The 70,347-nt window shown below is 32.9% G+C and overlaps 8 protein-coding genes across 14 annotated transcripts; 6 read left to right on the forward strand and 2 right to left on the reverse strand.

Moving 5' to 3' along the window:
- Nucleotides 1-12,020: 12,020 nt before the first annotated feature.
- On the forward strand, nt 12,021-15,928 carry LOC112789414 (large ribosomal subunit protein uL1c). 2 transcript variants are annotated; one of them, XM_025831288.2, is made up of 7 exons: nt 12,021-12,610; nt 13,374-13,553; nt 13,677-13,731; nt 14,551-14,678; nt 14,899-14,982; nt 15,275-15,400; nt 15,496-15,928. In XM_025831288.2, the coding sequence occupies exons 1-7, from the start codon at nt 12,260-12,262 to the stop codon at nt 15,625-15,627; spliced, it is 1,056 nt and encodes a 351-aa protein (XP_025687073.1). In that variant the 5' UTR covers nt 12,021-12,259; the 3' UTR covers nt 15,628-15,928. The 2 variants fall into 2 exon arrangements, with proteins under 2 accessions (XP_025687073.1, XP_025687072.1); XM_025831287.3 differs by having other exon boundaries at nt 12,101-12,610; nt 13,347-13,553.
- Nucleotides 15,929-18,111: 2,183 nt separating this feature from the next.
- LOC112789415 (uncharacterized GPI-anchored protein At1g61900) lies at nt 18,112-21,562 on the forward strand. 4 transcript variants are annotated; one of them, XM_025831291.3, is made up of 7 exons: nt 18,112-18,668; nt 18,943-19,824; nt 20,012-20,257; nt 20,373-20,396; nt 20,650-20,790; nt 20,893-20,937; nt 21,192-21,562. In XM_025831291.3, exons 1-7 carry the CDS (start codon nt 18,638-18,640, stop codon nt 21,263-21,265), a joined length of 1,443 nt encoding a protein of 480 aa, XP_025687076.1. In that variant the 5' UTR covers nt 18,112-18,637; the 3' UTR covers nt 21,266-21,562. The 4 variants fall into 4 exon arrangements, with proteins under 4 accessions (XP_025687076.1, XP_025687075.1, XP_025687077.1 ...); XM_025831290.3 differs by having other exon boundaries at nt 18,160-18,668; nt 20,370-20,396; XM_025831292.3 differs by having other exon boundaries at nt 18,160-18,668; nt 20,376-20,396.
- A 465-nt stretch (nt 21,563-22,027) lies between these two features.
- LOC112789416 (receptor-like protein EIX1) lies at nt 22,028-26,841 on the forward strand. The gene is made up of 2 exons (XM_072232356.1): nt 22,028-24,319; nt 24,541-26,841. The coding sequence occupies exons 1-2, from the start codon at nt 23,266-23,268 to the stop codon at nt 25,071-25,073; spliced, it is 1,587 nt and encodes a 528-aa protein (XP_072088457.1). The 5' UTR covers nt 22,028-23,265; the 3' UTR covers nt 25,074-26,841.
- Nucleotides 25,187-26,841, forward strand: LOC140173150 (receptor-like protein EIX2). The gene is made up of 2 exons (XM_072231019.1): nt 25,187-25,340; nt 25,392-26,841. Exons 1-2 carry the CDS (start codon nt 25,187-25,189, stop codon nt 26,351-26,353), a joined length of 1,116 nt encoding a protein of 371 aa, XP_072087120.1. The 3' UTR covers nt 26,354-26,841.
- A 7,466-nt stretch (nt 26,842-34,307) lies between these two features.
- Nucleotides 34,308-36,700, forward strand: LOC112789418 (uncharacterized). 2 transcript variants are annotated; one of them, XM_025831297.3, is made up of 4 exons: nt 34,518-35,032; nt 35,284-35,490; nt 35,817-35,964; nt 36,326-36,700. In XM_025831297.3, the coding sequence occupies exons 1-3, from the start codon at nt 34,559-34,561 to the stop codon at nt 35,958-35,960; spliced, it is 825 nt and encodes a 274-aa protein (XP_025687082.1). In that variant the 5' UTR covers nt 34,518-34,558; the 3' UTR covers nt 35,961-35,964; nt 36,326-36,700. The 2 variants fall into 2 exon arrangements, with proteins under 2 accessions (XP_025687081.1, XP_025687082.1); XM_025831296.3 differs by having other exon boundaries at nt 34,308-35,032; nt 35,817-36,700.
- Nucleotides 36,073-40,840, reverse strand: LOC112789417 (polyamine oxidase 1). Its single transcript, XM_025831295.3, has 10 exons — nt 40,695-40,840; nt 40,342-40,591; nt 40,062-40,199; nt 39,837-39,889; nt 39,461-39,615; nt 38,327-38,470; nt 37,731-37,880; nt 37,074-37,328; nt 36,845-36,926; nt 36,073-36,747 (listed from the first exon to the last, which is right to left on the reverse strand). The coding sequence occupies exons 1-10, from the start codon at nt 40,744-40,746 to the stop codon at nt 36,536-36,538; spliced, it is 1,491 nt and encodes a 496-aa protein (XP_025687080.1). The 5' UTR covers nt 40,747-40,840; the 3' UTR covers nt 36,073-36,535.
- A 14,982-nt stretch (nt 40,841-55,822) lies between these two features.
- Nucleotides 55,823-62,552, forward strand: LOC112789420 (uncharacterized). 2 transcript variants are annotated; one of them, XM_025831298.3, is made up of 15 exons: nt 55,823-56,129; nt 58,141-58,228; nt 58,309-58,576; nt 58,704-59,056; nt 59,139-59,258; nt 59,466-59,591; nt 59,808-59,966; nt 60,187-60,479; nt 60,591-60,986; nt 61,071-61,157; nt 61,231-61,362; nt 61,479-61,613; nt 61,695-61,798; nt 61,898-61,973; nt 62,072-62,552. In XM_025831298.3, exons 2-9 carry the CDS (start codon nt 58,217-58,219, stop codon nt 60,817-60,819), a joined length of 1,560 nt encoding a protein of 519 aa, XP_025687083.1. In that variant the 5' UTR covers nt 55,823-56,129; nt 58,141-58,216; the 3' UTR covers nt 60,820-60,986; nt 61,071-61,157; nt 61,231-61,362; nt 61,479-61,613; nt 61,695-61,798; nt 61,898-61,973; nt 62,072-62,552. The 2 variants fall into 2 exon arrangements, with proteins under 2 accessions (XP_025687083.1, XP_025687085.1); XM_025831300.3 differs by lacking the exons at nt 61,071-61,157; nt 61,231-61,362; nt 61,479-61,613; ... (1 more) ...; nt 61,898-61,973; nt 62,072-62,552 and having other exon boundaries at nt 60,187-60,445; nt 60,591-60,920.
- Nucleotides 62,553-63,388: 836 nt separating this feature from the next.
- Nucleotides 63,389-66,631, reverse strand: LOC112772717 (protein FAR1-RELATED SEQUENCE 6-like). The gene is made up of 6 exons (XM_025817716.1): nt 66,506-66,631; nt 66,065-66,124; nt 65,362-65,905; nt 65,191-65,276; nt 63,609-65,105; nt 63,389-63,502 (listed from the first exon to the last, which is right to left on the reverse strand). The coding sequence occupies exons 1-6, from the start codon at nt 66,629-66,631 to the stop codon at nt 63,389-63,391; spliced, it is 2,427 nt and encodes an 808-aa protein (XP_025673501.1).
- Nucleotides 66,632-70,347: the final 3,716 nt, after the last annotated feature.

Genomic DNA, 70,347 nt, shown 5'->3' on the forward strand with positions numbered 1-70,347 from the left:
ACACTTACCGTAGTCTCCTCAATTTTGGCATTAATTTCGACATTTTTTGGGAGTTCCCATATAATGCTGTACCGTGATTTCCTAGGCATTCTTACAAACCTTGACAGAAAACAATATTACTAGACAAATATTGTGAATTTTCATGAGTAAAAGCAAATTTTCTGTTTCTTTCAACGATTTTTTCGTCAAAAGTTAGTTTACGTTAAATCTTTAATGTTGTTTTTTTTAATGTTGCAATTTTCATAATCTTTATATCTAATATTCAATATCAATTCTAATAGTGTTACGTTTTTTAAATATTAGTGAACATAACATGACGGTGGAACAGACCAAATGAAAACTGACGACTTTTCATCATCCTCTGCGAGCACAACATTCGCTACAGAGCTTCTGTCTAAGAAATTTACCCAAATTATCAACAAGGGAGATGGTAATCATCGAAAATTTGCGTTTAGTTTTAAAATTGTCTTAGCATATTGTCGTTATCAATTTCTTCTGGGTATACTTATTTTATTGTATACATGTTGATATTTTCAGTATTACCTGAATATTCTGGATAATAGTTCCTCACAGTTTAAATGGGAAAAAGTCTAATTCAGAAGACAATTTAGATGATATCTCTACTGTCGAAATTGACAGATCCATGTAGTTTGATCTCAATAAGATTTTGGAAGAAGATAATGAAATTTTAGAAAACTAACAAAGAGAAGATAATATACATATTAAGAAAAGGTACTTTAATCTGAACAAAAAGTCATGGTATGGAGATAAAATATCATATCCTGTAAAACGTGAAGCCCATAGATTCTTGATAGAGTATTTTTCGTCAGGTCAATACGATGTTGAAGAGAAATTTTGATCTTTTATGATAAGAGTTACGTTGATTCCCTTAATTTAATGATTTGGGTAGCAATTTTACATGACACATAACTAGGGGTGAACGCGGATCAGATCGGATCGGATATGGTCAAAATTTTGATTCGATCCGCACTAAAATTATCGGATCGGATCGGATCCAATATCCGCTGTTTTTAAGTTTGGATCTGATCCTTACATTTGCGATCAGATTGAATCGGATATAGTATATATCCGCAAAACACAAAAATAGTTTTAAAAATTTATTTTTATTAAAAAAAATAAGTAAAATTCATTTTTCTATTCTTTTAAATATATTTACTCTTAAAATAATATTAAACATATATTTCTTAAATAATAAATTAAAATAATACAACATATATGATAATTATTATTAGTTGAAATAAAATATAAAAAGAATATTTATTTATTTATTTCTTTATTTCTGCGGATACGCGGATATGCGGATCGGATATGCGAATATCTACACAAAATTCGCAATCCGATCCGATTGCCTTGCAGATCGGATCCATATCCGTAATTTTCGAATCGGATTCGGATAAATACCGCGGAAATGCGGATCAGATCCGATTCATGAACACCCCTACACATAACATATTCAATTAGACATTGACTAAATATGTTTACGAAAATCTATCATTTATTCACTAGGTCATATTAAGAATAAAAATTTTGTAATTAGAGAAAATGACTAAATTAATAAATTTTCATAAACATATTTGGTCAATATCCAATTAAACATATTAGGTATTATATATGTTATTAATTAATGTTTTACGACATCAATTTTTGAAAAAAACTGTTAATGGAGTGACGGAAGGACAAGTATAATTAATTTGCAATCTTTAAAAGACTAATTTAAAAAAAATATTATAAAAATAAATTTAAAAAATATCTAAAGACTAATTTGACTATTATCCTATAAATAATAACCCAAAGTTCTCTTCATCTCTGATTTTCACCGGGAAAACAAACCTGGGAAATAAAAAATGAGAATTTTTAATTTATTACGTTCTGTAATAGTCTTGATGATTTCTTACAATTATAATTATTAACACATAGCTGGACGAATGTGGTATAATCGTCTTACTAAATATCTGACAAAAAATGGATTTAATAATGATGATATTTGTCCATGTGTTTTCATAAAGAAAACTGCATCTGGATTCATTATAATTGCTGTGTACGTTGATGATTTAAATATCATTGGAACTCCTAAAGAGATTCTAACAATTATAAAAACTCTAAAAGAAGAGTTTGAGATGAAAGATCTTGGAAGAACTAAATTTTGTCTCGGCCTGCAGATCGAGCATATTAAAAATGAGATCTTTATTCATCAAACAACATATACAGAGAAAATCTTGAAGAGATTTTATATGGATAAGTCACATCCATTAAGTACTCAAATGATCGTAAGATCTTTGGATGTGAAAAAGGATCAATTTCGTCCTAAAGAAGAGAATGAAGATATTCTTGGTCCTGAAATACCATATCTTAGTACCATTGAAGCGTTAATGTATCTTGCTAATAATACGCGACCTAACATATCATTTGCTGTGAACTTACTAGCAAGGTATAGTTCCTCTCCAACCAGAAGACATTGGAGTGGAATCAAGCAAATATTTCGATATCTTCATGGAACGGTTGATATGGGATTGTTTTATCCCTATGGATCCAAGTCACAACTAGTTGGCTATGCAGATGCTGGCTAATTGTCTGATCCATATAAAGGGAGATCTCAAGCAGGATATCTGTTCACATATGGTGGTACAGCTATATCATGGAGGTCTACGAAACAGACGATAGCAACAACCTCCTCTAATCATGCTGAAATACTGGCGATTCATAAAGCTAGTCGCGAGTGTTTTTGGCTGATGAGTCTGATTCAATATATTTTATCATCACGTGGACTGATTGATCATAAGATAGCTCCAACTGTCCTGTTTGAAGATAATACAGCATGCATTGTTCAACTTAAGGGTGGATACATCAAAGGTGATAGAACAAAGCATATTTCTCCCAAATTCTTCTTCACTCGTGATCTTTAAAATCAATGGACAATTGATGTCCAACAGATCTGTTCAAGTGACAATCTGGCAGATTTATTCACAAAGTCACTCCCAAAATCCTCCTTTGAAAGATTGGTACATGAGATTGGGATGCGTCGATTTCGAGACATTAAATGATGTCGGCAAGAAGGAGAGACTGTACTCTTTTTTCCTTGGTCAGGTTTTTTTCCATTGGATTTTTCTTGACAAGATTTTTAATGAGGCAGTCCCATTACAAAGGATTTTGTACTCTTTTTCCTTCACTAAAGTTTTTTCCCATTAGATTTTTCTTTAGTAAGGTTTTAACGAGGTATAATCCTAAATGAGCATCTAAGGGGGAGTGTTGTGATAAGAATGGGATGTGGATGCCCATTCCTATGAGAAGCTAACATTCTCAAGATAGATTGTAATTAATAATGTTGAAGAAAGTTAGACTTTCACAAGTATAAATAGAAGGCTTGATAAGAAGCCATTTACACATCAAAAAAAGCATTTATTCTTTTGGCACAAGATGGGTAAAATATATATCACTTTTAAGAATAGTGTACGAACTTGCACTATCCGCAAGACAAATATTTTCAGAATATGTCCTTGCCATTTTCTTCAAAGACAAATGATAATAATAATAAAATGAGTAGAAGTGCATGCACAGTAAAATTATTCACATGAATACTTAACAGACACATACACATATCAAACTATTTCATCATTGATCAAATAGCCAATATTTCCTTTAGAATCCTTAAAGAAATTAGATACATCATAATGAGTGGTGGAATTTTCATCATTTGAAACAAAATTTGTTTCCTTTTCTTTGTCATCCTTTTTCAAGGATGCTTGATAAAGATCAACTAGGTGCCTTGGGGTACGACAGGTACGTGACCAATGGCCCTTTCCACCACAACGGAAGCATTTATCCTCAATTGATATACTTTACCCATTATTTCTTTCTTTATCCCACTTCTGGTGAGATCCTTTGTGAACATAATTCTTTTTCCGTCCATAATTTTTCTCGTTACTAAAACCTTGTCATTTACCTCTTTTGGGGTAATGATTTGCTGCATTTACTTCAGGATATGGGGCGGCGCCAACTTGGCGCGCTTCATGATTCTTTAAGAGTAACTCATTGTTGCGTTCAGCAACAAGAAAGCAAGAAATTAACTCAGAATATTTTTAAATTCTGTTTCTCGATACTGCTGCTGCAGGAGCACATTCGAGACATGGAAGGTCGAAAAAATTTTCTCTAACATATCGGGCTTGAGGAAGTATCACCGTCTTTTGATAATTGTACCTTTCTTCAAGGTCTTTCCACAGATCTACAGGATCTTTTAATGTGGGATATTCATTTTTCAATCATACTTCAAGATGACGATGAAGAAAAATTATAGCTTTGGTTATATCCTTCTGGGATGTATTATTTTCAACCTTAATGGTATCTCTAAGATCCATTGAATCAAGATGGATTTTAACATATAGTATCCATGAAAAATATTTGTTTCCAAATATATCAAAAACATTATATTCAAGATGAAAGAGCTTCAACATAATAAAAACTTGTTACCTGGAGTCTTCCTAAAATTTCGTTAGAGTTTCGTGCTGATAACGTGTTATAAAATAACTAAATAAGGAAGATAAAATAAAGAAATATAAATGAAAGACTCTAGTATTAATATTCACTAATATTAATATCATCCTACCATAATAACTATGATTTATATATTAATACTATATTTGTAATATGAAGAGAAAGAAAAACTTCGTAGAAAGAGAAGAAATACTTTTTTTGATGTGTAAATGGCTTCTTATCAAGCCTTCTATTTATACTTGTAAAAGTCTAACTTTCTTCAACATTATTAATTACAATCTATCTTGAGAATGTTAACTTCTCATAGGAATGGGCATCCACGTCCCATTCTTATCAGCTTGCAGATCGAGCATATAAAAAATGGTATCTTTATTCATCAAACAACATACACAGAGAAAATCTTGAAGAGATTTTATATGGATAAGTCACATCCATTAAGTACTCCAATGATCGTAAGATCTTTGGATGTGAAAAAGGATCAATTTCGTCCTAAAGAAGATAATGAAGATATCCTTGGTCCTGAAGTACCATATCTTAATGCCATTGGAGCGCTAATGTATCTTGCTAATAATACGCGACCTGACATATCATTTGCTGTGAACTTACTAGCAAGGTATAGTTCCTCTCCAACTAGAAGATATTGGAGTGGAATCAAGCAAATCTTTCGATATCTTCATGGAACGGTTGATATGGGATTGTTTTATCCCTAGGGATCCAAGTCACAACTAGTTGGCTATGCAGATGCTGGCTACTTGTCTGATCCATATAAAGGAGATCTCAAACAGGATATCTGTTCACATATGGTGGTACAGCTATATCATGGAGGTCCACGAAACAGACGATAGCAACAACCTCCTCTAATCATGCTGAAATACTGACGATTCATAAAGCTAGTCGCGAGTGTTTTTGGCTGAGCAATCTGATCCAATATATTTTGTCATCACGTGGACTGATTGATCATAAGATAGCTCAAACTGTCCTGTTTGAAGATAATACAGCATGCATTGCTCAATTTAAGGGTGGATACATCAAAGGTGATAGAACAAAGCATATTTCTCCCAAATTCTTCTTCACTCATGATCTTTAAAATCAATGGACAATTGATGTCCAACAGATCTGTTCAAGTAACAATCTGGCAGATTTATTCACAAAGTCACTCCCAAAATCCTCCTTTGAAAGATTGGTACATGAGATTGGGATACGCCGATTTCGAGACATTAAATGATATTGGCAAGAGGGAGAGACCGTACTCTTTTTTTCTTGGTCATATTTTTTTTTCATTGGATTTTTCTTGAAAAGGTCTTTAATAAGGCAGTCTTATCACAAAGGATTTTGTACTCTTTTTCCTTTATTAAAGTTTTTTTCCAATGGGTTTTTCTTTAGTAAGATTTTAACGAGGCATAATCCTAAATGGGCATCCAAGGAGGAGTGTTGTGATAAGAATGGGACGTGAATGCTCATTCTTATGAGAAGCTAACATTCTTAAGATAAATTGTAATTAATAATGTTGAAGAAAGTTAGACTTTCACAAGTATAAATAGAAGGCTTGATAAGAAGCCATTTACACATCAAAAAAAGTATTTCTTCTTTCTCTATGAAGTTTTTCTTTCTCTTCATATTACAAATATAGTATTAATATATAAATCATAATTATTATAGTAGGATGATATTAATATTAGTGAATATTAATACTAGAATCTTTCATTTATATTTCTTTATTTTATCTTCCTTATTTAGTTATTTTATAACACTTTGTTGATTGTTGATATATCCATTATATGTCCAAAGAAAAGGGCAACTTCATTCGATCAATCAAAGAGACTTAATCAGTGGCTGATAAATTTGAATTTGAAAGGTGTTGCTTCAAATATTGCATATTTGAATGGTGTAGATAAAATTGAATGAACTAAGATCAGAGTCCATGTGACAAAGCAAAACAAAAACGACATCACTACCACTAATGTGTGGACAATATTCATTACTCATCAACTAAGCTTCTTTGACAAAAGCCAAAGTTCAAATATATATGTCCTATTCGTTTTCTATCCTTTTTTTAATATTTATTTAACGAAATAATAATTAAAATTTAGGGAACTGTGACTAAAATAAAGTAATGGACACCAACTACAAATGTAATTAATAGTTGTAATTAAGTTAAATGTACAAAATTAAAACATTAATTTAAATATACAAATATTATTTTCCAATAATACAACTATGATAATAGATTAAAAAAATTAAGATTTTGAAAACTGAACTAACTATCAAACGGATAGAATTATGCATTCAAATATTTAATTAGATTTAAATTAGATATAATAAAATAATATATTTATATATAAAATATATAATTTTTAAAAGATTGATTTTTTTTGTATGATTAGTTAATCGTTAAAAAATTGTACCGATTTGAATAAAAATATGAACTAAAAATACAAAGAATTGGTTTGAATTAACTTATCAATTTCGCCAGGGAATCAAGAGGGAATTCAGCCAATTCCAGCCAACTATTTAATGGGTTGGATCTCGAAACTCATCTTAATAAAAATAAGTTAATATACATGGATATTTCTTCTGTTAAGTATCAGAATATTTTTTTTCATACTAATTGGATATTCTTTAATATATTTTTCGAATTTTTGTATTGCAAATGTGAATATTTCTATTTCTTTAAGAATTTTATAATTTTTTTTTAAAATCCTATAAATATAAAATATAACTGGATGTTTCTTTTATTAAGTATTATGATATTTTTTTCATATTAAATGAATGTTTTTTTTATATTTCTGTAATTGTTCAAAAACAACTCATGCCCCACCGCTCCTTTCTTAAACAATTCCTAAAGCTGAACCAAGTGCAAAACAGAGACCGATTGGATGTGATGGAATCGCGATTTGACCGATTCAAAGGGAGATTGGACGTGACAGAATCGCGATTTGATCATTCGAAGACCTGTGCCGCTTGCTGTAGAGGATCAATACATGAGTGGATTCCATGGAGTAGGACACTCCGATCTGTCACAAACGGAGTTCTCCGGCGTCGCACCAGGCCGCTAGTGGCTCGCATGGGAGTAGAACCGTGCCGGAACAGTGGAGAAAACTGGAACTCCGATTTTTTGCGGTGAGAATGCGATGACTTAGATTGAGCGTTTGGAGCAGTTCTTTCTCAGAGCGGTGCCAAAAGAGAAATGGGTCGCGGTGGCAATAATCGCCATGGAAGGCCGCGCGTTCACATGGTTCCGATGACGGAAATTGACCGCAACGACGCTAACGGTGAGAGAGAGGGAGTCTGTGTGTGTGGTTGTTGGAGATGGATATATTAATATGGGAGAGAAGATGAAAAATTTTATAAACTTTAAAATTTTAAAATTAATTATTAATAATTATAATTAATTAAATTATTTACTTTTTGCTAGTTAGACACTTAATTTTCTATACTTTTCCTTAACTTATATGATAGTTGATTCTCCAAACTTTTTCAAATACTAAATGTTCCATTGTTGTTTTTTTTTTCGATTTTTTATCTATTTTCTACCAAATAGTTTATTTTTTTTTTACCTTAAATCAATTTTATGACAGTTTTTGACTAATCATCATTCATCAGGTCAAACCAATCCGTTATTATACCCTTATGCGAGAGTGAACATATTGGCAGTTATTCATATGAAAATAATATTTTTATGTAAATATAATATTTAAAATATCAATACATATTATATTATAATAAATAATTTAATTAAATATATTAAATATTTAATAATTTTTAATTATTATATTCATATAAATATATTTTTATATGAGTAATCGCCAAATATCTTACGTATCTTTGGAGAGAACACAATAAAGTTTGAACAAGCCAACAAGATTGTCATGAAATCATTTAATTAATAAATAGATCAAAAACCTTGTTCGCGAAAAAGTTTCGAATTCATGAAAATGGTTTTGTGTGGATGGTTATAGTAGCGTATTAAGTTAAAAAACTTCAACATTAAAAAAATCATGACCACTATATATCTAAGGATAATTAGAGAGCAATATACAATATGCTAAATTTTTTATGGCTCCAATACACCAACTCTGCAAAGCAATGGTTGGATCTATATTCTATACCTCATAATTATACTTAAGACAAAAGTAAGAGCGGAAATAATAAATCATCTATATTTTGTTAAATTTGTAGCGATTCATATGATTTTATCAGACTATTTAAACTTTTGAGATATATAATTAATAATTTTATGATATAGTATTAAAATTTTTTATAATAAAAGAATATAGAATTTGAATTGATATTTATTATTTCATTCTTCTAAATAAATTAGATAAATTTTTAATATTGTACTTGTGTGGATAACCTATAAAGATAGGGTAGCATTATATCTGTAAAGATATTTTTTAATAATTGAGCATAACATTAATTTAAAATCAAAATCTCTAAACGATGAGGACTAAAAAATTATGCCATTTCAATTATAATTTATTAGCATGGTTAATAACTTTGAATACATTATATCTCGTAATAGAATAAAATATATTTTATAAAATTATTATATTATTAATTTATAGAACCGTTAGAATTGAGATACATTTAAGAGGTCAAGATTAATGAAATAAAATTTTACATTTAGAAGAGATTGATCGGATAAAATATGTTAAATATAAATAAGTGCAAATCAAATCAAAGAAATTAAATTCATATACATATAAATAGAAATAATGAAATCTAAAAATAAAAATTATTACTTATTAAATGATCCCATTCAAAAGACTATCATTCTCAAAAATTCAAAATTGAAACTAACACTGAATATTTTCAATTATTTCATTGCGTATGTGTTTTGTTTTGTTTTGTTCTTTTTTCCACATATCCATGAATTCACTGGTTTGAAGTGTGTGTTTGGTTTTTAAATAAAAATGTTTTTTTGGTATTAATAAAATTGCTTTTGTAATTATTATTTTTGTAGTTCATAGTAATCTTATTTAGCTTAGCAGCTGCCAAAGAAGAAAATGATGGCTCCCACAGTATTGGGCCGGCTTCAATGGTTGTCAGTGGGCTGCTTCTCCCTTTCATAACTTCACTCCACCCATCAAAATGTATAAAATTAATATGTGAAAATTAGTTCTTAGCCTATTGAATTAAAAAATATCATGGTGAACAAAATATATATATATATATATATATATATATATATATATATATATATAAAATTATAAATGTCCTCATATCTCATAATAAATAAATTTGATCGAAACTAAGTTGAGTTGATATTATCTATTTAAATAAGTATTAGAATTTGAATTTTATTTTATGTAAATAATAATTTATTGACCAATAACAAATCTTTAAATAAAATTCAATAACAAATTAATTTTTGACCTACTAAATTAGAAGATACAATAAAAAAAAAATCTGACCAAATAAATAAATAAATAAGGTGAAATAATAATTGACAAAACTCTCTCAAATAAAAAAGTTTTGCAGATATATAAATTAAATAAAATTTATCCAATGGCCAATCCACTTATCTATTTAAATAAGTGTGTTGAAAATTCAAATTATATATTTTATATATATAATGAATTATTAGTTTGTTGAATTTAAAAATTTCACCATTTTTTTAATAGAATCCAAAAATATAAAAAGAATTTAAAGTTCACTTGTATTAATTTATTATAAGTATGATAATAGATTATTATGTAATGAATTTCTCTTTGAAAAATTTATCAATATGAAACATTTTAAGGAAGGCACATCAACCTGTTTATTTGTATATTGAAGAATCTAAACCTTATTACATGAGTGTCATACATAGCATAGACCATTAAATCGGATGAGATAAAATAATTTTAATCATTGTTACTCTCTTAAGTCTTAAATAATGACATAAATTTTCATTCTAACATACATTTAAGCAAATATCTTTTCATGCATGGGATTAAAAAAAAGCTAGTAATTGAAATGATATATATATTGAGTCTATTTTGGTATTCACTATTTTGAATAAAAAAGGAAATAATATTTCTTCTTAAAATGTGATATTTTTAAAATAAAAAATTTTCATTGAATAATTAGAATAATGTCAATTTTTTCTTTACATTATAAATTCATATAAAATTTATAATAATATAATTATAATTTTTCAAATCTTAAAAATTTAATAATTTTTAAGAGATATCATGACAAAACTGAATACAATACAAAGTGACATATATATTTTTTTCATGCCTAAAATTAAGAATTTCAGATATTATTTTATTTTATTTTGGATAATCTACATAAGTCACAAACTACTACTGTAAATGCAAATGAGTCTTTAAGCAAAGAGAGGCAAAAATAAAGCTTTTAGATTTGAAGAAGAATGGAGTTGGAACAAACATTTTAGATTTCCTTCTAGTCACTACCTTTAAAATTTTTAGTTATTTTTGGGTTTGGCCAATAAGAGTTAGTCGAATAAATACTTACATATATTATGACGGATCCAGAAAATTTTGATTGTGGGGACGAAATATATATAACATTATAATATTTTTTATAATAAAAATATTACGTTTACATAAAAAAATTAGCTATCAAATTATCTATTATAAATTTGTGTATAAATACATATATTATTTAACTTATTTTTAATGTATATTTTATATTTTAAATTTATATTTTAATATTTATTCTGTACAAGTGATTATTTTATGTATATGTAGCATAATTATTATTATAATTATATTTTGTTATTTTAAAATATGATTAAGTTTCAAAAAATCTAATTACAAATTAAAATACTAAAATAATAATTTAAATAATAACATATAATTTAAAATTTAATTTTTTATATTTCATATTTTGAAACCTTGACAATATAATTAAAATGTCTTTTTTTTTTGGTATATGTCGTTAAATAATCATTTAAAACTCAACTTTCATACAAATTAGTTCTTGATGATATTCATAATTGAAAAAGTTCATTCAACTAGTGTAGTTATTATGAAAAAAACTAAAGCTAATTTTAAAAAAAGAAATACAAATGGATAAATAATATTCTTTCGAGTCGATTTCTAAAAAAGAACACCAATTTTATTTAAATTTAAAAATTGATTATTATAATGGACATCTAATATGAAGTTCTCAAATCAGCTATCAAGTGTCGAAAGTTGAATAAAAAATTATTGTGGAGTCAAATTTAATAATTTAGTGGGATAAATAAATATTATTATTATATACTACTCAATAAAATTTCAAATTGTAGTGGGGCGCTTGCCCCCACACTCACATGAATGGATCCATCCCTGTACATAAACTAATTCAGTTTGATCGAGTAATTAATTTATTCGTTTGTTTAAACAAATATCAAAATTTAAATTCTATCTTATAGATACGATAACTCATTAACTTGTAGTAAATAACTCAAATTAATCTTTAACTTGTCGAGTTAAAAAATATTATAAATAACTAAAAATTACTACATACATAATTTAGACACTTTTTAATATTTACCTAAGTGACAAGTGAATTGATTAGAATCCAAGTTAGTTTGAAATTTATAATTTTTGTGTGAATCATACTAGCTTAAAATTAGACCTTTATTTTTGCATTTTCTGAGAAAAAATGACTAGCACCCAAAAAAAAATAACACGCGGCAGTGAGTAGAGGATAGGGCACATCTTATCTGAGGTGCCTCCCTCATATAATTTCATTTCATTGGATAACACACAAAGCTATCTCTATTTTCTCTCTGCAATTTCATCAAACACCATCCATGGCTTCAACCTGCGCCCCTCCTTCCTCCCTCATGCTCGCCCACCCTCAAGACCTTTCTCCTTCTCTCCGCTTCTTCCTTCCTAGGCCTTCTTCTAGAACCTTCTCCTCCTCTTCCTTCTCCCCTCTTCTTTCCAAGCCTCCCACAAGGTGGCTCCATGTTACCTTCCACAGGGAGCCTTTCTCCGCTGTTCTCGCCGCTTTGGCTGCCGAGGTCGAGGTAGCGGAGACCGTCGACGACACCGACGAGGTCGACGGAGCTCAAGCCTCTGATGCCTCTGCCACCGCCACACCGGTCACCACTACCAAGCCTAAGAAGGGAAAGGCTGCATTGCCTCTCAAGAGGGACAGGGTAATGTGCAAATTCTCCGCTTTTTTTTTTTTTTTTAAATTTTTTCCCCATTCGTCTCATTTTTCATCGATTCGGTTAGGCTTTCAATTTCGTGTTATAGAGAGAAAATGTGTGCCTTATAGTTTCATTCTTGCTTGTGGGAATGCAAGTTATAGATTATGGATGATTCTTAGCTGCTTCTGTGTAGAATTTGTCAATATTTTTGGGAAATTTATTTGCTTTTCAGTTGAAATTGCCCGTCAATTAGAGAAGTGTTTCCTTTTTTTTTCTTTTGTCCATTTTGAGCTTATAGTTCTCTTTCTCTTAAGCATATGCAATCAGGAAGAAGGTGTATCCAAGTTTCTTGTGCTTCTCATATTTTAATACATTGTAGGGAAATGATTTATCAACAAAAAGAAGAAAAAAAAACCTTGGCATTTCATGAAGTTGAGATCACCAAGAGACCAAGGGGATGAATAAATTCAATAGTTTAGGGTTTTGGAACATAAATATTCATTTACACAGAAAACATGATTATATGGCTCAATATTCTGTCATCATAGAATAATTTTATCTGAATTTTCAATGATAGGTTGTTTGAGTACATGGTCAGAGGTGTTTTGGAGTGTAGGAAATTGTATTCAAGCTTTTTAGTTAGTTGATCGGTCGTTATGTTCAAGCAATAGTTTACTTTTTCCATGCTCGGTTCATTGAATTTTTTGTATTTGATATTGTGTTTCCTTCCTTTTATTATAAGGTTAATGTTATTATGATTTATCACCAGACGAGGTCTAAGAGGTTCTTGGAAATTCAACAATTGAGAGAGCGTAAGAAAGAGTACGACTTGAAGACAGCAATATCTTTGGTCAAAGCAACGGCTAAAACCAAGTTTGTAGAAACAGTAGAAGCCCATTTCCGCCTCAACATTGACCCCAAATATAATGATCAGCAGTTAAGAGCAACGGTGAGTCTCCTACTATCGCCTATTTTAGTTTATTGCATACCTGTACAATGAAAACCCGAGTCATATGAGCCCTAAGTTCTACAATAATAAATTCTAAGTCCTTCATCCACTTCTTCTTAATAGGTAAATCTGCCAAAGGGAACTGGGAAGCCGGTTAAAGTGGCTGTTCTAACTCAAGGTGCTTGTTTTTTTCAATTCTAACTCTCACTTTTAGACTTCTAGTTGATTAAAAGATTTCAGATCATGCAGAATACATTTTCTTATTAGAACTATGTGGATGAAAGGAAATTTATCCATTATTATTTTTCTATGTGGATGCCTCCCTGGATGAGCATAAAGTGAACCCTTTTCTTGCACTAGTTGATTGATGTCTTGCCATCAAGATATTGACATACAGGAATTTCTATGCCACTGCACTCATAGGGAGGTCGTATAATTCTAAGTCTGTACAGTAAGTGACTAATAATTGGTAATGCTTACGAAATTTAGCTCAAAAAACTCATGTCACCCGTTTCCCCCACCGTGCTAAATGGCAAAATCCCATCTCTCGTTCTTTTCCACCTGTTTGCTTACTCTTAGTATCTGATTAATTATGGAACTACGTATAATTCATTTGATTTGGTTGTGTCTTGTACTATTGGTATCCATTTGTGCAAATAGCTGTAAGTCTGAGGGCAAAGGATTATCACTTTAAGAAAAGATATTGATAGTGATATTGAGTTTGACCCTTAACCTTCGAGTATCATTTACAGTTTGTTTCGTTTCTTCTAGTAAGAATGAGGTGGTCAAACCATTGTGGGCAACATCTTTGATGGTGTCTGAAATCCATTGTTAGAATGAATGTTTTTATGTCCTGTCTCTGTTGCTTTGCTTATATCTGCTTCCAACGGAATTTTCAGTCCTTGCATTTGTTCCTTATTAATTGTTAATGGACATGCACATGCTGTTTGTTTCTTTTCAAATAGTTCCCTAATGGCAATCAAATATGTATTGATAGGTGAAAAATTTGATGAAGCGAAAAACGCTGGAGCTGATTTGGTGGGTGGAGAGGATCTGATAGAACAGATAAAAGGAGGGTTCATGGAATTTGACAAGTTGATTGCTTCTCCAGATATGATGCCTAAGGTGTTGATCTGATGATCTATGTTCTGATTAGTTGGCTTTCTCTAATCCAAACTTTATGTTATTCAAGTGATTAGGTTTAAATCCACCTTTTTCATTCTGATTAGTCCAGATATTACTATGTTCATGTTTATCCTTTGCAGTTCAGTAATTTAATAGGGACAGTTTCTGCGTTGCTACTTATGATAGAATCTCCCTTAATTATCATTGCGGATTCTGTCAGGTGGCTAGCCTAGGGAAGATTCTGGGTCCAAGAGGACTGATGCCAAATCCAAAAGCTGGCACTGTAACAGCTAATATACCTCAGGTGTGCTATCCACTTTATTGTTTATTCCTTCGAAACTTCCTTCATTTGCAATGGGGAAAAATGTTATACACATTCTTTTAGTGCAAAATGTATATACATATACTAGTATTGTATTTCTAAGATTTTTCTCCTTTCTGTTTTCCTTATCTATCCTAAAAATTGTGTGGGAATAGTGCATGAAAAATTGAATACATTTCTGCCTACAACATCTGACAAGGCTGTAAGTCTTTTTTTCTTCCGCAAAACTTCTGCGATTGGTTAACCAGAGAGCCTTCAAAATTCATTTTTTCAGGCCATAGCAGAATTCAAGCAGGGGAAAGTTGAATACAGAGCAGATAAAACTGGAATTGTGCACTTACCCTTTGGAAAAGCCGACTTTTCGGAGGAGGATCTACTTGTAAACTTGCTCGCTGCAGTAGTATGTTCTTCCGTCATTCCCCAAGCTTCTTTTCATAATAACATTTCGCGCAAGTGATAAGTAACCCGCTTAACTCATTCTCATTCATTTCACAGAAATCAGTTGACACAAACAAACCATCGGGCGCTAAAGGTGTGTACTGGAAGAGTGCCCACATATGTTCAGCAATGGGACCTTCAATCAGGTTAAACATCAGGGAGATGCTTGATTACAGACCAGATGCATGAAGAAATAGTGAGCAACCTGTGTAAATGCTTGTTTTGATTTGGTCAGCTATTCTGGGTGCCCTTGTCAGATCTTTGCCAACTGGTTTAGCCAAAAAATGATGTTACCGAAGTTGCATACAAGGGGATATACTTTGGTGGTTATAGCTTTTAAAAAAAAAAAACGTTGCACCAAAAGTATATGAAACACTACATAGTCTTTGACCGCAGCTTGAGGATTTTTACCTTGTATTACTTTGTAGCTAACACCCAATATTTTAATTATATTTTTCTTTTCCTGGCAATAAATTTTCAATTTTTACAATTGGTGATTATGGTTTCAGGCTATATAAGCTTTATATTCTAATATCAGTCACAAATATTTCTGAATGTGTTTTAAAAACCAGTTAAATCCAAGTACATAATCACTGACACTCCAAATATTCATCATTCATGCATCAAGACATGCTTTTTGTTGTTTGGCTTGGAGTATCCTATTCTATTTGATCAATGTTTGCTTCATAAGTTTATTAATTATTATTCTTGATAATGTTTCTAGGCGAGTTTTTTAGGGTTTTTTTTTTCCCAAATATAAAAGTAACCAAAAAAGATGGCAAAAGGGTGTCCCATCTTTTTGTGTGAAATTTTTCAAACAATGTAAATGTAAGGTGATTCTGACTATTGATCAAGTTGATCAAGAAGGTTAGATACTCAGATTAAATACAGGTCTATATCAAGCATCTTATTATAGGTAAAACTCAATACATGTTATTGTTTTATGAAATTTTAACGTGAGATGATCTATTCCAATCTTGTGCTAATGTTAGATTACCTAAACTTGGAACAAAAATATCTCATGAATGACCTCTAATGAGCACAAACAAAAAAGCCTCATAAATGAATATTCAGAGGGCATGGCTCCAGCATCCAAGGATGAAAGGTTTGTTAGATTGATTGTTTATAGGAGTCGTAAAGAAGTTGGTTGTATACGTGGTTGATTCAGGGCATTAGATGCTAGTTTTTGTGGCGTGCATTTGCAGGAAAAAGATTTCAATGATGGAGGAAGTGGAGCCCCCAATTGTGGGGACCAAAAGAACTCTTGTTAGTTTGGTGTAGTGTTGGCACTTGTCACAACATGTGTACACAAGAATTTGCGCATGTTAATGTTTCATTTTGGACACAATAATTGCGCATACTTTGATCCGTGTAGAGTGTACCTTGTTTTAGAGGGATCCGAGACACCAACCTCCAAACCAGTTCCCTCACCTCAACTAACACTTCCAAAAATCAACACACTTTAGGCAATTTAGTCTATTGATTAGTTAGGAAAAGCAAATACTAAAATTGTGGAGACTTCTTTTTTGTAATATGTTAAAGTAAAAAACTATGGTAACTTGTGTTGCACAATATTGACGAGGTTGTATTCCTTGAAAGGCACAATACAACCTCACTTGTTGGCTATTAGAGCTTTGTGCCTTAATAGTAATTGATGGTAGTTAATGGTAACTAAGCGTTTTCTTTATTGATTCTGCCTTGTATACTGTAAGAAAATATTATTTTCTTTTATTATAATTTGCTTATAGTTGAATTATGTCTTTTTTTTTTTTATTGTAGAGAATAGAGGTGCTACAGCGGTGACTTATGTTATGAATATATGTATCTAGTGCTAGACAATGTACACAATCAAAGTCAATTAAATTCTCATTCCCACTCTCAGTTAATTTCAGATTTTAGTATTTTACTATGATCATTCATGATCAAAATTTTTTAGGACTATATGAAAGGCTTGTATGATAATAGATTATCTCGTATATAAGCTTCATATTATCTGATCATGCAATGCATTTTCGTTTTTAAGTAGAATTAACACACAACAAATGTATATATTTTTGTACAAAATGTTTAATTGACCTTTATCACTCAAAGTCAACATTTAATTTATCATGTTTAGATTTATTAGACTCACCGAAACATTAGATTAATAAAAAACTAATTAAGCCGAAACTTTTTAAATGAAAAAAATATATAAAAAATATGATTATGATGAATCAGATTAAGAAAAAAGTGATTACTGACATAAAGATACTTTCATATAATAGTTGATTTGTAAACAAGTGTTATGTGAAGAAGTTTAGCCCATTATATTAAATATTTTAAATTATTTAACTGTTTTTAATTACAAATTTAAAATTTCACATAAAAATACTTTTAGGTGATTAATTAGCTTCTAAAAACAAAAGAGGAGTTATTTTTTTTTAGTTGTCTATAGTATTTTTTAATCTGGTAGCTCAATGATAAATTAGAGTTTTATAAATTATTGTATATACAAAACGAGATTCAAATCTCGAACACTTCTTTAGATAGACGAGTAAACTGACCATTCGACCAACTTAAATTAGTTAAAGGAGCGGTTATTTATTTGTTTTATCGGGTAAATGGGCCGGAATGCAAGGACTGGGCCCATTTCAACGTAGATAATGCAGACTCCGGCACTGACTGGTGAAGACTAATGTTTGTTTGTTGTGTAATACTGTAATGTCTAGTACTCGCCAAAACGCTGCGTTTCGACTTTATAGAAATTGGTAATGCGGTTGACAGCTGTATGTAAGAGAGTGAGCATATGATATCACTCTCTCTCTCTCTCTCGCTCGTCGTCGTCTTCTCCTTCCTCTTCCTCCTTCCTCCACCGTCTTCCTTCCTCAGTTAGGGTTTCGATTTTCCCCTCTTTTCCCCCCTCTTCTGCTGCTAACTTTAGTCCATGCATTTCAATCTCAAGATTCTTTCTCTCTCCGATCCCTATCTGAGTTAACCCGGCGAGTCCTCAGAATATCCGTTCCACGCTTCTCCGAGCTGGTTTCCTTTTGTGGAAGCTCACGCAAACTAAACTACTATCTCAGTTCTTAGTTCCAGATCTCAAGCTTGAAGGTACTGAGGTTTTACCAAGTTTTCTACAATGTGCCGTTATTTGACTTATCACCGGCGGCCATTTTGTTCTGCTGTGTGAAAATCAATGGTACTTGAAGGCTAGGGAATTATGGTTAGCTTTCAGGATGCTAATTATAGGGGTAAGCACTAGTGTAATTTTTGGAGGCTTCTTTTGTCATTCTATTCTTACTTTTATGTTATTTGTTATTTGTTGCTGATTTGCAATCTTTTGTATATGAACCCTTAATCAATCACTGCAGCGGTGTTATTACTGTTTTCAAGCCTCATTAATATGATTTTTCTTTTTTGGTTTGTGTTTTGGTTTTTGTTGACCTCTTAATATAGTAGAAGGGTTGATTGTTGTGTAGGGCTAAGAACACCGTTCTGTAGTTCTAAGTGCTTATATTCTTGCAGGTTCTTGGTGCTGTCAGTTAATTCTATTTTTCATCTGGCTTTCTACTTTCCAAGATGTGACAGCACGAGAAACACATGCTGGCCCTAGACAAATTTCTACCCTGGTAGAGTTAGCTAAGGAACCTATTTCTGGAGAATCTGGGCTCTTTGAGCCCATAGAAATTTCTCCTGCTGTATTGCCAAAATACCCATATCCCACTGAGCCTTTGTCACCAATGTACACTAGTTTCCCTAGTTCCCCAAACAGATATCTACCAGTTTTAACCGGAAAATGCCCTGTAAACTTTTCAGTTTCGGATATATCAAATATCATAGATAAAACAGCATCTGATTGCACCGGAGCACTGGCAGCGCTCGTAGGGAATGTAATATGTTGTCCACAGTTTAGTAGCTTAATCCACATCTTCCAGGGTTTCTTCAACATCAAATCTGATAAGTTGGTTTTGCCAACTGCAGCTTCTGATCATTGTTTTACTGATATCATCAATATTCTATCCAGTAAAGGGTCAAATGGCACAATGCTTCCCACACTTTGCTCCATAAAACCATCGAATCTTACAGGTGGGTCATGCCCTGTGAAGGATGTTTCTACTTTTGAAAAAACGGTTAACACAAGTAAATTACTTGAGGCCTGCAGCACAGTTGATCCGCTAAAAGAGTGTTGTAGACCTGTTTGCCAGCCTGCAATAATGGATGCTGCACTTCAGATTTCTGGAAGGCAGATGATGCTTAATGACAATGGGAATGTGGCTGGTGAAATGAATCACACTGATTATCTTAATGACTGCAAAGGCGTTGTTTATTCATACCTTTCCAAAAAGTTATCATTGGAAGCTGCTAATACTACATTCCGGATACTGTCTGCCTGCAAAGTTAACAAAGGTACATTTTTTTAATTTTTTTAACTTTAATGTAGTATATCTTTTGAGTTTGATAATTTGGTTATGCATCTGCTGTTGAATGTATCATTGTGCTGCTAGAAATTGTTATCTATTTTCCAGAAATCAAATGATAATTTGTGTTCTGCTTTAGTTTAATTCTCCTAATGAGGTGCATAATGTGTGTGCAGCATGCCCTTTGAATTTTAAGGAACCCTCGGAAGTAATGAATGCATGTCGGAATGTTGCTGCCCCTAGCCCTTCGTGCTGTAGTTCATTAAACACATACATCGCCGGAATACAGCAACAAATGTTAATTACAAATAAGCAAGCTATAATATGTGCAACACTTTTTGGATCTATGTTACGTAGAGGCGGCATAATGACAAATGTTTATCAGCTTTGTGACGTTGACTTAAAAGATTTCAGCTTACAAAGTATTATCCTACTCTATTTTGTCAATTGATGTTCTTATTTTTTGTCCACGGTGATTCTCTTAATTTGTCTGGCCTAACTTTTCTCTCTGTTGTGGCTATGCATGGTGTTGAGAAGCAGCAGCCTTTGGACTTCAACAAGGTGGGTTGGCTGCTATTATTTTTAATTCAATATGTTTGCACACTGGTTCAACTGATACGTGGAGTTGGGCAGTTGAGCGCAAAGTCATGCTATTATGCCCCATTTTTTTAAGAAGGGTGATCAATTAGAATACAATCCTGGGTTATACTGTTTTAGGGGGGAGAAAACCATTTAAATCAAAGTGAACCATTTTCTATTCCTGGTAAAGCAAAAGATTGAACTGTTAAGATTAATAATGTAGGTTTATGTGCAGGATGTCTGCTTGGAAGCTTGCCTCAAGATGTGATATTTGACAATTCATCAGGATTTAGCTTTACATGTGATTTGAGTGACAATGTTGCTGCACCTTGGCCTTCATCATCTTCCATTACATCTGTGTCGCTCTGTGCACCTGGTATTTTTCTTAACAATTTTCACTTTATTTTTGCCATTGGATATCGATATTCCAAATTTTTTTTTGCATTTGTTTAACTCATGTCTACTTGGAGTTTTGCAGAGATGTCCTTACCTGCATTACCAACTTCGGCACTGAAAAATATTGGTTAGTATCATCACTCATTGCAGTTCAGGTTCCATTTTGAATTTTTCAATGAATAAATTATGTATGCTGTCAACAAATTTAATAGTTAATACAATAGTTTCTTTAAACATTTGTGTTCCTTAGCATTCCGATTTGTGCATGCTCAATTTTAACAATTAGGTTGCATGGATTATGTTCTTGTCAAATTATCTATTGGTGTTTGTCAATTGGTCCCGAGTAAAAGTTTGACTTTCTGAATGTTGCGCATCTTGCAGGTTGTAATTCTGGTGGAGTGGGATTTCTTGTGCCTATTTTTTCATTTTTAATCTTCAGTACACTGTTGTACTGAATAGATTTTAGGGTTTAGATGAGTGTCGGGAAGGGCGTTTCCATGTGTCTTGGTGTTGATTTTGCATGTATATTTTTGGATAGTCTCATTGTATAGCATCTCTTTTTCTCCACCTGTCATCTTCTGGTTGTATGTGCTGAGCAGCTCCTTAGTGAAATAGTGCTCATTTTATTTAGGATCCATAATTGTGCTGTGAAGGGTTCGATTTTTTCTGCTGAAAAATGCTGACAAGCGGATGCCAGATTAGCCACTAACTGAAACTTAATAATAACACTTCAGATGAAGCTCTTAATTCGACGACTGGTAAGCCTTATTTGAGAATTAGAAGGATGTGACTTGAAAAAAAAAAAAAAACATAATGGAAGACATAATTTGGTGCGCTTATGAGAAACTCATCTAAATTATCAGGGCAGATTGTAAAGATGAGGTGACATCGGAATACATGCAGAGTAATCGAGTTTAAAATGGTGAGTTTCGTCATTCCACCCTGTTCTGTTTTCAGGAAAGACAGTTAAAAGTTTGTGAACTTGAGAAACTAACACGTGATTCAAATTTAAAAGAGTACACAGTAATACAGTATATCAGATTATCAGTTGTATAATTAAATGCATTGGGATATTCGGAGGATGGATTATTGTTGGTTGTTATAAAATCTCAACCGAGGAAGCTGTAGAAAGAAACCAAACTACTATATTAATGAGTTCTGCCAGAGTTCTATTTGAAAAATGTTATTATATACACAAAAAGAATCAGCCACTGGATATATCTCTGTTTCTGTACTCAGTTGATATTCAAGTATTTCGTGCTGTAGCGAGATTAAGAAAACTGAGCTACAACACATTATAATTCCTCTAACAGTTAAATATTTATATCGTTAAATGTTATATTATTGTGTTTAACTGACTGTTATGATCCCAAAATAATTTTATTTGTTCCCCACAAAATAACTTAAATAAATACTAAGGAAAAGTATATATATCCGGTTTAATTATTCTGTTGGTCTTTGTAGTTTTATAAAATTTGCAATTAGGTTTTTATACTTTTTTTTAATTGGATCTCTATACTGTTTTTAATTTTGTAATTAGGTTTTTCAGGTCAAAATGTTAAAATTAACAGAATATTTCTCTCAAAAAATATGTGATAAAAAATCTAATTAGGTTTTTAATAATAGATATTTTCAATTTGCAATAAAATATTCAGTTAACTAATATTTTTTACACTAGAAAGATCTAATTACAAAATTAAAAGCAGTGTTAGGACCTAATTGAAAAGAAAAAAATACAGAGATATAATTGAAAATTTGGTAAAATTATAGGAACTAATAGAGGAATTAAACCTATATATCATGTAGAAGATTGATACTCTGCTGAGTAGTAGGCATAGCCACTACAAACCAAACACCAAAGGACGAACGAAATGAAAGAGTAAATTACTCTCAACATTCCTTTGTAAATCAAGCACTACGCAACGTTGGCAGGTTGCTTTCTTTCTAATTTTGTATATTATTATAGTTTAGAGCAAAATTGACCCTGATTATGACCTGAAGTTAGTTATTTCACCTATATGCAAGGATTAGCAAGTTGTGGAGCTACTTTACAAATTATTGAGGCTAAGATTAAAATCATCAAGAGAGACCAATAGAAGTAAAATAGTAGCAGAGTAGTCACTAGAGATCAGAACCGTGGAGTTGTTGGGGAGTTTTTTAATAGGATTCAGGACACAATGGAACATTAGCAATTGTCTTGACTTGAATGTGTTATTTTCAGAAACATTTGCTTCTCTTTCTGATGCATTTTTCTGGTCAATCATTCTGTCTTGCATATATTTATTTTTATATCAACTTTGTATATATCCATCTTGTCTCGTCCGTGAAGGCTCAGCTTGGAAGGCTTCCATGGAATTATAGTAAGTTTATCATGTAACACAGAAATTAATAATGAGGACAGGTTAAGAATTGACAAGAATATATTGGTTTGCAGCCAGACCTGAGAGCAACAACCATGGAAAATATCACCTTAGTTGCATTTTTGTTACTAGTATTTTGCTTCACAAACACATATTATGCTCCCAACAGCTATGCTCAACCGGTTGATTGCCTAGCTTCCGATAGAGAAGCTCTAATAGACTTCAAAGATGGGCTTGATGATCCTGCAAACCAGCTTTCATCATGGATAGACAGAAAATGCTGTCAATGGCATGGAATACGCTGTGACAACCGCACGGGAGCCGTTGTTGCAATTGATCTCCCAGGTTCTTATAACAGGTATGGATTGCTTAATCCAAGTGGTGTGGTAAGACCGTCGTTGATGAAACTCAAGTCATTAAGGCATTTAGACTTGAGTCTCAACTCCTTCAATGGTATACCAATACCTGCATTCCTTGGATCACTAGAGAATTTGCAATATCTTAACCTCTCATATGCTGGTTTTCGTGGAAAAATTCCTCGAAATTTCGGAAACCTCTCTCATTTGAAGTCTCTTGATATAAGCAGTGAGGTTTTAAGCTTACATGCTGAAACCCTGAAATGGGTGACTGGTCTTGTCTCTTTGGAACATCTTGCCTTGCGTGGAGTTGACCTTTCAATGGTAGGAACTGATTGGGTTAGTGCAATAAATACACTGCCCTCTTTAGTTGAGTTGCATCTATCTGATTGCAGCCTGCAAGGTCATATTCCGATTCTTCCATCTCTGAATTTCACTTCACTTGCTGTGATGGATCTTAGATCTAACGACATTGTGTCAAAAATACCTGATTGGCTTGTAAATATAACCAGCCTACATCATATTGATATAAGCCATAATCACATGTATGGAAGCATACCACTTGGTTTTGGAGAGATGCCAAATTTATTGTCCTTGAAATTATTGGACAATGAGAATCTGACAGCAAACTGCTCTCAACTCTTCAGGGGAAGATGGGAAAAGACACAAGTTCTCAATTTGGCAGCTAATCAAATATATGGGAAGCTTCCATCTTCTTTTGGAAACTTGACTTCTCTGGTTCACCTTGATCTTTCTGACAATCATATTGAGGGTGAACTTCCAGTTTCCATCGGTAAACTCTGCAACTTGAATTTTTTCCGGCTTTCGCATAACAAAATCACAGGAAGACTACCTGAATATCTTGAAGGAATAGACAACGGTCATTCAAGAAAACCTTTTCCTTATTTGAAGACCTTTGACCTATCCTTCAATCAACTCAGGGTAAAATCCCAATCTGGTTAGATCAACTAGAAAATCTTGTTGAACTCTACTTTTCTTTTAACCTACTTGAAGGTCCCATTCCAATTTCCAGAGGGTCATTGCAAAAGCTTACCTCTTTGGACCTTGGAGTCAACAGACTCAATGGGACTCTCCCAGAAAGCATAGGACAACTTTCTCAGTTGCAAATTTTAAGTGTCATTGACAATCAGTTAACAGGTGTGATCTCTGAAGCCCATTTCTCAAAGCTAAGTCAGCTTGATACTTTATTGCTGTCTTCCAATTCATTCTTTGGGACTGTTAGCTCCCATTGGATCCCACCGTTCCAACTCACCGATCTTGAAATGGGTTCATGTGTTCTAGGGCCTTCTTTTCCTGCTTGGTTGAAATCACAAAATAAGGTTGATTACTTAGACTTCTCAAATGCTGGCGTTTCTGGTTTTGTGCCAAATTGGTTTTGGGATATGTCATCTAATATGTCATATTTAAACATTTCGCATAATGAATTACAGGGAAAGCTTCCAACTCCAATACCTATTGCACAATTCACTGCTGTTGATCTAAGCTTTAATAAGTTGAGGGACCAATTCACCTTCCGACAGTGCTAGTTTCATTTTTAGATTTTTCACACAATCGTTTTTATGGTACTATTCCAAGGAACATCATGTTTGGCATAGAATTTTTATCTTTTTCACATAATCAGCTTCAAGGAGAAATACCAATGTCTTTAGGAAAAGTGCAGTCACTTGTGGTCCTGAATCTTTCAAACAACAATTTAACAGGAAAGGTCCCTCCAAGCCTTGGAGATTGTTCATCTCTGGAGGTATTAGACCTTGGGAGCAATAATTTTTTTGGGATAGTTCCTGTTTCATTGGGTCAGCTGCAAAGACTCAGATCATTGCATCTAAGTAATAACAATTTTTGAGGGACTTTGCCATTGTCTTTTAGGAATTTGTCCAATTTGGAAACCATTGATATTGGAAACAATGGATTTTCAGGCAGTATTCCACCTTGGCTAACGGATGGTTTTGCACACCTTAGAATTCTTAGGTTAAGGTCTAATGCATTTTCTGGAGGATTGCCACATGAGCTTTCAAAACTCAATGCATTACAAGTCCTAGATCTTGCCAGAAATAACTTGGATGGCAACATTATTCCACCTAGCCTAGGTCATCTGAAAGCTATAGTTGATGAGCGAAAGAAGAACAAATATTTAAGGTACGGAGGATTTGAGGATGTGTACAAAGTGTACTATGAAGAAAGCTTGGTTGTGACTACAAAGGGCCAATCTCTAGTGTATACCAAGACTCTTTCTTTTGTTACTAGCATAGACCTTTCAGATAATAATTTCACTGGAAATCTTCCCAAGGAAATTACAAAGCTATCTGGTTTGGTAGTTCTCAACTTGTCAAGAAATCATATAACTGGCCAAATTCCTGAAGGCATGTCAAATTTGCATCAACTTTCATCTCTTGATCTCTCACATAATCAACTCTCTGGAATGATTCCCTCTAGCTTGGCTTCTTTATCATTTTTGGGGTACCTAGATTTGTCCAACCACAACTTCTCAGGTGTCATTCCTTATACAGGTCACATGACAACCTTTGATGAATCTTGTTATGTTGGGAATCCTGGTCTGTGTGGTCCTCCCCTTCTTGTAAAGTGTCCAAACGATGTTTATCCTAGTCATGACCACAACAAGGGACAAAATAATGAGGATGCAAATGATGATAGGTTAATTGATAAATGGTTTTACTTGAGTCTTGGTTTGGGGTTCGCAGCAGGAATTCTGATTCCTTATTTAATCTTTTCAATAAAGAGATCGTGGGGTGGTGTCTATTTTGCAATTGTGGATCAAGTTGTTTACAAGATATTGAGGCTATGGTGAAAATTCTGTCCAAAAGAAGTAGCCTCATTGTAGCAGGTGTCAGACTGTCAGTGTTTTCACTTTTTTGTTTCATACACCATTAAATGGTTTATTGTGTTCTCGTTAGGGGTGTGCATAGCCCGACCCGGCCGAAGATTCGATCCGGTCCCGAACACTTTAAGGACTAATTTGGTGTGATTTCACCGGGTCTAGGGTCGGGTAAGAGTCTTAAAAATAAATCTGGTCATTATTTCGGGTCGGGTCCGGGTTATGACTCGGGTCACCCGAAATCAGTCCGGTGGCCCGTCATCATACACAATTAATTTTTGTATTATTAGTGATGGATGATGGCTATTCTTATGTGGAATTTAAGTATTGTAAACCTTAATATTTTGTGTTATTAGTTATTATAAGACTATAAGTTAATGTTTTATGTTTAAAATGCATAAGATTGTAGACTAATTAATGTATAATATTGTGTTATTTGTATTGATTTAAATATTTGGTGTTATTAGACAATATTAATATTGATTATGGTTATGATTTAATTTTAGAGAAGAGTTGGTTCTTGTTATATTTTTCTAAGTGAATTTTACGATGTCAAATAATGTTAGAGTCTTGGAAATTTGGATATTTTCACATGCTAGTTTATAAGAATGTATCAAGGTAATATAATATTAACGGCCCGATTTTCACCCAGTTTTTATCCGGTATAATCGTGGCCCGAAAGTGTATAGATTTCATCGGGTCTAGGGTCGGATTCGGGTCTAATAAATAGGCCCGGTATATATTTCGGGTCGGATCTTGGTCACATCAACCCGGTTTCACCCAACCCATGCACACCCTTAGTTTTCGTTGTATACTCATATATTTTAGTTTCATTTTGTATAAGGTCTCTGATTAGTTTGTAGTTACAGCAAGCCAAATGTAACCTTATTACCTTAGGAGCTTGAAATTTATGTTTTATCATAATCTGTGAACGGCTGCTGTTTTGCTCCTTTTTTTTTCCTTTTTTTTTTTCCTTGTTGCCAAAAGTAACTTAACGGTGGAAAGCAATGGTGGTAATGGTGATGGTGCATGGTGGTGTTGTAGTAGTTATAGTGTAAAAGGTAAAATTGGCATTTGGTTTAGGCTATTGTGTTTTGTGCATAATCATCATAGTAAAAAAAGTTTTTGTGTAGGTGAGGTTTTACTCAAAATACAACAGCAAAGCGAAATGGGGATAAGGATAATTGTTTTTAACATCCTTAAAATTGAACTTTTTATTTTTAATATTGGAGTAATAACGGTGTTTTTTTAAAATGTGAATTGTTGGAGTGTTATTCTCAAATGTAGAATCGTTTAATTAGAGATGTAAAAATTAGACCGTCCAATTTATTAGAGCCACAGAAATTGGATCGTTCGATTTTTAGAGGTATACAAATCAGACCGTCCGATTTATGTTTAAAAAAATTAAAAAATTTGAGGTACAGATTGTGTACTTCCCACAACTTAAAAAAAACACAAAAAATTATAGTGTTAAGGTATATCACTACTTTTACTTCCATAACAAAAAAAATAGCCCCTTAAATTTTAGCTATATACAGTTTAGCCCCTAAAGAACCTCAGGTGCTTTTCATTTTATTTTAAATTAGAGTGAGACCTGCGTGATGCGCCAAAAGATAAATTAGTTATACTATATAGTGTATTCTAATAAGTGTTATATTATTTAGAGATACTGTATAGTGTATTCTAATAAGTGTTATATTATTTAGATATTAATTAGATAATATGTAAATTAATGTTAAATTTGAATTGTTATATTAAAAATATTTTGCAAAATATTTATTTGATAATTTGTATATAATTCTATATAATTATTCAACTAAAATATAATATAAATTAAAATATAGTTTATGACTTAAAAAATTTAAATTTATTTATTTTTTTAAAAAGATATAGACCATTTATATTAGAGTTGTATAAAATTATATTTTTATTTGTTGCTTCTATTTTACATTTATTTTATTTGTCATACTTTGTCTTCTCATATACTGTTCTTTGGGTTGCAAATAATTAAAGAAAATTTAAACAAAATAAATGAGAATGAGAAACACCAAAAATATATATTAGTTTTATAATTATGATGTATTTGAATATACCTAATAAAGAGATTTGCCAAATTTAAACTTACTTGGGGTTAGAAAAATAAATAAGAATGAAAAATACAAAAAAAAATGTAAATATAAAATTATGAATTAATTTTATAATCATAATATATTTGAATGTATTTAGTAAGAAAATGTGACAAATTTAAACTTACTCGAAGGAGTATTAGTAAGAGTATTAACATGTTTAAGTTGTAGAATTTTAATAATTGTAACTAAAAATTTTTATAATTATTATTATGACACTTTTAATGTATACTTGAAGGACTTTTGCTAATTAGTATTAGAGATTAATAATTAAAAATTAGTAAAGTCTTATGTAGCATGCATAAGTAGACCAAATAATGTAGTTGTAAGAGTATTAATATGTTTAAGTTGTAGAATTTTAATATTTGTAATTAAAAATTTTTATAATTATTATTATTATTATGACATTTTTAATGTATATTTATTGTATTTAATTAGTATTTTATGTTTTAATTGAATAATAATAGATAAAAAATTTAAATTTTTTTAAAAAATTTTTACTAAAAGATGATTGGTTGATTTTCAAATTTTGTCGAAATAAATAAAATTGCTGACATGACATCATTAGAAGGAGAAATATAGCTTAAACACAATATAAAAAAATTTAAGTATCAACTTTTATATAATAAAAATATATTTTTCTTATTTTTTGTATGAGCTATTTTTCAAACTTAAAAACCAGTCTTCTTTTTTTCCTCTGTGAAATAACAATTTCTTGCCAAAGAGAAATTAAGAACACTGCGTTTATTAGAACACATTATTACTTCTGTTTGAACTTTTTGTCCCCAAGTTATTGAATTTTCCTGACAACAATGACAATGTTATTTAATAATTTCCACTGCAAGTTAAGAACACCGGAAATTTGACATTACTTAATAGCAGGCAGCAGAGTGGCATTGTTTATTGTTAAAGCATAGTTTGCAAATAATAATAATCAGCATAATAAATTAAAATCAAAGAACTCTTCCTTTTCTTCCAAGTGCAGTCATCAATCAATAAACAATGGGTTATGTTAGGTAACTAATGACTTTCTTTAACAATATGAACAACGGATCTTAAAATTGACCCAATTCAAGTAAAACACACTACATTCTAAATTACTCACCTAAATCTTAATATTAGAATAACCATTCGCACACCTAATGAATTGAACATCCAAACACTTAGTGAATTAAACATCCGATATATCAATTGTTCACATTATTTAATATTTTCATTGTCTACCTATACTTTTCCATAAAGAATTTACCTTGGCTAGTGAACCGTAGGACAGAAAAATTAATTTGATTAAATACATAAAACAATGGCAATTGTCTTGGATAGTTTTCTTCTTATAGAAAATTAATTGTTAATAGATACATCTTAGCCTGCACATTCTTGACCTTAGCTTGTCTTATGTATCTGTGAAGGTTCAATTTTGAAACCTTTCCAATTCCATGGAATTAGTATAAGTTTATTGTGTTGCATGGGAGTTCATTAAGAGTGTGAACATACATAAAACTCAGAGAATTGAGAAATTAAATATACTTTCTGTCTATGGAGCTTAAGGGCAACATCAATTAAAAAGATGGCCTTAGTTTTACCAGTGTTCCTTGTTCTTTGCTTGATTATTTTTGACCTTCCCTATAGCAATGCTTGATTATTTATGACCATCATTAGTGAAACTCAAGTCATTAAGGCATTTAGACTTGAGTATAAACTCCTGAATTCATTGGATCACTAGAGAATTTGCAATATTTGAACTTCTCAGGTACTGACTTTGTTGGCAAAATTCCTCCAAATTTTAGAAATCTTTCGCACTTGAAATTTCTTGATATGAGCTTTTCAAGCTTAGATGTTGAAAATCTACAGTGTGACAGGTCTTACCTCTTTAGAACACCTTGCCTTGGATGGAATTGACCTTTCTTCGGTAGGAACTGAGTTGGTTAGTGCTATAAACCATGTATCCTCTTTAGTCGAGTTGCATCTTTCTCATTGTAAGATGTTTGGTCCTATTCCATCTGTTCCTTCTATCAACTTTACTTCACTTGCTGTCAGAGACCTTAGCTCTAACAACTTGTTAAGAATACCTGATTGGCTTGTTAATATAGCCAGCCTACAACATATTGATAGGAGATTTAATGCCTTGCATGGAAGAATACCACTTGATTTTGGACAGTTCCCAAATTTATTGTCTTTTAAATGGTAATTATTTGACAGCAAGCTGCTTTGACTTCTTTGCAAGAAGATGGATAAAGATTCAAGTGTTTGATTTAGCAGCTAATGCATTATATGGGAGGCTTCCATCTTCTATTGGAAACTTGACTTGTCTAAAAATTCTATTGAGGGTGATATTCCTAGTTCCATTGGTGAACTCTGCAAGTTGACATTGTTGAAACAATCAATCTGAATATCTTGATGTAGCCAGCAACTGTTTGACATGAGAGATAACAACTAGAAAATGTTGTTGAACTCAACCTTGGTCATAATATGCTTAAAGGGCGGAGTCATTGCAAAATCTAACCTCCTTGACACATTTAGATGTTTCTTACAATGAGTTGACAGGCATGGTCACTGAAGCTCATTTTTCAAACCTACATAAGCAGTCAGTTCTAATTGGATTCCAACTCTGGAATGTTGATATGCATTCATGTATTGATCATAATATGTCTCTCTCACATAATCAACTTGAAGGAGAAATGCGGTCTCGGTGGGCCTTGCGGCAGGCCTAACAACGCTATTTCCTCTCCTGAGATTAGTAAGCCTAGCCCAAATCCCCTGCATCTACAGCAAGCCACTCTTGCAAGTTTCGCCATCAACAAGATGGGAGAACTTGAAGTTCTAGTGAAATGGTAGAACCTAGCAGATTTTGAAAGCACTTGGGAGTTGGCGGAGAAGTTGAAGCTGGCCTTTTCCTCTTTTAACCTTAAGGACAACAAGTTTAGAGAAATTACTCCTTTTAAGTATCCATATAGAAGAAGAGGAATAAGATAACCTCTGTGAATTTAGGGAGTTAGTTACAGGAGTGAGAATTAGCCTCTCGATATACTCCTTCACTGTGTTAGGACTATTACATTGATACTCCCTCGTCAGTGATTTCTCACATTACTTCTATTCTTGTTATTCTCATTAGTCATACTACTGCTTCTCTACACTATCTCTATCCGAATCTATAGAACCTTTCCTAATCATGGTTATGAGAATGCAAATGATTGATGGATGGTTTTACTTGTTTTGCAGCAGGAATTTTGATTCCTTGTATCATCTTTGCAGCCAAGAATTCATGGGGGGTTGTTTATTTCACTATCATGGATCAAGTTGTTTATAAGTTATGAAGCCTGAGGTCTGAGGACACTGAAAACTGAGTTAATCACGGGCATGGCCAATGTTAGAATATAATTAGGATCAATTAGTATCAATTAGTATTATTTAGTACATCTGAATATTTATTATAGGGATTTCGTCCTTATTATTTCGATTCTCTTAGTACCTATAAATACCCTTTCATATTGTATCATTTCAGACAACTTGAATACACTCAATAATACACAAATTCTTTTTTCCAGTTTAGTATCCTCCTTGAAGAGGATAGGTTGTTTCCCGTGCAGTGAAATCACCGTGCCTTTTGTATTTTTTCTATGCCATTCTTCTTTTTCTTTTGTCACTCATTTGATACTTTTTCACCTCACCGACTAGCCTATTTTTTTTGTCTTGTGTTTTTTTCGAGTTGTATGATCAAACACAATTGTCATCCGCTGCCTATTCTCATGAAGAAATCATATAGTTTTTGCTCTCTTTCGAGAGTTCCGTCTGCCTTCTCTCGTGGCAGTTCCGTCTGCATTCTCTCGTGGCAGTTCCATCTGCGTTTTCTTGTGGCAGTTCCGTTTGCCTTCTCTCGTGGCAGTTCCGTCTGCATTCTCTCGTGGCAGTTCCCTCTGCGTTCTCTCGTGGCAGTTCCCTCTGCGTTCTCTCGTGGCAGTCCCGTCAGCGTTTTCTCGTGGCAGTTCCGTCTGCCTTCTCTCGTGGCAGTTTCGTCTGTGTTTTCTTGTGGCAGTTCCGTTTGCGTTTCTTTCTGGCTGTTCCGTCTACGTTTTCCTCAGATAGCGGCAGTTCCATCTGCGCTTTCTTCAGACAAGCGGCAGTTCTATCCGCGCTTCCTTCAAACTAGCGGCAGTTCCGTCTGCGCTTCCTTCAGACTAGAGGCAGTTCCGTTTGCGCTTCTTTCAGGCAGTTCCGTCTGCACCCGTTTTATCAATTTATGCCGTTTTTTTTCTCTTTATTTCGTTGTTTTAAATAAGTTTCAAACTCAAGTGACTTGAGTTTGAGGGGGATGTTAGAATATAATTAGGATCAATTAGTATTATTTAGTACATCTGAATATTTATTATAGGAGATTATGTTCTTATTATTACGATTCTCTTAGTACCTATAAATACTCTTTGATATTGTATCATTCCAGACAAGTTGAATAGACAACTTGAATACACTCAATAATACACAAATTCTTTTTTCCAATTTAGTCTCTTATTTCTAAGAGCCAAATTAAAGTAAGAATCATTATCAAAGATATTACATCTTTGGTTTCATGTGTAATTCAAATTTCAATTATTTACTCTGATTCCATCTTATATACATGTATTCTTCTATTTATGTTTGTGGCTTTGTTTTGTACCTTCTTTCTGTACGATGTTATACAATGGCCTCCAATCAAGGAGATTTTTTAATGATAGGAATATAGGATCTGTGCTCCCTCTCTTAAAATATGTTTGCGAAATCACAGAGGTTTTGGAAGGAAGAAACGAAGTGCATGGCTTGATGGCAAAAATGGAGTTCATTTTACTATTCGAGCTCTCACAAAAACTTCAGGATTGTTGTTGATGATGCTGATGCACTTACACTTACACATCCCTATTATAATAGAGTAAATGGACAAATTATTTTTTAAAATATTATTCATTCTCCAAATTAATCTTTAAAAAGATTCTTTAATAATTTTAGTCTTTCGGTCACTTCTATTACTGATGGCGTCAAAATTTATTGATGTGATACGTTATAGTCTTAATTGACAGTTAATATGATAAATTAAATTTTTTATGTTAATAGTCAATTAAGACTCTTATGTGTGTGTTGTAATATCACTTAATGTGTCACATTAACAAATTTTGGCACCGTCAATAAAAAAAATAACAGAAGGATTAATAAGATTAATTTAAAATTTTTGAAAAACGAATTTAATTAAAAAAATTTTTTGAGACTAATTTAAAAGACGAGTGATCTTTCAAAAATAAATTTGACAATTTATCCTATTATAATAGCACGAACTTTATTGCTTGAAAGATATCAATAAACAATGAAATAATCAAATAAGTATGTAACTAGGTCGTTGATAGGAAAAGTGAAAATTGATTGAGAAAAAGATGACGAAATCGAGTAAAACAATGGTGTTAAGTTGTAACTTATAATCGAAGTAATCATGGATTAGAAACTAGAAAGGAACTAATAAATTTTTTTTCCAAAAGATAATAGCAGATTTATCTTTTTTAAAAGGTAAAATGACAATTGTAATTTAGACTTTTAAACACCTAAATCTCTTTATTATTAGTAGGGGTGACAGTAAATAAAATAGTGTAGGATTAGTTTCGCTTTCCAACCTTATTTTATTCACAGCTAATCATATTTATTTATGGGTTGGATTGTCAACTCATTTGTTTGGATGTATCAAGTTAGATATTTAGTTTACAAATATAAATAGTGCTAATAGTATTAATTATTAACAATGAATTGATATGATCATATGATGTCATGACAACTTATCTCTTTTCAAAAGAATAATTGTAATTTTTTAAGTTTTCTATCATTTTTAACATGACTTTTTTCTGATACTTTTTAAATAGTTAAACTGAAGTAGGTATAATTTCATTCAATGCCCATACAATTTGCGGGATATTCATTTTAGCCCCTAAATTTATAAAATTTTCAAACTGATCCAAAAGAATTTTAAATTTTAAGATTGACCACAAAAGGATAGTAATTTATCTTGAGAACAATAACAGAAAATGAGCGACAGCAAAAAATGGCGAATGCGCTAAAGAGTGGTGGTGGAGCTGTTCTGCTCTCATCACTCTCCTCCTTCTTCTCAGCTACATCTTCAACTCACCGCTCCCTCATTTCCAGCGCCACGCGCTTCCGTCGCAACCAGTTCCCTCTTTTCTCCATTTCTTCATCATCATCAGTAACAAGAAGATGGAGCAGAACCCCATCTGGGTTCCCTTCATTTTGCACACTTTCTTCTTCTTCTTCTTCTGAAACAGTGGCGGAACCCACAACGGCATCCAATGATGGTAATGGTGAAGGCACTGAGAAGAACGATAATAATAGTGCTAAAGATGCGGCGGGGTTACTTGATATAAGGGTTGGTCAAATTGTGAAAGCGTGGAAGCATGAAGAAGCTGATTCTCTTTATGTGGAAGAGGTTGATATTGGTGAGCCTGAACCCAGAATCATATGTAGTGGTCTTGTCAACTATGTCCCTCTTGAACAACTTCAGGTGCTTTTTTTATATATTATATCAAAGAGGATTTAGTTGATAGTGTACATAATTCTGATTGTTAGTTCTGCACATATATATTTTATGTTGTGCAATATGTGATGAGGGATTACGGTTTTTTGACTGGTCAAGTTAGTTGACTTCTTTGCGGCAATATTGCAGAAATAGATTGGAAATAGGGAATTAGTGACTTCGGTGTCCCATTTGTGTTTTTGCTATACAAATTAACAAATGGGATGGTGCCTATGCAGGGCAAAAAGGTTATTGTTCTTTCAAATCTGAAACCAAGGAATATGCGTGGTGTCAAGTCTTGTGGAATGCTCATGGCTGCTTCTGATGCAAAGCATGAGAATGTTGAACTTCTGTTCCCTCCGGAGGATGCAATCCTTGGTGAAAGAATATGGTTCGGATCAGAGGATGAAAAGGATAATCAACCTGCTGCTGGCACTCCCAATCAGGCAATATATCTTACTTGCTTAATTAGTATGATTAACTAGCTGACCACTGAAGTTATAGAATTTGGATAATATGTGTTTATATAAATAAAACCTCTGACTTATGGTTATACCCTTACATATATTGTATAGGAAGTTCACTGTGAAAATGTTTCAAAACAATGAATCTGATGTCCAAGGAAATACAGACTGAGCTTTAGGAAGAACACCAATAACTCAAGCAGATATAGTTTTTCTCACATATTTCATATATAGATGAATTGTAGAGAAGGAGCGATTGATTAGTTATGTCACTAGTTATTATTGTTCTATCTTGTGTGAACCTGCAGATTCAAAAGAAGAAGATATGGGAAACAGTGCAGCCTCATCTAAAGACAGATGATTCTTGTGTTGCAATGCTGGGGGTGGATATCATGCATACATCTGCAGGTTCAGTGGCATGCCAATCATTGAAGAATGCAAATATCTCCTAATAAGGTTTGGGAATTTCTTACTATACACAGCTGGTAATTTCGTTCAACATAGCATAGCTATCTGCTATGGAAGTAAGTCATTCTTTTGTCTAGAACTATGACAAATTGATGATATTACCGTTTTGAGAACTTGTAATTGCAAAATTAGTTTTTGTTTTACTTTGGGGACGAACTTTTACTTTTTGGAGCATCACACACCTACTGAAGTATGCCTAAATTACGACTTTGAGATTAGTAGAATGGATTCACAACTTTGGTGGTCAAATTACGAGTACTAGCATGGAGGAGTAGATTCTGCGATGTCTTGTGCACTGTGCAGTTAGCCATGACTCCCTGTATTTTGATGCTATTATTACTGTTGCCAGAACCAATTGCGTTTAGGTGGTGGATACATTTGTGCCATGGCCGAAGAAATGGGATGTTTGTTTGTGCATACTATTCTGAATTCGTTGATCAGCCCTACCAATGGCACCAAGGGATTGAACTGTCCTTGGACCAACAACCACCAAGTCGTGATTCTGGTTAGCCATGCTTCTTCCATCATCTACATGGGGTTTCTCTGCAGGTTCATCTAGTCATAATATGGCTTCTGTGATCCCACGTTTGCCACCGAGATATAACTGTGTTGGAATGTCGCATTTGTGGAGATTTGAGACCGTGTCTGATTGTGACATTGTTAATGACTCTGTTAGTGCTAGCAATGGCTCTTGTAATTGAGTTTGGCTCCCATCTTCTGTTTCCTTCTCCTTTCTCATTTCTTCTAATACCGCTCTGCTGGTGTCAATACCTGTTAAGCAATTGACATCCACAACTGTAATTGTTATTGCTATTGCAATTATCAATTACATTTTCATGAATATCAAAGTAAAGTTTGGGAGTCTTACCTGCGAGGTATGCACCATGTACGTAGCCATTAAATCTTTCACTCGTATGCTCTCCAGTAAAGAAAATGCGGCCTACTGGGGCCTGGAGCACACCCATACAAGGCAAATAAACACAATGGGAAACTCAGGTATATTTTCGATAGAAATTGATAACAGAATGCAATCAGAACTCGGGAATAGTCAGAATTGCAATATATATGATGAAGCGTATTTAACGCAGTAAGCAAACCTTGATATCGTAGAAAACTTGGGGATCAGAGATAATAGGATAGTTACTATAGCTTCCACGTTGGAACCTGTTATTCCACCAGCGTGGAACAAGTATATCTATGGCATCAGGTATGTCTGGCCCAAACATATCCCTCAGTACCACCATAGCTTCTCTCAAAGTGTCTGTATCAGGTTGAGCTTCCACACGTTTAGATTCCCCATTTGTCAGTGTCACAACCAAGATATTGGAACCAGGGTATGCGCTCTCCATGTGCTGGTCATAAAGCGGCAAATCAGAAGATTGTTCAAAAAGATAATCTGCAAATAAACTCTATGAAGCTCAGTAGTTAAACCACTCCAAATTTAGAACGAACTATTGACATGGATTACGTCTCTTGATAAAGGAGTGACATGATTTTCTGCAGAAACTTTGATTTCAAAGGTAGTGAGGACCCTATATAATGTGAATTAGCCTTGTCAACTAAAGTAGTCTATAACTAACCAACTAATAATTAACCTAGCTATATACCGTTACATATAACAAGGAGTTGTTAAAATATAAATTACAAGCGTTTAAACTTCAAAGTTTCCTTGTTCGACCAACTGAATAGCAGAAGATGGTTACCGGGTGAGAAGCAAAATAGACAAAAAGAATTGAGAAACATTTCAAACGAACCTGCCAAAATGTGTAGTAGCCTCTCCGATCGTGTGCATAGATGAAAAATTCCTTTTCGGGACAACCTGGCCAGAACTTATATGGAAATTGCAGAAAGATTTTTGTGTAAACCATAACTTCACATTTCGTGATGGCTTCCGATTTCCATCTCTGTCAATTTTTTTATCATTTGTTATGGACATAGACATACATATTGTTTTACAAAACTGAAAGCACTAAATATTAACTTATATTGCCATAGCATAAAAAATACTGATAAAAAATGAGTGGTGGTGTTTAGAATTAGTTGAGTATACAAAATAAATTTCTTGATATTATCAACACACACAGGAGAGTGATCAAAGGAATCACATGAGTTGGTTAATGAAGAGCTTTAAACTGTTAGATCTAACTAAAATATTTGAATTAATTTTGATATAATTATTGGTACAAAAAATTGATACAAACATTAAATTATACATTGTCATATTAATAAAGACGAAGCCAATTTATTACTATTAAATTCAAGTGAGATGTTCACATAACATGAGTTCACGTCAACGCGATCATGCAATAAAAAGAGAAATGCTTGTCTAATATGGTAAGACGAGACATACGGGCAAGGGTGGATTGAAGGAAATGAAGTCGCTTTGCAGAACGCCGATGCTAACGGAAAGAACTACGTAATTAGCTTCGTAAAAGCGACCATCCTCTGTCACCACTCTAACCCCACTTCTCGATTGCTGTATTCCCCTGACGACCTGCACAATATCCACGCAAAGACGTCATGAAGCATTATTACCGTCCAAAATGCCACTTGAAAGAAAAAACGAAGTCCCCAAAAGTCCAAAATCAAAAGTCAAATACAGCCAAAAATCAAACTTAGGTAATGCATGTTTCCTGAGCTGATCCATTAGTTTCTTATCTTTGATGAAAAACGTTTTGTTGTGGTTTCTCATGCAAGTTGGGACATAGACAAAAATGAAGTCCAGTGCCCACGATATTAATTGAGATGACATAATATTATATACACACAATTGGACTTTGGGACCTATTATTTATGAGATGCTAAACGCTCTCAAAGATAGAAATTGGAGGTTAGTATTAAGTGAGGAGAGAGGTAAATAAAGATCGTTGGATATATTATATCAATGATTCAAATTAGGATTATATGCAATAAAAGCTTTACTTTTTAGGTAATTTTATGTGATCAATTTAATAATATATATATATATATATATATATATATATATATATATATATATATATATATATATTGAATGATATAAGATTCATAAAAATATACAGTGAAATGATTATAAAAAGATGAACTTGAAAGTAGTCCGATCCATGCAAACAAATAACGATTTTCAGCTTCTCCTGTTATGGCATGCATAGGACTATTTGCAGAATGAATATTCTGACACAAATAATTGTACCATGAGTACTCCAGTAATAGGGGGAGAGATTATTGCATAGCGCACTTAATTAGTGTTTTATAAGAATTTGTATTTTTTATTTTTTATTTTTAATTTTATAATATTAAAAAGATATTTATTAAAAAGATATTATAAAGAATTAAGAATAAATAAATGATTACGAATGTTTGTAAAACACGTATTATGCTTTAATTAATTAGGAGTATATATGACCATTTTTCCCGATCGATTGGGTTCATTCTAAAGGTGGATTCCGTGAATAACTGAGAACGAGAGTACAGTTCATGAGCTCATTATTAGAGATAGAGCAACCTGGTTGAGTTTGAGACGATTGTCCAAAATTCTACCCTCTGATGTATGGAGGAACTCTTCTGCCATTTTGTATAGCAAATATTCATACCCTCTTGCATCCGCCACCAAATATTCCCTCTCCCCAAATTCTGTGAAGGTAGATATTGGTTCCACCTCTGCACTCAAAATATTCACCTTTATCAGTAGTTATTCTTACTTCCTCAAACAGGCAAATAAATTTAAAACCCGTTGCTTATTTAGCAAGAAACAACATGTTATTAGTTTATTACAAGAAGATAAAATTATTGGCCAATAATTATCTTTATTCTTGCTTCAAATAACAGTTAAAATTTTCAAATGTCGAAAGTGGCATGGAATCTGTAAATGTTAACCGAACCTGCCATTTCAAAATCATGGAGGATGAAATCAATGGCCAGCTCAATTGGCGTCCTAAAACGAACCAAAAACCGAAAAAAAAAAAAGAAAAAGAATAATCTCAAGATTAAATTATATCAAATGGAAATAATTAAATGCTTGACGTTAATTATTACAATCCTAATTTCAGAACAAATTAACTGTTCACCCAAGCTTCAACGTGAAAACGACGAGCAATTGCACTTACGAAGGTGGTTCCGTAACTTTGGACGTGGAGCTATGATCGCCAACGCTTTCCGCTTCCTGGTTCCTCAAGTTCTGAATCGCCGAGTCCACGGCTTTTTGGTACGAGTCGGTAGCAATTCCACTCGGAAATATCTTCCCACTGCAACTCGTTACAGGTAAATCAGTTAGTTAAAGAACAACAGAGCAACTCGTGAGACGGTGAAAGTGCACAGTGGCGCACAATAGATATAAATGGCGCAAAATAAGAAATAATTAAATGATAAATAATTAAGTATATGAACCTGCGATCGTAGATGTTGTATCGCGCATTGCTGTAGTCGGAGAAGAAGGTTCGGAGGCCTGATTTGGCGGCAAGCTCCCAAACAGGATTCGACTCTTTACCGCCGACGCCGGCAATCCATCCGGCGCCGAGCTCGACGGAGACGCCACCGAAGGTTTCCTTCCGGATTCTGCCGCCGATTCGGTCGGAAGCTTCGAGGATCAAGAGGTCGTGGATGCCGTTCTCAGCTAGCACCTTGGCGGCTGAAATACCTTAATCCCGGAACAGAAGAAACAAATAAACAAACAAGAAAAATTAGTGAAATTGAAGATTGGTGGGATATGTCAAGAGGAATGGCGGTGGAGGTAATCACACCAGAGACGCCGGCACCGACAATGATAACGGAGGAGGGAGAGTGAGAGTCCATGTAGAGAGAGAGAGAGAGAGTAGCAGAATAACGGAGTCCACAAGTGTGTGAATAACTGAATGCGAGCTTCTGCTAGTTTGGCATAACAACCATAACTAGCGGGAGTCCTTTATATAGTTTTTTTTTTTAATTAATATATGAGATATTTTATCAAATATATTAAAAATTATGAGAGATGCTAGTAAGTTATTAGAATTATTTTTTTATTATCAGTTAGTCATTATCGTATAAAAAAAATTAGAATGAGACTTACGCAAAGAAGTAAAGTTTAATCAAGTTGTTATAATAACTTTTTAAATTACGTGCTTTTTTTATCTTTTTTTCAAATTCGTGTACCCAAATTTTTTTTCTTTTCTTCTTGTTCTCCTCCTCTTTTTTCTTCTTCTTCCAAATTCGGCACGTGCGTTCTCCTCCTCTTCTTCTTCTCCTCCTCTAATATTGTGTTTTCTTCTTTTTCTTTTTTTTTGTTATCGTCATCACCAATAACATTAATATTTTGCAAACATCTTTATTAGTTCTGATTTTTTCTGATGCTATCATTAAATAATTTCTGTTCATTTCTTAATTTGTTTCGGTTCATCTGTGTATTAATTAAGGTTCACTTGATGCTGCTGATAAGTATTGACCAAATTTTTTATTCCTTAAGTAATTTCAGTTCATTTCTTAGTTTAATTGAAATTCATTTGGATCTAAAAATGATTTCGATGTGTTTTTGTTAATGATTGAATTTTTTGACTGTTTGTTCAAATTTGAACTAATTTCGGTTCATTTGTGTGCTAATTGAGGTTCATTTGATGTTGCTGATAAGTATTGACCAAATTTTTTATTCCTTAAGTAATTTTCGTTCATTTTTTAGTTTAATTGAGGTTCATTTAGATCTGAAAATGAATTTGATGTGTTTTTGTTGATGATTGAATTTTTTTTACTACTTATTCAAATCTAAACTAACTAAATAGAATAGAGTGAAATCTAATGTAATTGAATAAAGTGATAATGAATAATGAATAATTTCATTCTTCTTTGCTAAAAAATTTGGTCAATACTTATCAGCAGCATCAAGTGAAGCTTAATTAATACAAACGCATCCAATTCATTTTTGGATCCAAATGAATCTCGATTAAACTAAAAAATGAACCAAAATTACTTAAGAAATAAAAATTTTGATCAATACTTATCAGCAGTATCAGGTTAACCTCAATTAACACACAAATGAACTTAAATTAGTTCAGTTTTGAACAAACAGTCAAAAAGACTCAATTATCAACAAAAATATGTACAATTTATTTATGGATTTAAATGAACCTCAATTAATTAAACTAAGAAATAAACCAAAATTAGTTAAGGAATAAAAAATTTGGTCAATACTTATCAGCAGCATCAAGTGAACCTCAATTAATTCACAAATGAATCAAAATAAACTTAAAAATGAACCGAATTTATTTAACGATGGAACTAGAGAAAATCAGAACCAATAAAGATGTTAGCAAAATGTTGGTGTTGTTGACGATGAGAAGAAGAAGAAGAACCTACGTGCACGAATTTAAAAGAAGAAGAAGGAAAAGAAGGAGGAGGAGGAGGAGGAGGAGGGGGAAACAGAGAAGGAGAAGACGAAGACAAAGAAGGATATGTTTTGCGTTATTGAAACGTGCGTGTGTATATGCTGGTGTGATAAAAGTGGTTTTTGTTGAGTTTGGGCCAACTTGGTTGGACTTGGTTGCAAAAAATACTTGAATGTATAGTTGGACTGAAATTAATTATATTATATAATGTATTCTAATAAGTGTTATATTATTTAGAGATTGATTAAATAATATGTAAATTAATATTAAATTTGAATTATTTTATATTAAAAATATTTTACAGAATATTTATTTGATAATTTGTATATAATTCTATATAATTATTACTAAAATGTATATAAACTAAAATATAATTTATTATTTTAAAAATTTGAATTTATTTATTTTTAAAAAAGGTATAGGCCTTTTATATTAGAATTACACAGTACAAAATACATCTTTATTTGTTGTTTTTATTTTTATATTTGCTTTACTTATCATACTTTGTCTTTTTATATGGTGTTCTTTGGATTGTAAATAATTAAAGAAAAAATTAAAAAATAAATGAGAATGAGAAACACTAAAAATATAAATTAATTTTATAATCATGATATATTTTAATATATTTAGTAAGAAGATGTGTCAAATTTAAACTTATTTAGATTTAGAAAAGTGAATGAAAATAAGAAATATCCAAAATATAAATATAAAATTATGAATTAATTTTATATTCATGATATATTGATATAACTTGTAGAATTTTATTATTTTTAATTGAAATATTTATAATTATTATTATGATATTTTTAATATATATTTATTGTATTTAATTAGTATTTTATGTTTTAATTGAATAATAATAGATAAAAAAATTTTAATTATTTTAAAATTTTTTATTAAAAAATGATTGGTTGATTTTCAAATTTTGTCAAGTAAACAAAATTATTGATGGCATCATTAGAAGAAAAAATATAGCTTAAACACAATATAGAATAACTTAAGTGTTACCTTTTATATAATAAGAATAAATAGATGGGATAAAGTATGTTTTTATATTAAAAAAGTATAAGTAGACAATGAAAATATTAAACAATGTGAACAATGGATATATCGGATGTTCAATTCACTAGGTGTGTAAATGGTTATTCTAATATTAAGATTTAAATAGGTAATTTGAGAGTGTAGTGTATTTTTACTTTATTGAGCCAATTTTAGAGCCCATTATTTACATTGAATAAATAGATGGGATAAAGTATGTTTTTATATTAAAAAAGTATAAGTAGACAATGAAAATATTAAACAATGTGAACAATGGATATATCGGATGTTCAATTCACTAGGTGTGTAAATGGTTATTCTAGATATATTATATCTCGAAAAGAATTTAAATTGTGGCTACTTTTAATAATTTAAAAAAAAATTAATATAATATTTTAATAGAATAAAATAAACTTATTTCTAAATAAATAAGTACCAAAAAGGCAAAATTTAATACAAGTGTGAATAAATATGTCAACTTAAAGATAATGTTTGGTATGGCTAATTAAGCAGAGCTAGTTAATATAGTTGAATTGCATGATAAGCAAATAAAAGAATTTGGCGCATGAATAGTAGAATATTAACCGGGAGGACTAGGAAGTAGGAATACTTCCCTTCCTAATGCTAACAAGTCACAACAGAGAAGATATTAAAAAGTGAACTTAGATAATAAAATGGTTGGCTTTTAAAAAGATGTATAATAATCTAATCAATACACACACATAAAAGCTGTAGTGATTTTACAGAATTATAGGGAGAGAAAAGAACAAATAAGTTCTTGATCTTTTGGTCTGTGGATATTTAAATCTTTAACGATTTAAAAATACATTTAAATCTTTGACCTTCTTAAAATTTGGACATATTGATTTCTCTGTTCACTTGGGTCTGGCAAATCCAATAAAAAAGTCAAACATGACTTATATTGTACTGACTTGACCGATCTACAGATGTACATATAGGAGAATTTTAAAATGGGAGAAATTAAATATAGGGATCGATATGTCCAAATTTTAAAAAAGTCAAAGTTAAATGTATTTTTAAATTCTCAAATATATAAATGTTCGCAAGTCAAAAAGATAAGAATCTATTTGTCATTTTCTCTCACGTATATATCTCTCGTCCTAAGATTCTAGCAAGGTGCTCAAACATCCATGCACTTGGGTTCTTATTTTTAATGTGACATGTACAACTTTTAGGAGCAATGCAACTAGGAACTTTTTAAAAATTGTCCATTGTTTAATTTTTAGAAGAGAAACAAACTAAAAAATAAGTAATTTTTCATAAAAAATAAATAACTTTCTATAAGAGTGAATATTTAAATTAATTAAATAATGTTATTTAAATAAAAAAACTGACTAAAAACTGAAAATTTAAAAGACAAATAGCATTTCTCTTTTACAGGAGATGGATTTATGTTCCCCTAGCTGTTTGTGTTCTCTGTAAAAGTTCAATTCACATTCATGGCAGATTAAGTCTGTGTTTTTCTGCTGACATATGAAGAATCTGTGCGTGTGTATATATATATATATACTTGCGAACTTAATACAAAAATCATAATAGACTTCTTTATCTTCAGTGAAAATTTACTCTGCTTTAGAAAAGGAACAAAGACACAAAGCTCTAGTAATTTTTGGATTTTGGATGTGTATATGTATATTTATGATTTTAGGTGTATTGAAATTGCAATTGCTAATTGATTGTTGAAATGTTCCTCGTTGATATTCTCTAGCAAATACTTTTTGATGAAATGGATAATATAGATGACCTAATATAACGACAATAATATTTGGAAGATAATAAAAAATCAGTCTAATAAGGAAAAGTATGAGGAGCCAATGAGATATTTATACAATATGTACAATGGAGGTTTATAGAGTATTAGAGATATAATTATTAGTGTTACATTTTCTAATCAGCCGAAGCTTTTGGGATGAGTGGTATCATGACATGGTATTAAAGTGTTAGATCCGAAAGGTCAAGAGTTCGATCTTTGGTGAACCCAAAAATTAAACTAATTTTTCGAGAAAATGTTTATTATCCCTTGTACTCGGATGGTATTGTCTCCCTAGCGGTTAGATATAATAAATATATAATTATAGATGTGATGTGTATGAAATTATAAATATTATATTATATAAAATAATTTTAAAGATAAAAATTATAAATATTATATTATATAAAATAATTTTAGATATTATTTCTGTAGCAGGATCAAAATAACAATCACTACCAAAATAACTTAATAAAATACCATGTTTCTTTTTTTTTTTTCTCAGTAGGAATGGATCCTAGATTCTGTTTGGCCTTGAGTTGAGAGCTTTTTAGTGCTTTTCTCCTTTTACCCTCTTTTATTATTGAGAGGTATAGTTCTTTCCAATAAGGCAACAAATTTTGCTAGATATGATGGTAGAGGGCAACTAGACAATGGTTTTTGAGGCAATATGTCTTTTTCTACAACATTGTTGATAACTATATATACCATGGGAAAAGGGCCATGTGAGTAGTTCTAGACACTCAGATAAGAGATCTCGGCGACTTCACCCATTTCATAGATGATTATCAATGTGAAGTTGTATCGTCACATGTTATTGAAACTCTTTTTGCCGTATGGTCTTTTATTAATTAAAGTTTTATAGTTGGTCTATAAGCTTTAACGTTTGTATCGTGTTGAAAATGTGTTGACCTGAAAATAAAGCTTAGGGGACATGCCAACTAAAAAAGCAGAAGAAATTATGGGGGCTTCCAGATCCTCAGTTAGTGCCAATTGAGGTTAGTTCAGTTGGTTGGGTTAGGTACCTTAATTTTCCCCTTCTTCTTAGGGTTTGGATTCGAGCCCTATAAACTACATGAACTAGTCTCTTATTCTGTCCCCTAGAAACTAGTTGAACTAAATTTCCACATTTCCACATTTCCACATTGTCACATTAGCAAGGGTTCACCAACAGGATTTATTGTTTTTACCCGTTATTTTTAATCATTAATTCGATTCTTTTAATCTAATAATATATTTTAGTCCACACTTTTAAATTTTGATACTTAATTAATAAAATAATAATAAATTTAAATAGTCTTCTAACAATTTTCATAAAAAAAATTTGAATTCTGGTTAAGGATTAACGTATTTAGTGATTGTGATGAAAATTGATTGATGTATCATTTTTAAAGCGTTAGAAGACACTCATGGAATAAGTTCTATGTTAAAATAGAAAGAGACATTTTTTTTTCGCATATGAAAGAAAAAGAAAAGAACAAATGAGAAAAAAAAAGAAAGCCAAATTAATTCGCATAATTCCTATCTAAACATATAAAATGATCAAGTTTATTTCACATGTTTTTCTACATTTGAGATAGTATTTTTAGCTATAAGATCAATTACATGTAATTGATTATTTTTTGAATTAAGGAGATACAAGGGTTTTAATTTTAATTCAGAATCTCTTAAATTTTTTTGACAAGATCTTTTCTCAGAATAATATTATCAAACTTCTTTCCACGCACCATATAAAAAGCTTTTAAACAATTTATCTCACAAAGAACACAGCAAAAAACACATTTTTAAATAAAGATTAAACCCCTCTAAATAACATAAAGTTCAGTCTAAAGAACACTAATATTTTCTAACTTTCTAGAGCAATTATTATTATTATTATTATTATTATTATTATTATTATTATTATTATTATTATTATTATTATTATTATTATTATTATTATTATTATTATTATTATTATTATTATTATATCTATAACATCGGGAAACAGACTTAATATATGTGTTAATTAACCAACTTCAATCATATATTTCAATGGTAGCATAATAGCATATCATCATGTCCTCTTTTATTCGGTTACGGAAATTGACAGAACTCTGTAGCTTGTAAAGAGTGATCTTGGTTTATATATATACCTGTCTTTATTGAAATTTAATTGTATATAATAATAATTTTTGTTCCTATTTTTGAGCTACTTGTTAATGTGATTATTGGAATGTTGAAGATGAGGTAGGTATTTCAAATTGCAAATGAAAACCCCATGAGAAATCAGTTATAATCTACGAAAAAGCATTATATTATCAGATATATATGCCTTATCCGATCCGTATAGGATATAGGTATATGTTACCATCATGTTCTATTATTATTAGTAATTTTTCAGTGCATTACGTAATCTTAATCTTGCACAAATCTGCCCATTGGAACCAAGAGAGGAATAATTTTTAATTTTGTTTTCATCATAAACGTAACGAATTTCATCTTTGTGTTGCATACATATTCTTAAGTTCTAACCCCAAAATTCTATATCGGAAAAGAGGGATATGATACTCAATTAGCTTCTACTAAACAAGGGTAGTAATTATCGGAAAGAAAAGGAAGAAAAAGAAAAAAAAATTAAGAACAGTAGTTGGGAATATCACAGTACGAAATAGTGATGACCCAAGAAAGAAAAAGAGCACCAACAAAGGAATAGGTTCTTGTTCCAAGCCAAAATCTCAGTAAGTATAGATTCCTATAGCAAAATAAATATCTCCCAAAATGCTAAAATAATGGACATTTATCTAAATAGATTAAATGAGAAGCGAAAAAATAAGTTAAAAGTTATATCTTGCCTTAACAGTAGTGTAAGATAATAAATTTATCCGTAATACAAATGAGGATATTTAGATGGATAAGTAAATAAACACATATGAATAAAATAAAGAATGAAGATATAAGAAAAAAAGGTTAGAATAATAGCTATCTTTAAAAAAATAGTAGAATTTTATCTTAGTAGTTTGAATACCTAAGAAAAAAAAATCAGAATATTTAATTAGGAAGGTAAATCAGATAAAAAATAGACATGTTGTATAACATAGTTGTAAGAATCGGACCGGTGATCGAACCGGTCAGGTTATTGGTTCACTGGTTTATTGGTTCAACTGATAAATCGCTGGTTGAACCGATAAAACCGATTTCACATGAATAAAAAATATAAAATAGTAAAAAATTTAGTAAAGTGATAATTAGGTTCTTGAAATTTTTGACTTCGGATTAATTAGCCCTTGAAAAAAATAAAGTATCAATTTGGTTCTTCACGACAGTAAACCATGGATACGTTATGTCCTTCTATCAATTTATTATGTGAAATTTAATAGTGATACTTATATATCTCTCTACTAATTAGTCCTAAGTCAAAATCTTCGAAGACATACTACTTAACTTAATATTTTAAAAAATTTAAAATAAATATATTAACTAACATTTTAATAATGGTATAAATCCTAAAGAATTATATATTAAAAAAAAGTGAGTATAAAATTAAAATTAAATTAAATAAATATAAAACAATTCAATTATATATATATATATATATATATATATATATATATATATATATATATATATATATATATATTAACTAGCACATAAAGTATGAAAGTGACAAAGCAGCTTGGTGGCATACCTTGTTGAGTGCAACAAGAGAGACATGAGTTCGAGTCCGGAGCACAGGAGTAAGTAATGTTCGAGCCTACCATGAGGCGCTGGACGGCTGGAGCACCGTAGACCTGTGAAATGCTGGGAGCATCATAGGACCGGCCGGTTTGCGCATTTGTATTGAATCGTCTGGTTCTCGCCGGTTTAATTGCGTGTTCGGTCTAAACTATAAATCGAATCGGTCAGACTACCGGTTCACCGGTTTTCCGGTCGAACCGGCCGGTCCGGTCCGGTTCTTACAACTATGTTGTATAAGGTAAAAAAAAACTAAAAGATTATATATACGGACATAATATATAATAAGACATAATAACGTTATTTATTTCATGTAGCCGATCCTATCTAATGGAATATGATTGCTGTCGTTGTTATATATATATATAAAATAAGACTTAAATTTTCAATCAATTATTTTTTACATTGGAGTGAAAATGATGTCTTTTATGTTTATGGACGGTAAGAATATTAATCTCAAATGTGATACTAAATACATTATTTGATTTAGCGTGTAAAATTGAATCTTTTAAATTTTGGAAAAAAAAATACAAAAATAGACCATATAATGTTTGAACTTTAAAATAAAAAATAACCAAAAAAACGGACAATCTAATTTAATATTAACCAATTTTTAAAAACCTTCATACAAAATAATCAGATAGTCATACCAAAAATAACCTTACATAGTCAATATAGTTAAATTGCACACACCCTTATCCATAATAAAAAAATTGAGCCTCAACCAAACCATCACTAATAAGCTTAGAAATAAAAATATTTGAAAAACAATAAAAATTAGTTAAAATTAGTGAAAAATATATTTTTAAATTTATTAATTATTTTTAAAATAAATATATAATTTTAAATATTATATATATATAATTATCAATATTAAATTAAATAAAATAATTTTAAAAAATTTTGGTCGTTCTAACATTACATTACTGGCTTAAAAATCCTTATGGTACATGCATATTGTGTGATTATGATTGTGCTCAAGTTTTCTCGTTCAGACCCTACATCGATCAGGTTTCAATATATGATTCTTGTGTCACTTATTGGTTCGTGAATATCATTTTAAGTGGCTCTTAGCTTATTGTGTGAGTGAAAGCGATTTCATTATTCTCGGCGATGTTACTTTCACACGATCTATTTCCCAAAGCCATGATGCCACGAATGAAAATAATGAAGAACAAATCATATTCAATTGGACCTTTTTCTTTTCCTTTTAGGAAAGTTCCTATGAAGGATTGAAATTCCTAGAGCATGAGCCGCAAAACGAAGGGAATGTGCAAATTAAAAGGGTTGTTGTCAAGATCAATTATGATCAATCTCCCTCAATTGAAGTGACTTCTAAGTTCTTCTAACAGTTCCCCCAATAAGTCCATCACTTTCATGAAATAGATGATAGCCCCCCCAACTACTGGAGTTGGAAAATAAAGCACTATAATAATCAATTTGGTAAGATGATTTTTTCAATGTTTGCAATGATGGCTACAAAGGCTGTTGTAGAAAAAACGAGCATGCTTTGCACATTATATTCCAGCCGTATAATGCATAGTAGGATTAGTAGCATAGTGTATAAGTGTGTACAACTCCCTCCCCATTCTAATAAGTATTCATTTTAAGAAGAATGTATATATTTTTTATAATGTTTTATTTTTAGTATTGAAATTGATTGATAAAAATTAGCTTTTATATCATAAAAAAATATATGAGATATGCACACAAAAATAGTACTAATATTATTTCATATAAAAAAAATTAGTGTATATACCGTGAGATATAGAAAAAATTGTAGTTAGCAAAATTGTTAGAGTATTATTGGTTTTATTTGTTTTTTGAGCGTACATTTGGTTCTTAGAATAGGATAAGAGTGTGAAGGTATCAGATTTTCTATGATAAAGAAGAGAAGATGAGAAAGAAGATGAGAATTTGAGAGAAAATAAGAGAAAATATTTTAGATATTTCTAGTCTTGTAATTATTGCATATTGAAGACTCCCGACAATGGATGTGTAAAGTCTTGGTTTCTGAAATATATCTCTTCCATGAGTTGAAAGTTTTAGTCTTGATGCCATAGGTATGGGCATTGCCTTTGTGTCTTACATCCCTACTTTGGCCAGTAGCTCTTTGATGTATTTCGTTTGGCAAAGCATCATTACATTATCACTGTTAATTACTATCTCAATTTTTAAGAAGCAGTTCATTTTTTTCAAATTCTTTAACGATAACACCGAGTTTAGTTGGTTGATCAATGCTGTAATTTTTGACTAGGAACTCCCTGCGACTAGGATATTGTCCACATAGACTAGGACATAAGTTGTTGAAGATGTTGTGAACTTTGTGAAGAGTGATATGTCTGACTTGGTGTTGTCAAAATCAAACTTGTTGAGGGTGAGTTTCAGTTTATTGAACCATGCTCTGGGCGCTTGCTTTAATCCATAGAGTGATCTTTAGAATTTGTACACATGGTGAGGAGTGGTAGATGAGGTGAAGCCTTTAGATTGGGTCATGAATATTGTTTATTCGAGGTATCCATTCAAAAAGGCATTGTTGAAGTTGAACTATCTTATCTACCATCCCTTTGCCAATGCCAAGCTTAGCATAATTCGAATAGTGAGAGGTCTGACTACCGGAAGTTAATGCCCTCTTTTGGTGAAATTCCTTGACCATAAGCCTTGCCCTGTGTTTTTTGATTGTGCCATTTGGATGCCTTTTAATTCGAAAAATCCACTTGTTGCCAATGGTGGGTGCTATGTTGGGGGGTGGTTTAGGCACTAATCGCCATGTTTGTTTTCTTATAAGGGCCTCATACTCTTCTTCCATTGTTCACTCTTTAATGCTTGGTCTACTGTTTGAGGTATGTTTTAAGTGAGATCAAGATCGACTCCTTGGAGTATTGCTGCATCTGTTTTAGGTTTGAAAATTCTAGACTTGCTGCGGGTGTGCATGAGATGTTGATAAAAAAATAAAAGATAAATAAAAAGATAGGATTTAAACTGAATAAAAAAGATATATTGAAATTGAAATAGAAACAAAAAAAATAGATTGAAATTGAGTACAAAGAGAATTACTCTATTTTCTACCCAATTTCTTGACGCAACAAGAAAGAGACTCCTCAACCTAACTTGTCAACGCCATAGTTTGGGAATTGAATCGAAGGGATTTGGGTTCTCTAAAGTTTGAATTTCACTTTAGAGAGTAAAGTGTGATCTCTTACTATTTATTTATTAGATGTAACCAAGAATAAATATGAAAGAGAAACTATTCAATGGTAGAAGATCACACTTTACTCTCTAAAGTGAAATTCAAACTTTAGAGGATCCAAATCCGAATCGAAAGGACTCTTCAACCTTCTATCCAATTCCCCAATGCAACAAGAGAGGGACTCCTCAACCTCAATTGTCCACACCATGATTTCATCATGAAACCAAAAAGGGGGATTTTCATACCTCTAAAATATTATCTACTGCGACTACCCTAATTTATAAGGTATTTATAACCTCTTATTATGTTAAAATATAGAAAATTCTAAACCCACAAACATAAGGCCCAATTTAGTAATTAAATAAATAAAATCAAAATATAAACTAATATCTTTTAAATAAGAATTAAACTCTTCATATGTCTAACATTTGAAGCAGGTATCATTCTCTTTCTCTTCAAAAAGATTCGTCCTCGAATCTTGTAAGTAGAAAAAATAGTACATGAAAAGGACAATAATTACAAGGAAGATAATTTTTTTGTTTTTTTTCTTTTTTTTTGCACTGTATGCTTTTTTTATTTTTTTTAAACAATAAAATCAACAATCAAGACAAAACAATAATGAAATGCAAACAGAAATAATAACACAAGAACTTAAAGGAAGACGCGACAGACACTATATTCTTTTTTTTATGATAAAAGAAGAACAAATATAGATTAATAAGAATTAATCTAATACCTGAGCTCTGATACTAAATGATAAAAGAAATAATACGATAAACAAGGCAAAAATTAAAATTGAATAGAAAAAATACATTGTAATTGAAATAAAAATAAAAAGAAAATGTTGAAATTAAATACAAAGAAAATCACTCTACTTTCTATCCAATTTCTTGACGCAATAAGAAAGAGACTCCTCAACCTAACTTGTCAACGCCATAGTTTGGGAAATGAATCGAAGGGACTCTTCAACCTTCTATCCAATTCTCCGATGCAACAAGAGAGGGACTCTTCAACCTCAATTGTCCACACCATGGTTTCATCACGAAACCAAAAAGGGGGATTTTCACACCTCTAAAACATTATCTACTGTGACTACCCTAGTTTATAAGCTATTTATAACCTCTTATTAGTTTAATATATAAAAAATCCTAAACCCACAAACATAAGACCCAATCTAGTAATTAAATAAACAAATCAAAATATATCAAATTAAAACATTCTAAAAATATAAACTAATATCTTCTAAATAAGACTTGAACTCTTCATATCACGAACATTTGAAGCACGTATCCGATGTTGATTTGTTGTAGTTGTTGGGGATGCAGGGAGCACTATCTTAATGCGTGCTTACTCATGAGCACCTGCAATTGAGGGAACTACACTGGGAGTAAGGGTGGAAACAGGCCAGGCTTTACTCTTAACTAGCCTGGCCTGTCATGTACTTAATTGGCTTGAGCTTAGTTTGTAGTCTGCTATAGATTTTTTTTAAGTACTAAACCTGATTTGTTATTCATCTTAACCTGACCTAAAGCCTGTTAAAAGGTCTGATAATTTTTTTTATAAAAATAAAAATATTATTTTTAAAAAAACTATTTTTTAATAAACATATTTATATGTAATATGTCATATTAAATATTTATAAGAATTTTTAAACTTTAAAATATTTAAAATATACAAAACTATTTATAATTAAATATAATAACTTTAAAATATCTCATAATTTTGTTAATAATAAAAAAATTATTTATATATGTAATTATATATTAACAGTCCAGGCAGGCCTGACAGGCCAATAAGGCTAATTATTGAGCCTGTGTCTGGCCTATTAATATAATAAAATTTTTATAAGAGTCTGAGCCTGTGCCTATTTTATAACAGGCCAGGCCGCCTAGCCTTTTTTCACCCCTAACTGGGAGAGAGATTAGTAGCAGAGATATTAAAATGATGATTAATAGATATTGAAAAAAATAATCCAGATAATGATTTAGATATATCATTGATTAAATTGAAAGTGTCATTCAACGTATACAATGCAGTATAGGATGAGTTTGTGGTAAGATAAGAAGTGTGTGTGATTGGTGTTGGGTATTAGATCTGCTTCTGTAGCTGGAGTTAAGTTAGTGTTTGATGAAGCAATTAGAAGGAGATTATTACTTTGAATTGATGGATTTGCTGTTGTATCTACTGCTATACTTACTGATATGCTTGGTGAGGATGTGGTTGTTGCTGGAATGTGGACTGGAATGCGTCGAAGTAGTGGATAAAGGTGAGTTGAGGTTAAAAGATTGGGTAAGGATGGTAATTGGGTAAAGGCTGAAGCATTAGTTGTTGGGTTATAAAAGTTGGTTTGAGTAGTTGAGGCTAGCAGTTGGGTTGTTCTGTGTGGTGGGTGAAGAGTTCATTGTAAGGGAATTCAAACCCATTAAAAATTATATTTCTGGAGATAATTTGCTTTTTATTTAGTAATAGACATTTGTAATCTTTGTGGTTGGGGGCATAGCCAAGAAAGATGGATATTTATGATCTATAGTCAAATTTATGGGTATTGTAAGGTCTGAGGAGGGGGTAACAAGTGCAATCAAAGGGCTTCAAGCGGCTATAATTTGGTTTAATATTGGTGAGAGTTTCAAGTGGTGTTTTGTTGTTAAGGGTTGGGGTTGGTAGTCTATTCATGAGATAGGTGGCAGTGAGGGTTGATTCATCCCAAAAAGTGAGAGGCAGATTAGCTTGAGCTAGTAGTGTAAGAGAAGTCTTGGTGATGTGTCTGTGTTTTCGTTCTATTGTGCTATTTTGCTAGTGAATGTAAGGGAATGTGAGCCTATGTTGGATCCAGTCTGTCGCAAGGAATTATGTTAATGCTGATGATAGATACTCTCCTCTATTATTGGTCTATATGGCTTTCATTTCAGTCCAATTTTGAGTTCTACTACTGCTTTATATTGCTGAAAAGCCTCAAATACTTGACCTTTGATTTTGAAGAGATATGTATAGGTGTATCTTGTACTTGCATCGATGAAACAGATATAAAACCTACAATCTGTAACCTGATCTACTATACAAGGGTGCTAGCCCCCAAACGTCAGAGAAGACAAGTTCTAAAGGTGCATAATTTGAGTATGATTCAGAATAAGGCAGTTGATGAATTTTAGTAGTACAGCAAGCATTACACAATGATGGATCAAATTTATTTTTATTCATTGGATCATCAGAGTTTAGGATATTACATTGGTTCATCACAAGAGTTACTATCTTATTAGATGGGTGTTCTAGCTTTCTATGCCATAATTGGCTTGTATCATTGACTCTTTTACAAGTTACATTGACTTGTGCATTTAAAATTAGACTATTTACAGACCCAACTAATTTTGGACTCAAAGTCAAAGTTGTATTAGTAGCTTCTTTATTTACACCTAAAAATGAAGAAACACCTAAGCAAGTTAATTGTATTTGAATTGATTGCAACTGTGTTTGAGAATATTTTGACAACAACTTTTTAAGGTTGAGGATGAGGGAGTAATTGGAGTGACCGGGTTTGGACTGACAGCAGCTAAGCTTGCTGTATTTAGGTGGACAATAGATCTTTCTTTGTTGCTCAACAATGAATAGGTGTGTCAGTGGCTTAGATAAGCTTCTTTCCATACTCAGTATTTGTATTTTTGGAATCTGCCAAGAGGGAATCTGCCAAAATCTGCCAAAATACTATTGGGCTGTTTCTCAAAGCCCAACTATTCAAAAAAACACACCCCAAATTAACTCAGTTAATCCTAATACCATATGTTTACCCCTGTAACCCTAATTTACCCCATCTTACTTCTTGTTACTGCTGAGACACACCCCCACTCCCCATCTCATCTGCCGGCGCCGTTTATCACGCCAGGTTGTCTTCTTCTCCGGTCGCTAAGGTCAACGGAGTCAACGCCGGGAAACCCGTGAGACGCCGCATGTTGCCGTCGTGGAGACGCATCCCCACGTGAGAACCTTCATCGCGACGCCCTCTGGTAGGTCCGCCTGAAGACACGCGACGGCTGGACTCTTCCGTCCTCATCCCAGTGTCGAGTTCAACCCCCACTTGTAGTGTCTCTTCTCTTCGACCCCAGCGGAACAATAGCTGGTAAGTGGGTCTGCAATTTTTTGGCTAATTGCTAGTTATTTGGTTAATTTGTGGACTTTATACTGGAGTTGAGATTTAGTCAATAATGGTGCTGTGTCTACTGCATGTTCCATTTAAATTTATAGAAAACAGAAATATGTCGATTAATAGGCCTTTTGTTGATGTGGTTCCCTGTGTTAACATGGTTTACGATGCTGTGCCTAACTATATTAAGAAAAGAAAATGATGTTGCCATGATGGTTACGCTGAGATGATTTTTTTTCAAAGTATTTTGACTGTGAGACAGAATTCGAAACATTTTTGTGGTCCCCTGCTATATAATATTGTTGATGTACACAACGCTTTTGTTCCTTTTCTACCATGTTTTGTTCTAATTTTTTTTAAATAATTGAATGAGTTTTTTAATTCATTGTATATGTTGGCGAATCCGATCAATAGTATTGTGACAGCTCCCATGTAGTAGGATACATTTAAATTAAAATTTAAAAATACCAATTTAAATTTACAATTTTAGTTGGTGTTGATGACCCTTGTGACAACTCACATCTAATATGATTCATTTGATTGTGCTATATGTATCTATGTATGTACTATGGTTGATGAATTAGCTTGCCAATTGTGAGACCCATAACGTTAATTTATGGGGACTTAACCTCAGATGTGTCTTTTCATTCCTCTTCACATATGCAAAGTAACATGAACCTTTGTTTTAGATGTGTCTAACAATAGTTTTCCATATATATGTGTCTTTAAATCGAACACATCAACACATGTGCATGCAGAGCTAAAGAGCTTTTTGCGTATGTTTCTACTACAAATTCTTCAGTTGTGATCTAGGCCTTTTTGTATTACTAATTTCTGGTTGTCAAGTTTTTGAACGCGTAGTGATTAATAACACATAATTGGATCTATTTAATTAGTTAAGATTTAGTTACATGTGGCTTGTTCATGCAGTAGTGTTATATTTGTATATTCATGAGTATGTGTTATTATAACAATGCACATGTCTTTGAACATTGGTAGAGGTAGCTACTGTAATAGGTAACAATGCAGTTGAAAAGAAATTTAAAATTTTTAAAATTAAGTTTTGGTATTTAATTATTAAAATATTGTGTCAATTTTTCAATTTCAATTTAACCTTAGTCTAAGTAAACAAAGAATAGCCTAAATGAGCAATAATGACTATATCCTTTATTTGAGATTAAAATAGAGGAGCATCAAGTGTGGGAGGATTCTGAAAAAGATATAAGTATTGTAATAATATTATTTTTTAAAAAAGATTATAATATGAAAAGAATTATATATAGTATATGAGCATTAGTTAATTAATTAAAAAGTAGCTAATTATTATAGTTATGAATGTTACTACCATACATCTGGCGAGGGCCCAATTGACACCACGAAAGAATGAGTGTGTCTTAATTTCATTAGCTCCTCCTTGTGAACCCATTCTGCTTTTTGGATCTTTTTGTAACAATCCATATTTTAAATGCTTTGCATGCAGACTTACCTGCATAATCACACACTCCATTCTTATTAATTAGTATTATTATTGAGGTTATTTAGATTATTTTATCAGAGTCATTTTAAGAATTTTATAGATTTAGCATTCGGACTTAATATTATTTTTTATGAATAGAAAAATGTAATTTTTTCCTCTTCATCAGAAGTAGATGCTTCTCATATTCTTTTTGGTTTTCTTTTTATACCTTTCCTATTTTCGTCAAGAGGGTCTATATAGATTATTAATAATTAATTAGATATACACATTATAGCACACTGTTAACTTTTTCTTTCACTTTTTTTATAGTGCTCAGGCTGTTTATACAATAAATATGTTATTAAAATATTCAAAAGTGATGGTTAATTGAATTTTCAATGTGTAAGAATCAAGTATAAAGTTAAGAGCAAATCATGTTTGAAATAATGAAATAACATCAATGAGATATATGATCAGTTAATTATCTAGTGCTTATATATATTTCATCATTTCATTGAACCGCTTACATAGTTGAGTTCGGGGAAGAAAACACAAGTTGGAACCTGGGTAGAATTTTCACTCTGTTGCAAGATATCGACGTCAAGACATGGGAAAGCCGGTATTAAATCATTTATAAACTTGTATGTCTTTTTATTTTAGCATTGGTTTGTTTCTGAAGATCATGGTTAATGTTGACAGAAATTACTAGAGACACGATGTTCACCGTGCTACATCGCAGCTCTGTTCCAAGATCTGGAAACTAACCAAGCGCAAGCAAAGCTAGATGAGATAGAAGAAATTGGTTTTGGTTTCCTTAAGCTAGTACCAAAGTGGAATGTTAAACAAGGGATAATGGCGATGCTGGCCAATGCTTACGACATTGAAACAAGCACCTTGAGAGTAGCTGATGGAGTTATCCGCATTGGGGCTGAGCTGTTCGAACGTCTGTTCGGAATTCCGCCCGGTGGTGAGAATACCTTATCTTTTAAAAAAGAATCTTATTGGTTAAAATGGTTTCAATTTCCGTGGTTTTACTTTTATTATTCCTATTCAGTCGGTCGTTTTACCGTGTTTAACACACATGTATGCTGCAGTTGATGACTTCCCCCCGTTCGACGCTAGTAATGCCGACCATGTATCGACACGAAGAAGATTTCACCGGTTAAATACTATACAGTTGAGACAGTTTGTTAACCAGTGCACTTTGGATACTGAAGATGACAGGATTGAGTTTAGGAGGCATTTCATCCTGCTCGTGCTGAAGATGTTTCTGTGTCCGACTGTGCAACACGTCATCTCGCCGTGGCACATCGATACAATTCTTGATGTATCTGATCCCGGGAGATTCCGCTGGCCGTTGCATATTTTCAAGTCATTAGAACAAGCAATTAGGAAGTACCAATGTAAAAAAAACAAGTCTTGCGAGGGCTGCATGTTTGCCTTGCTGGTAACATTTTTAATTCAGCATGCATCTTAATCTCTCTGTACATTGTATCCCAATAAATAAGATTTGTATGCAATATCCACAGGTGTTGTACTTCCATAAGCTAAAGCATGGTGATCTCAATAATTGTCAAGAACCTCAGTCGTGGCTTTCTGGATGGACTGCCAAGGAGCTTAGTGCCATGGCAGCAACTATTCAACCCGAGGTGTGTACGCTTTGAAGCTCTCTTTCTCTTGTAATTAACTGCAATTACACTTATGAAGACCTGGCATCTATGGTTGGCGTTGAATTATTAATGACTCTGATGTATTGATTATGAATGTGGTCTTTCATGTAACCTTATTTGGATGTGTTTGTGCTGGATGCGGCTTTAGTTTTACGTGTCTTTTGACTAGTTGATGGCCCTACACAGGCTTTTAACGTACCCGGAGGAAACGATGGTGTGGTCCTCGAAGGTGCCGTAGAGGAGCACACAATGGGCGCAGGTCTTAACAAAGAAGACACTAACCACACAGTGAGTCCTGATGGGTGCAAAAAAGTGAGTAAAAATGGCTAAGTAATGAATCTTTTATTTATATCTGTAAAATTAAAATAAAGTGAACATTCCACCCCTTTTATTTTCTTATTATTGGCTGCTAAGACCCTCCTAAATATTCATTAAAGAGAAGTTGTATACATTTAATTTGTGTTAATAGTGTGAAATATAGGCACTATGTCCTTGTTGGAATTGAATAGCTTGGTGTTGTGAATTTAGGGATCTGACCGCAGAGAGGGTGATAGCGATGACGATGACGAAGAGCCCATTGCGAAGAGACTACGTCCTAGGAATGATTTGAAGAGGACACCGAAATCTTGTTCGATAGTAGGAGAGACCAGGAGGACGAGCAAGAAAGAGAGAACAAAGAACCAAAAAGTAAGTAAGATGTGGCGGTATAAGAATGTGTCTGATGAATTTTTCAAACCAAGCACACGAGCACGGGTCTACCATATGTTTTAACGATTGAATATTGTTCCCTTGTATCGAAAACAGGAATATGTTATGCTGTCTTTAGTTTAACTTTGCGTTGATTGAGTGACCCGAAATCACTATGTGTTTTTTTTTGTGTACCATGTTTTTGATGTTGCGCTCTCAGGGATCCGACATGAAGGCAGAAGTTATTAGCGGCTCAGTGATAAGAAATGATAAAGCAATTGCTTTCGACGAGGATGATGAGGATAACCAACCCATTGGCAAGATAATCCACATCAAAACCCAGAAAAGCAAACCACCACAGCAAAAAGGGACAGCAGGGGAGAACATCGCAACAAGCCTCCCGAAAACATCAAAGAACCCAACCGAGAGGTATGACGCTGAACCAAAAACTCCGTCAGCTGCAATGATTGACTATTCAGGTATTCAGGAATATTCAAGTGAATTTTTTGACATGTAAGTGAATAGTTTATAACTTTGTTTCCGTTGCTAGTGTGTATTGTTTTTTACTTCTTCTCTTAGGAATTCATATTGGTTGACCGCCCCACATGGTTAACCTTGAAACAGGCACCCTGACATCCTATCGCAGCAAGATCCGGAGTGCGAAAGGCTATGGACAGAAATTGAGCGATGTTACCCATTGCGAGCCATTAGCATCAACCCGATACAAACAATTATTCCAAAAGGGTCCTCAGTCCGCACACCGAGTCCACCACGCCCATCATTCTCACTTGGGATGACGCAGCTCTTCAAAACACCCACACCATCCCCCCTCGACTCATTCATCCGTTACTAAAGGGACGAAAAATCATTGAGCGGGACGAACAAAGAATTAGAGGATGGGCTGTGAATAGATCCCTTGATAGTAAGCAAAAAGTCGTGTCATATGAGGGTAGACCACACTTAGTGCTGAGAAGGAAGGACTTGTACACCCTGAGGCCACGTGCTTGGCTCAATAACAATGTATGTAATGCAAAAACTTAGTAATCAAATTTGTTTAAGCATACTATTTTCTGACTAATTAATCTTTACATCCTGGTTAATTAGGTCGTGCACTGGATGTGTTGCGCATTCAATGACTCAGGGTTAAGAAGATTCACGCATGACTTCTACTGCATGTGTCCAGGGATACTGGTAAGGATACTTTTATATGAATAATTTAAGTATACTAAACCTATTGAACAACTTTGTATTCGTCTGTGGACAGGAAATGGTGTTGGTTGAAAGGAATGTATTGTAGTTTCAGAACGGCCCACCTCCGGTGTATGTGGGTTTGGGAAAAAACTTTGGTGTTGATACTAGGTATTTTGATAAGGTAACAGCTTCAAAGAGAAAATGGGTAAGTCTGTTTGTCAAATGAGAAGTTGATTTTTTAATTTGAATCTAAAAAAAGGATATTTGTTTTTCATTATAAATCCATGTGAAATGCCTAATTACAGCTGCATAATGTTGCAGTTGTTTTTTCCTGTATGTATCACCCGTCACTGGTGGGTGTATGCGTTCGATGTATCTGCAAAGAAACTGTTTGTCCTAGATAGCATACCCAATAGACCACATGATACATTCCGGAACAGGCTAGATGCATATGCGGTACCAAAATATCTCGTCACCCTAATGCTTTATTTAATCCTTATTATTGTATTCTATTCAAGTGTTTTGTATGTGGTTTAGGCGAGGCTCATTGAAGATATAGCACAGGTGGCCATCCCCACTTATAAGCCCACACAACAAGGGCTACCTTGCACATATGCCCCTGTTCCAGTACAACCAAATAGGTGAGTCCCCCTCAGAATCCTCAAAGGTTGTATTTATTAAGTTTCATTTAGATATTTTTTTTGTTCTCCTAATACAATCTGCTGTTTTCGTTCACATAGTTTTGATTGTGGGATATATGCAATAAAGTTTATGGAGTACTGGACTGAAGGCGGGAATGTGAATGACTGGGATTATGTGAGATTCCAAATTCTATATGTAGTTAACTGATTTTTTAAGCACATGCCATTGTCTGTACTTACATGCAGTTACCTACCTTTGATTTTGACATGCAGGACACTATGAAGTTATATAGGTTGGATATAATGCTTGACATCATCCTATGTCATAAAAATTTAGACATTGGAGATGCTCTAAATGCCGTAAGCAGCCATGATCGACCTCCTGTGCGTCGCAACCAACCAAGGAACAAACGTAAGGAGGTTAGGACTCCATTTACAACACCTGGGACAAAGAGCATGCTTCGGAGAGCTGCAGGGATGCAAAAGAAACAGACGAGCAAAAGAAGATAGATATCAAAAGAAAAGGCCTGTATAGTACATTCTAGTTTACTTAGGGCAGAGTTATGCTCACTTTGTGAGATATTTTTTGTTGGGTCTAAATATTTTCCTTGTTTTACACAGAGGCATTTTGTTTTGGATTCTTGTTCCTTTACACGTTTTGAATTATTTAAGTTTATGTACAAGCTGACCAACTGATACACTTTTAGGTATTTTTGTTTTCAATTAATAAGCGTATCACAGTTTCATTGTCGTCTATTTTGTATGTCTCCATTTATGTTAGCAGTGTATTGTTATTCAGGTGATGTTCGTAGGTGCTGGAAAATGGATGTGTCTTCTGACAGGTGTGGACAGATGTGTCTTCTGACTAGATGTGTCTTGTTAACCACAGATGTGTCTTGTTAGTTATTGTACATGGATGTGTCTTAGGCCACATGTGTCTTAGGCCACATGTGTCTTATAATAATGTGTCTTTTTCGTGCTTGCATTTAACTGCTCATGTGTCTTATGTGTTTTTGGCTTAATTCATTGTGTCATTTTCGGAGATGTCCCAGCATGGATGTGTCTGGTTCTGCAATTGGCTAATATAGTTGTGTTGTTAACAGATTTTTCTTCTCACTGATGTGTCTCTTGTTTTGGATGTGTCTTCCATGTTTTCTCTGGATGTGTCTACGTATATATGGATGTGTCTAATACCATACGTGTATTTTAAGACTGACTTTTTTTATTTCGGTCTTGGCGTGAAATGGTAGATGTGTCTTTCCATTTACAGCCTAATTACAGCGTCACTTTCAGTTGTCTTAGTACGGATGTGTCTTATACATGTCCATATTCTTTTAAAGTAAAAAAAAACTTGAAAGCTTCAAATAAGTCTTAATTGATTCGTTATGAGGCATAACTCACACAGTTTTGGGGTAGTAACCGTAATATTAAGATACGCATCCTAATGACAAAAAACTCATTAAGTGATTATATTCTCAAATTAAAAATGTCATTTAAATTAATAACCTAAAAACTTTGTCAAAAGATAAGTGGGAAAAAATTATTACTAAAGATAGCAAGTGTCCATACAAATCCATAATCAAAAGTAATCTAACTATGTCGGAATGAGTGTAACAAAGACAAGAACCCGCCATTTCCATGTGATTCATTCGTGCTCAGAGCAGGAACCGCCACTATGTTTGGATTGATTGCTCCATTATTTTCCTGAAAGGTGAAAACATGCATGAACAAAAAGTGAATAACACTTTCAACTTTATCCATCAAGGCATGCAAACGTGTGGTTAGAAACTATGTATTGGTAGACACATACCTGATGTGGATTATTCTTCTTTCTTCGCATAGATCTCTTAATGGATGTGTCCAGTTCAGATCCACGCCTCTTCAGTCTCGGTCGACCCTTTGTTGCAACCTTAGAGGGACCTAGAATCTCTATTGCAACACAAGCTGGGTCAGACTGTGTCACCATGTTGTTATCTGTATTGGGAACACTTCTGGACCCCAAGTTCGCACGATAATCAACCAACTTCGCCCTTAACTCGTCAAGACCCAAATGTAACATGGCCGCCTCTTCTTCGCATGTCACGAATTCCTGTGCCACATTAAAGAAGTGCGTACACAGTCTTCTAAATAAGCTGTGGCTTTCATCTGATCGCTTCTCGTCATGGCTACTCTTAATGAAAGTGTGTTTCCGTTGTACATTCTTGCTCCATCGAGGGAGAACATAGCAAGATGGTACTCTGTCTACTCCGTAATAAAAGTAAACAGCAAGACAGTGACAACAAATAATACCTCTCGATGCAAACATGTTGCACTCGCACCGAATCTTGTGTGTCGATGGGTCAAACTCGACAATATTATTCCAGGACCTAGGTTCCCCATATAACATGTATTGCTCTTTCATGATTACACGAAATAAATCACCCTCGTGAATCGCACCTTTTACTAAACAATCCCCTTTTTTCCTGAATTCCTGTTGTACTTCCCTAAACTTAGAGGTTGTGTATTCACGCTGAAATTGTCTTTCAATTGTAGTACTCGATGAACAAGGAACAACTCCTTTAGAGTCTGCAGCATCATCTTCCAGTTCCTTTTGCTCCTTGTTCCCAAGCACGTTGTCATACTCATGCACGAACTGAACCAGTCCATTCTTGCAATGCAAGTAACCACCGTAAAAAGCGTGCATGCTCTCACTCCGTTGAGTACTTCTCATACCTGCCCAAAATTCACCTTGAAAATAAATTGGAACCCACATTCGACGTTCGTCATAAAGGTCTACATAACCAACAGAAACAAATTTATAATCACCATACAGAGATTCCATAACAAACCCACTATCAAAGAGGAATATAAAAGCACAAAAATAGAACGAACCTGATAGCCATCTATTTCGCTCCAAGTTAAACTCAACAATGAATGCAGCCCAATCCTTTTCGAAAGATTCCACAGACCTGGCATTCCAAACAGTGCCATGCATTATATCATCTATTTCTTTATATCGAGCATATCCTCCGAGCTTATGCGGTATCTTCTTCATTATGTGCCATATGCACCATCGGTGGCGAGTATCTGGAAGGACATTCTTGATAGCACCAAACATGGATTTGCACTGGTCCGTGATTATGGCCTGTGGGGGAGATCCCATGCACCTTAACCATTGCTTAAAGACCCACTCGAAGCAATGAATTTTCTCATTTCCCATCAAAGCACATCCGAGCAGAGTGGACTTGCCATGATGGTTAACGCCAACAAAAGATGCAAATGAAAGTCCGTGCTTGTAATAAATCCAACCAAGATTACCAAAAGCAAGCTAAATGCGAAAATCATTAAACATATGAATAAAGACAAAACACATATACATACTTGTTTCTACTGTACGTTGTATCAAATGATACCACATCACCATAATATTCATAGGAAGCCCTGCATCTTGCATCTACCCAGAGCGCACTTTTAAACTGGTTAGCTTCGTCTACATCAACTGCATAAAAAAAAATTTGGGTTGATATCTTTCATTCGCATAAAATAGCTAATCATTTCCTTGACATCTGCGTTTCCGTCAGCACAGCGCAAATTGCTTGTAATGAAGTTCCTCACATCCTTTTCTGAGTAACCCAAATTCGACGAGCCACCAACTTCGTTTGCTAGTGCAAGATAAGTCTTGTTGGGCCGTATGCCAGCCTCATCGTTGTTCTGAATCACACACTTGGCATGCATGGTCAGTTCCCTGTACTCAGTATAGTGCACAACTTGTTTGGCAGAACACGGGTGGGTGTGCTTCAGTTCTAGTTTGGAGACCATCCAATTATCCTTCTGCCTATCAAGCATGACGTACATCCTTGCTTTGCAACCGGCTGTTGTTATTCTCTTCACCCGAGTTGCTGCCTTCACTCGAGATTCCCGATAACCTTCACGACTACAGTGTAACGATTGGTTAACGGGTATCTTTGAATCCTTCCTGGTCTTGTCAAAGTTAGTATTCCTAATCCTGGTCACGAAGCCAACTTTCTTTGCATAATTAGTGTAGAACTCTTGTGCTTGCTGCAAGGAAACAAATCTCAATCCTACGTACGGGATTTCATCTAATGGAATTCCAGTGTGATCGGGTAACTGCACAGCCATTCAGGTTGTTTCAGAAAAAAATATCGATCAACACAAAAAGTACTCAACTAATTAAAATAAAAAATTTCTAGCTTCTTGAATATTTCACACCCCATGAGTATCCCCTGATGAGCACATGAATTCAGCAAAATAAAAAATATTTCACACCTCATGAATCACTGCCATTGCATCATCCACTACTTCAATAACGCTTCCAGATTCTTTCCCCTGAAATTGATAACCAATGAGGTATAAACAAAAGACAAATCCATCCACCGTTCGACACTCACAAAAACTCTTCAACACAATTCCCACTTATCAATAGATATCACCGACTAATCAACAATCGAAACTAAACAGGTGTAGAACAAACATCAATCAAAGTTGCAAATATCAATTAAACATGGTGACCAAACAAAATAATAAACCATATGAAAATGTAGCACCTTTCTAGCATAGTTGAAAGAAAGATTATCCACACAATTCCTAATTAAGCAAACGAAATCAAAATTCTTCCAACAAAGCTTATCTCTGTTAAGATCTCAACATCAAACTAAAATTAAAGTTATATATAAACATAACCAAATATATTTCTACCGTACAAATTACCTTGTCCACATGTGTGTCATCTTCACTAAGCGATGGAACATTGACGTCGCAAGAATTATACTGATCACTATCATCATATGCTATGCCGTACGATGCGCCTTCACAAATTGCTTGTTCCATCGACATTATGTGGTTCACGTGTATTCAATGAAGACACATGTACTTTACCGAAGATGGTTGAGGAGAAGAGGGTTGCGTGACACCTTCAAAGACTTACGTCGCAGTGGATGTGGCCTCCAGGTGAAGGCGATGTCACATACGAGTGATCAAAATGGCGGTGTTCGGTGAGTTGAAAAGCAAGCCGACTGAGACCGTGACACCTTCAAAGACTCACGTTGCAGTTGCTCTTGCCTTCGGGGGAAGGCGATGTCCCCGTCGATGGATGAAATGGCGGCGTTCCTGTGAGATGAAAAGGAACCCGACGGAAACCGTGACACCTTCAAAGACTCACGTTGCAATAGAAGTGACCACCGGGTGAAGGCGATTTCACCGTCGATGGATCAAATTGCGGCGATCTGGCGAGATGATAAGCAAGCCGACGGAGATGCAACGCCGGAGAAGAATGAGGATTAGGTTTGCTTTGCGGTGTGCCTGGCTGCGTTGATATCCCTCATGTTACGTTACTTTGTTCTCACTCCGGCACATTTCAAACTGCATTATAATGGACCCACCAAATCACTAATTGATATAACAAATTATATTTAAATTAATTTTAATTTAATTTTAATTAGTGTTGGTAATAGTTGGCAGATACAACTCTTGGTACCCTATACTTTTCCATAATCAATTTGGTAATATGATTTTTTCAATGTTTGCAATGATGGCTACAAAGGCTGTTGTAGAAAAAACGAGCATGCTTTGCACATTATATTCCAGCCGTATAATGCATAGTAGGATTAGTAGCATAGTGTATAAGTGTGTATAACTCCCTCCCCATTCTAATAAGTATTCATTTTAAGAAGAATGTATATATTTTTTTTATAATGTTTTATTTTTAGTATTAAAATTGATTGATAAAAATTAGCTTTTATATCATAAAAAAATATATAAGAGATATGCACACAAAAATAGTACTAATATTATTTCATATAAAAAAAATTAGTGTATATACCGTGAGATATAGAAAAAATTGTAGTTAGCAAAATTGTTAGAGTATTATTGGTTTTATTTGTTTTTTGAGCGTACATTTGGTTCTTAAAATAGGATAAGAGTGTGAAGGTATCAGATTTTCTATGATAAAGAAGAGAAGATGAGAAAGAAGATGAGAATTTGAGAGAAAATAAGAGAAAATATTTTAGATATTTCTAGTCTTGTAATTATTGCATATTGAAGACTCCCGACAATGGACGTGTAAAGTCCTGGTTTCTGAAATATATCTCTTCCATGAGTTGAAAGTTTTAGTCTTGATGCCATAGGTATGGGCATTGCCTTTGTGTCTTACATCCCTACTTTGGCTAGCAGCTCTTTGATGTATTTCGTTTGGCAAAGCATCATTACATTATCACTGTTAATTACTACCTCAATTTTTAAGAAGCAGTTCATTTTTTTCAAATTCTTTAACAATAACACCGAATTTAGTTGGTTGATCAATGCTGTAATTTTTTACTAGGAACTCCCTGCGACTAGGATATTGTCCACATAGACTAGGACATAAGTTGTTGAAGATGTTGTGAACTTTGTGAAGAGTGATATGTCTGACTTGGTGTTGTCAAAATCAAACTTGTTGAGGGTGAGTTTCAGTTTATTGAACCATGCTCTGGGCGCTTGCTTTAATCCATAGAGTGACCTTTAGAATTTGTACACATGGTGAGGAGTGGTAGATGAGGTGAAGCCTTTAGATTGGGTCATGAATATTGTTTATTCGAGGTATCCATTCAAAAAGGCATTGTTGAAGTTGAACTATCTTATCTACCATCCCTTTGCCAATGCCAAGCTTAGCATAATTCGAATAGTGGGAGGTCTGACTACCGGAAGTTAATGCCCTCTTTTGGTGAAATTCCTTGACCATAAGCCTTGCCCTGTGTTTTTTGATTGTGCCATTTGGATGCCTTTTAATTCGAAAAACCCACTTGTTGCCAATGGTGGGTGCTATGTTGGGGGGTGGTTTAGGCACTAATCGCCATGTTTGTTTTCTTATAAGGGCCTCATACTCTTCTTCCATTGTTCACTCTTTAATGCTTGGTCTACTGTTTGAGGTATGTTTTAAGTGAGATCAAGATCGACTCCTTGGAGTATTGCTGCATCTGTTTTAGGTTTGAAAATTCTAGACTTGCTGCGAGTGTGCATGAGATGTTGATAAAAAAATAAAAGATAAATAAAAAGATAGGATTTAAACTGAATAAAAAAGATATATTGAAATTGAAATAGAAACAAAAAAGATAGATTGAAATTGAGTACAAAGAGAATCACTCTATTTTCTACCCAATTTCTTGACGCAACAAGAAAGAGACTCCTCAACCTAACTTGTCAACGCCATTGTTTGGGAATTGAATCGAAGGGATTTAGGTCCTCTAAAGTTTGAATTTCACTTTAGAGAGTAAAGTGTGATCTCTCACCATTTATTTATTAGATGTAACCAAGAATAAATATGAAAGAGAAACTATTCAATGCTAGAAGATCACACTTTACTCTCTAAAGTGAAATTCAAACTTTAGAGGATCCAAATCCGAATCGAAAGGACTCTTCAACCTTCTATCCAATTCCCCAATGCAACAAGAGAGTGACTCCTCAACCTCAATTGTCCACACCATGATTTCATCACGAAACCAAAAAGGGGGATTTTCACACCTCTAAAACATTATCTACTGCGACTACCCTAATTTATAAGGTATTTATAACCTCTTATTAGGTTAAAATATAGAAAATTCTAAACCCACAAACATAAGGCCCAATTTAGTAATTAAATAAATAAAATCAAAATATAAACTAATATCTTTTAAATAAGAATTAAACTCTTCATATGTCGAACATTTGAAGCACATATCATTCTCTTTCTCTTCAAAAAGATTCGTCCTCGAATCTTGTAAGTAGAAAAAATAGTACATGAAAAGGACAATAATTACAAGGAAGATAATTTTTTTGTTTTTTTTCTTTTTTTTTTTGCACTGTATGCTTTTTTTATTTTTTTTTAAACAATAAAATCAACAATCAAGACAAAACAATAATGAAATGCAAACAGAAATAATAACACAAGAACTTAAAGAAAGACGCGACAGACACTATATTTTTTTTATGATAAAAGAAGAACAAATATAGATTAATAAGAATTAATCTAATATCTGAGCTCTGATACTAAATGATAAAAGAAATAATACGATAAACAAGGCAAAAATTAAAATTGAATAGAAAAAATACATTGTAATTGAAATAAAAATAAAAAGAAAATGTTGAAATTAAATACAAAGAAAATCACTCTACTTTCTATCCAATTTCTTGACGCAATAAGAAAGAGACTCCTCAACCTAACTTGTCAACGCCATAGTTTGGGAACTGAATCGAAGGGACTCTTCAACCTTCTATCCAATTCTCCGATGCAACAAGAGAGTGACTCTTCAACCTCAATTGTCCACACCATGGTTTCATCACGAAACCAAAAAGGGGGATTTTCACACCTCTAAAACATTATCTACTGCGACTACCCTAGTTTATAAGCTATTTATAACCTCTTATTAGTTTAATATATAAAAACTCCTAAACCCACAAACATAAGATCTAATCTAGTAATTAAATAAACAAATCAAAATATATCAAATTAAAACATTCTAAAAATATAAACTAATATCTTCTAAATAAGACTTGAACTCTTCATATCACGAACATTTGAAGCACGTATCCGATGTTGA

Source organism: Arachis hypogaea, chromosome 3 (genome assembly GCF_003086295.3).
Source record: "Arachis hypogaea cultivar Tifrunner chromosome 3, arahy.Tifrunner.gnm2.J5K5, whole genome shotgun sequence".
NCBI classification, from domain to species: domain Eukaryota; kingdom Viridiplantae; phylum Streptophyta; class Magnoliopsida; order Fabales; family Fabaceae; genus Arachis; species Arachis hypogaea.

Excerpts from the sequence above, each read along its gene's own strand:
- LOC112789414 (XM_025831287.3), top strand. The coding sequence starts at position 12,260 with ATGGCTTCAACCTGCGCCCCTCCTTCCTCCCTCATGCTCGCCCACCCT. Across the intron at positions 13,732-14,550 it reads AGTGGCTGTTCTAACTCAAG|GTGAAAAATTTGATGAAGCG; the intron begins GTGCTTGTTTTT and ends ATGTATTGATAG. Across the intron at positions 14,983-15,274 it reads TAACAGCTAATATACCTCAG|GCCATAGCAGAATTCAAGCA; the intron begins GTGTGCTATCCA and ends TCATTTTTTCAG.
- LOC112789415 (XM_025831290.3), top strand. The coding sequence starts at position 18,638 with ATGGTTAGCTTTCAGGATGCTAATTATAGGG. Across the intron at positions 18,669-18,942 it reads TCAGGATGCTAATTATAGGG|GTTCTTGGTGCTGTCAGTTA; the intron begins GTAAGCACTAGT and ends ATATTCTTGCAG. Across the intron at positions 20,938-21,191 it reads TTCGGCACTGAAAAATATTG|GTTGTAATTCTGGTGGAGTG; the intron begins GTTAGTATCATC and ends CGCATCTTGCAG.
- LOC112789416 (XM_072232356.1), top strand. The coding sequence starts at position 23,266 with ATGGAAAATATCACCTTAGTTGCATTTTTGTTACTAGTATTTTGCTTC. Across the intron at positions 24,320-24,540 it reads TGAACTTCCAGTTTCCATCG|GTCCCATTCCAATTTCCAGA; the intron begins GTAAACTCTGCA and ends ACCTACTTGAAG.
- LOC140173150 (XM_072231019.1), top strand. The coding sequence starts at position 25,187 with ATGTCTTTAGGAAAAGTGCAGTCACTTGTGGTCCTGAATCTTTCAAAC. Across the intron at positions 25,341-25,391 it reads GATAGTTCCTGTTTCATTGG|GGACTTTGCCATTGTCTTTT; the intron begins GTCAGCTGCAAA and ends ACAATTTTTGAG.
- LOC112789418 (XM_025831296.3), top strand. The coding sequence starts at position 34,559 with ATGGCGAATGCGCTAAAGAGTGGTGGTGGAGCTGTTCTGCTCTCATCA. Across the intron at positions 35,033-35,283 it reads TCCCTCTTGAACAACTTCAG|GGCAAAAAGGTTATTGTTCT; the intron begins GTGCTTTTTTTA and ends GTGCCTATGCAG. Across the intron at positions 35,491-35,816 it reads CTGCTGGCACTCCCAATCAG|ATTCAAAAGAAGAAGATATG; the intron begins GCAATATATCTT and ends GTGAACCTGCAG.
- LOC112789417 (XM_025831295.3), bottom strand. The coding sequence starts at position 40,746 with ATGGACTCTCACTCTCCCTCCTCCGTTATCATTGTCGGTGCCGGCGTC. Across the intron at positions 39,616-39,836 it reads CCATGATTTTGAAATGGCAG|AGGTGGAACCAATATCTACC; the intron begins GTTCGGTTAACA and ends TTTTGAGTGCAG. Across the intron at positions 38,471-39,460 it reads ATCGTCTCAAACTCAACCAG|GTCGTCAGGGGAATACAGCA; the intron begins GTTGCTCTATCT and ends GATATTGTGCAG.
- LOC112789420 (XM_025831298.3), top strand. Across the intron at positions 59,259-59,465 it reads CAGCAACTATTCAACCCGAG|GCTTTTAACGTACCCGGAGG; the intron begins GTGTGTACGCTT and ends GGCCCTACACAG. Across the intron at positions 59,592-59,807 it reads GTCCTGATGGGTGCAAAAAA|GGATCTGACCGCAGAGAGGG; the intron begins GTGAGTAAAAAT and ends TTGTGAATTTAG.
- LOC112772717 (XM_025817716.1), bottom strand. The coding sequence starts at position 66,631 with ATGTCGATGGAACAAGCAATTTGTGAAGGCGCATCGTACGGCATAGCA. Across the intron at positions 65,906-66,064 it reads CAATGGCAGTGATTCATGAG|TTACCCGATCACACTGGAAT; the intron begins GTGTGAAATATT and ends ATGGCTGTGCAG. Across the intron at positions 65,277-65,361 it reads CATTACAAGCAATTTGCGCT|TTGATGTAGACGAAGCTAAC; the intron begins GTGCTGACGGAA and ends TTTTTTATGCAG.